The sequence below is a fragment of the Salvelinus namaycush genome, chromosome 5 (genome assembly GCF_016432855.1).
Source record: "Salvelinus namaycush isolate Seneca chromosome 5, SaNama_1.0, whole genome shotgun sequence".
NCBI classification, from domain to species: Eukaryota; Metazoa; Chordata; class Actinopteri; order Salmoniformes; family Salmonidae; genus Salvelinus; species Salvelinus namaycush.
In genome coordinates, this window is record NC_052311.1 from 70733496 (window position 1) to 70805584 (window position 72089).

Consider the following 72089-nt stretch of genomic DNA (forward strand, 5'->3'; position numbering starts at 1 on the left):
AAACCGTTACACCGATACAGACATTCAGGTACAGGAATTGATACAGACATCGCCTTTTTTTCTATAAATTACGGTTTTGTGTAGGATGGTACATTTTTCGTCCAGTTGCAATTGTAAGTAGGCATAATTTAAAAAATCCAAATTCTATTAGGCCAGAATATTTTTCTTGTGAAAGATGCTGTTAAACCTCATAGCACACCTCAGCCAGTTAAATACTTTTTTTTATAGGCCTAGGCTCTGAAGAAATAGACTCAAAATAAGGCCTTTTGTTGTTTGTAAAGTCAAAGATTATTGTTGAAATGATTATTGTTGAAATGAATGACACGACTGGTGTAGGTTTTCCCCGTCTGTTGCTGTGCTCTGCTTGCATAGCACCACACAATGGTCCCATGCCTGCCTTATTAATTGACTGTATCCTGCATTCTCTCTCCTCATAAATTAAGTTCAAATGTAACTTTTGCACTATTTAGGTAGGGTAACTTCCTTCTTGGGACATTGCATTTGGGAGTTTTTGCATCTCGGGTCCGAGATTATTTTTTATTATTATGATTATTTTTAAATGAAAAAATATTCATAAATATTTTGGGTGGATTTGGGGGGCCAAATAATATTATAGTTTGGGAACCCTGCTGTAGATATACACAGAAGCCAAAACAATGTTCTCAGTTTAGGGAAGCATGATGAAGACAACTCATTGTTGTGAATGCTACACTATTTTCGTGAAAATAGATGGCCTATTTAGCCTCGTCTGAAATCATGTATTTTCCTCAATCTGGGTACTCAGAATAGGCTGTAGCTGTACCATACAGTGCATTCGGAAAGTATTCAGACACTTTGACTTTTTCCACATTTTGTTACTTTACAGCCTTATTCCAAAATTGATTTAAAAATAAAATTCCCTTATCTACACACAATACCCCATAATGACAAAGCAAAAACAGGATTTAGAAATGTTTGCAAATGTATTACAAATAAAAACTGAAATATCACATTTACATAAGTATTCAGACCATTTACTCAGTACTTTGTCGAAGCACCTTTGGCAGCGATTACAGCCTCGAGTCTTCTTGGGTATGATGCTACAAGCTTGGCACACCTGTATTTGGGGAGTTTCTCCCATTCTTCTTTGCAGATCTTCTCAAGCTCTATCAGGTTAGATGGGGAGCATCCCTGCACAGCTACTTTCAGGTCTCCAGAGATGTTCGATCGGGTTCAAGTCCGGGCTCTGGCTGGGCCACTCAAGAACATTCAGAGACTTGTCCTGAAGCCACTCCAGCGTTGTCTTGGCTGTGTGCTTAGGGTTGTTGTCCTGTTCGAAGGTGAACCTTCGCCCCAGTCTGAGGTCCTCTGGAGCAGGTTTTCATCAAGGATCACTCTGTACTTTGCTCCGTTAATCTTTCCCTCGATCGTGACTAGTCTCGTAGTCCCTGCCGCTGAAAAACATCCCCACAGGTGACGCTGCCACCACCGTGCTTCACCGTAGGAATGGTGCCAGGTTTCCTCCAGATGTGATGCTTGGTATTCAGGCCAAAAAGTTTAATATTGGTTTCATCAGACCAGAGAATCTTGTTTCTCATGGTCTGAGAGTCTTTAGGTGCCTTTTGGCAAACTCCAAACGAGCTGTCATGTGCCTTTAACTGAGGAGTGGCTTCCGTCTGGCCACTCTACCATAAAGGCCTTATAGGTTGAGTGCTGCAGAGAAGGTTGTCCTTCTGGAAGGTTCTCCCATCCCCACAGAGGAACTCTGGAGCTCTGTCAGAGTGATCATCGGGTTCTTGGTCACCTCCCTAACCAAGGTCCTTCTCGCCCGATTGCTCAGTAATGCTGGGTGGCCAGCTCAAGGAAGAGTCTTGGTGGTTCTAAACTTCTTCCATTTAAGAATGATGGAGTCCACTGTGTTCAATGCTGCAGAAATGTTTTGGTACCCTTCGCCAGATCTGTGCCTCGACACAATCCTGTCTCGGAGCTCTATGGAAAATTCCTTCGACATCATGGCTTGGTTTTTGCTCTGACATGCACTGTCAACTGTGGGACCTTATGTAGACAGGTGTGTGCCTTTCCAAATCAAGTTGTAGAAACAGGATGTACCTAAGCTAAATTTCGAGTCTCATAGCAATGGGTCTGAATACTTATGTAAATAAGGTATTTCTGTTTTTTATTTTTAATAAATTAGCTACACTTTCTAAAAACCTGCTTTTGCTTTGTCATTATGGGGTATTGTGTGTAGAGTGATGAGATTTTTTCTCTATTTAATCCATTTTAGAATAAGTCTGCAACATAACAAAATGTGAAAAAAGTCAAGGGGTCTGAATAATTTCCGAATGCACTATATACCGCCTTCTGCATTTTAAACAGTGGGAGGGCAGGTACCCTGTACACTGGTGTGGTAGCAATTATTTATGTTTTTTTTTCCAACTGGTGTTTACCTGGTATTTAATAGGACATTATGTGGTACCAGTGTGTACTCTCTGGTGCTATATAACTACCTGGTGCCAAATGCTGCTGCATGTTTTCAGTAATCCCAAAGAAACAACTGAGTAATTCATATGTTATTACTGTGTAATTACTTGTAATTACCTCGTTTTGTACCTTAGAATAAAGTGCTAGCCTGGATTTACAAAGACTATATGCCATTAAGCAGACACTTTCATCCAACACTACTTACAATCATGCGTGGACACATTTTACATATGGGTAGTCTTTGGACTCAAACCCACTACCCTAGCATTACAAGCACCATGCTCTACCATCTGAGCTACAGAGGACCACAACCAGTTTGTTCAACTAAGCGAGGCTCATAGAAGACCCATGACGAGCTTTGGCTGAAGTTTGTCCGCTCTCCTTTACTGAGAAGATATCCATATGGTTGGATAAAATACATTCAGATCTGACCGTATGCATTAGGAAGTTACCACCAATGATGTATATAAACAATGATGTTATATAACATCATCATGTATATAACATCATTGGTTACCACTAGTTGAGTTCTGTACTCCAAACCTCCATTATCCTGAACCACTAGAGGGGGCCATACACTAACTTGCTGGCACCAAACCCTCATTGCAGAAAAAGATCAACACAAAGTTATATGGTGAATGTGGGCTTGAAAGTAATTTCCTTAGTGTCTTTAACTCAGATTAATTTGACAAAGCTGTATGAAGAATAGCCTGTGTCTCCTCGCCAGTAGATTTTTGCCTGTAGTAGATCAGTCAAGGAGACCACTGGCCCCAATTCTTATCTTATTCCTCTCAGACTCAGGCAGGGAGTGGTCTGCTATTACACAAAGACACACATCGTATAATAAATACTCTGACCCTACTCACACACTGATAAGCAGCTTGGCCTCAGTAAGGCTGAAGTGCTCCACCATACAGGTGATTATCTTTCCAGTTGTGGGTGTGTACTCAAAGTAGGTATAGATCTGGTAGAGCCAGTCCCCATTTCCTCTGTGGAGGTCACAACTGAGGTCACGTCCTGTCCGTTCTTCAGCCAAGTCACTGATGGGTTTGGGGTTAATTTTTTTTTTTTAAAGATGACTTCAAAGTGTTTGCAGTAGGGATAAACAAGCTCATGATTCGTTGCCAGCACTTGGGGAATGTTAAGCGATCAGCCTTCTTCACCCCCAGATGCCTTGTGTCCACTGGATCTATTTAGCGTGCTCTTGTATTGCAGATACTTTTCTTTGTTGAAGAAATAGCTAAGAGTGTATTCAGCATCATTGAGATCCCTCCAGCTAAAATGACACTGCTCAATCAAATGCAAGAAATAGCCATCTGAAGAGACAGAAATATAAATTAAATCAACAACCTCATTAGCAATAGCAACTAACCTATTTAGGAAATAACCTTATTCTGATATAAACAGATTCTTTCCACAGGAGGTTGGTGGCACCTTAATTGGGGAGTACGGGCTCGTGGTAATGGCTGGAGCAAAATCAGTGGAATGATATCAAATACATTACACACATGGTTTCCATGTGTTTGATGCCATTCCATTTGCTCGGTTCCAGCCATTATTATGAGCCGTCCTCCCCTCAGCAGCCTCCACTGATTTATTTCATCATTGTAATAAAAACACTTCATATCACTGATTGTTTTATTCACCAGTTTCAATGACGACTGAAAAGAAACCAAGATCAAGAGAGGACAAAAACAAAAAAAATATAATAACACTTTCCCCTTCCTACTTCTTCATTGACACACAGTCAGTGACACCAATACATTCCAGAGAGGAACCATGCAGATGTAGGATCATAATTTGAGCCAGTTTGCTACAGAAGGAAAATAATCCAACAACAACAGGAAATCTGAATTATTATGTGTATTATAATTCATGGATATGTTTGTAGGGGTTGATACAATTTTCATTAGGGCAAATCAAGTCTGACATTTCTAAGTGTAACGATCTTCGTTGGGAGAAAGAGGAGGACCAAAGCGCAGCAAACTGAACACTGAAATACAAAACAATAAAGTGAACGAACGAAAACCGAAAACAGTTCCGTGTGGAACACACAGACACGGAAGACAACCACCCACAAAACACAATATAAAACAACCTCCCTAAATATGGTTCCCAATCAGAGACAACGACAAACACCTGCCTCTGATTGAGAACCATATCAGGCCAAACGAAAAAACCCAACATAGAAAAACAAAACATAGATAACCCACCCAACTCACGCCCTGACCATACTAAAACAAAGAAATAACAAAAGAACTAAGGTCAGAACGTGACACTAAGTTGAAATTACAAACATTAATAGTCTTTCTAAAATGGAAATATACTACAAAATTACAATTCTCAGCAAGAAAAGATTAAGATCAAATTAAGATCCTACATCTGTAGTTGAAGTTCAATCGAGTACATGCTTAACTGAATGGACAACAAAAAAGACAATGCAATATGGAATTTTATTTAGATAGATTGGGGTAGGCCTTGTCTCCTCGGGGCCAGATGTGGATGACAGATAACCCAAAATACAATTATTGATGGCCGCGATCTGATGTTCAATAAACTCATCAGATGTGTACGTACCGTCTCAAAAAGAAGGAGAAATTGTTTCTTAAAACCTTCCTAAATAAAATAGAAATCAGAGAAGTTTGCAGTCTATTCAATAAGAGCCAGGTTATAAACAGAATTTGACACTTGACATATTATAAACTGATATTCAACAGCAATGGGCAAAAGTATTGCAGGTCTTTAGAACGGAGGAACATGAGGCATGAGGTTTATTTACTTTGTTAACAAAAACACTAACCCTATGAGACCCAATATTGTAAAAGTAAGCTTCCTAAATTGCATCCGATCCCGTTTCGAAACTAAAAGATTATGTCAAACCCTACCTAATGCATCTACTTAGACCCAGATGTATCTCTTAGTAGTATTTGTTGTGCCACTATGATTATTGTGACATCAGTAGCCTCTGAAACATGAGAAACTGTCCTCTCGTCTGACACCTCACTGGTCCCCTACACAAGTATATGTTGTAGGCTATCCATGCAAGTACATGACTTGAATAATTTTTCCTGTCTTCTCTCAAATGTAGTGAATATGTAGAAAAAAATACATTGAGAAACAAACGTTCTGAGCCAGAGCTAGAGGTAGTTTTGTAAGTTTTGCAAAAACACAACATTGGGCTTACAGTTTTTCTCAGTCGCTTTGGTGCATTTCTTAGATCAAAAGTGCAATTCTTGATACTACTTGTACAAATTCCAAATCATCTAGTCACTTGTGCACATCATTAAAGCAATTTCTTATTCCTTTGAACAAATTGCAATTGATAATGTACAAGTGTCAGCTTTTTTCCACATTATCAATTGCTCATGTCATGTTGATCAAAATATAGTAGATGGTTCTCTGTTGAATAGTCTTACCCCTCAAAACATCTAGGCATTAGTTCCTTGCATAAGCCATTACATGCAAAATTGTTGAACTATTTGTCATAAACTGTCAAGCATAGTTTTACACATTTCTATTAGACCTTTTGTACAAAAACGTGAATTGATGAATCGTGCAGGTGAAATTGACCCTCACTCATGAAGGAATGTGAAGTGTTAGTTCAACCAACAGTCAACCAGTTGTCTAAATTGCTCAAAGGTGCATCTCATGAAGAATCAATTGGCAAGCATATATAGACAGACCACAACACAGAGTTGCAATTTTCCAATAATGGATGGACCAGGAAACGAACAGGGTCAACAGCCAAGAGGAGGAGGAAGAGGAGCAAGGATGCGTGGTGGAAGGCAAAACAGAGGAAGAGGCAGAAGAGGACATAAACGCATATCTGATGACATAAGGGCCACTATTGTAGACCATGTTGTCAATCATGGCCTTACAATGGCTGAGGCGGGTCGAAGGGTGCAGCCGAATATTGGGAGATCAACCGTGTACTCAATAGTTCAAACGTTTCGAAGAGAGAACAGGTATGTCCACCAATGTACAGTGCACTGTTACTGTATATAAGCAGTATACTGTATACTTCCTACAATGCTTCATATTACAGTAGTCCACTTGTATTTCACAGCATACAGAAATATACTCTATACAGATACATACTGCACCTTACATGCACCCACCTGTATGTTTTACAGTAAAATGTGTGTTCGCATAGTTTTTGTCTATGTGAAAGTGTGCGATGCATCATTGCATTTTTCCCCACATAGGACTGCAAGATTACCTCAAACCGGTGGCAGAGGACGCCTTTTCACACCTCAACAGGAGGAGGCTATTTGCACCATGGTCCGAGCAAACAATGCCATGAGACTCAGGGAAATACAAAGGACCATTATAGAACAACCATCGACAGGGTGCTGCATAGAAACCAGATGAGTATGAAACAGCTGTACCGTGTACCATTCCAAAGGAATGAGGACAGAGTTAAGGAGCTACGGTACCAGTATGTACAGGTAAAACATATATCTATGTAACTACTTTACAGCAACATTTTATAGTGATACATACTACAGTAAGCATAAACTGCACACATTTCCATTGCTGTGGAAGGAACATGCAATATATGTACATTTTATGTCACTCTTCCTTACCAAAACAAATTCAACTGTGTGTTCTGGGATATAGCGTATAATGGAGTTGGAATCAAGTGAACCCTCTCACAACTTTGTATACGTGGATGAGGCTGGCTTCAACCTGACCAAATGCAGAAGGCCGGGTCGGAATATCATCGGTCACAGAGCTACTGTGGATTTTGCCAGGCCAACGGGGAGGAAATATCAGCATGTGTGCTGCTATTTCGGAGCATGGTGTCCTAACCCATATCCCCCTTATAGGGCCATACAACACCCAGCATCTACTCAACTTTTTAGAGACTCTCTACAGGGCTCTCATCCCTGATGATGAGAGGGGTCTGTTTAGAGAGGATTTGCCAAAGTATGTGGTCATTTGTGATAATGTGAGTTTCCATCGAACAAACATCATAAGACAATGGTTTGTGACCCACCCGAGGATGCTCATAGAATTCCTCCCACCTTATTCACCATTCCTTAACCCAATTGAGGAGTTCTTTTCAGCATGGAGGTGGAAGGTGTACGATCGTCAGCCACACACACATGACCCTGCTGGCTGCAATGGATGCAGCATGTGAGGACATCACAGTAGACACCTGCAGAGGATGGATAAGGCATTCCAAAAGATTCTTTCCACGTTGCATTGGAAGGGAAAATATCCGGTGTGATGTGGATGAGAATATGTGGGCCGACAGACAGGAACGTCTGGATGTGTAGAGACAGCACAACAGTGCTGCGGGCAAAGTTGTGCCTTAGGGGTGGTTTCCTGTGTTTCTTTCTAATTTAGTTTTTTTTCCTTTGTGCCCCTTGGGTTGTCCAGTCTCTTTCAATCAATAACCCACATACAGTAATATGTAAATAGTACTGTTGAAATTGATATATGCCATAGAAGTGCAGCCTTGTGCATTTTCAATACAGTAACTGTCATCCAAACTGTAGCCTAAGTTTACATCAGGTAATACTGTCAAAGTACACAGTTACATTGACAACATGCCTAAACATTTTGACGACCTTGTTCGTGAACAATGACTCAATGACTTATCATTCTGATGACACTGACATGATCATTGGCATGAATATTTACTTTTGAGAGATGTACTAAGGATTTTTAGTGACTGACTAGCTTTAGAAACATATCTATTGTATATTGCAGTTTGTACAAATTGTTCTGAGAAATGCACTTATTATTTTGCACGTTAGGGATGATGTGAAAAATGCACCAAAGCGACTGAGAAAAACTGTAAAGGGCTGCCAAAATGAGACATAGGGCCACTTTCATATATTGAAAGAAAAGTTAGAAAGATAGTTATTCTTCCAAATTCTGCAAATATGGACAACCACATACTTCAAGAGTAATTTTGAAGTCCCCTCCACACATCAAATGAACAAATATATATTTTTAAAGTGTGGTTGAGGTCAGAATACTACCATTGACGGCCATTCATTTTACGGTAAAGAAGTAAAATAGGTTATCTCTCCAAATGAAGCCAGAAAAGACAACCAAATACTACTAAACTGAGTTAGATGTTCTCCATACATAGAAAATCCACAAAATACTTGATCCTTTCAATATATGTTTTTGATAGCGAAACACTAAAATGTGGATTGGTGGAGTTGATCAATGGGCTATTTCAGACAAAATAGGACTTCATTTCAGATTTATATACTATTAGACAATATTTTCCATCAATGCTTTTTATCAATTTTGATGTGATTTTAATAGAATTTCACAGTTTTTCTACCACACATTCTTTCTGCCGTTTAAGCCCAATGTTACATTTTCGCAACGTTTCCAGAAACATTTTCTACGAACTTGATATTCAAAGGCCTATTATTTCTGAAGGGTAATACAATAAGGCTTATTTGGATCTATGCTTGGGTCTCACATGGTAGAAACAAAGAATTGACACAAAAAACAAACAGTAGTAAAAAATTGCAATAATTGTAAGGGGTGCGTAACTGGTGGCAGGGAAGTCAGACGCAGGAGAGCTGAACTGGGTAATAACCAGAGCAGTTTAATTATCAAAACCAACGGCATCCAGAAATACAAAATATGGGTACAAAACCCGTCGCGCACCAGTCAAAATGTGCCCAAGCACTTACATTTACATTTACATTTAAGTCATTTAGCAGACGCTCTTATCCAGAGCGACTTACAAGTTGGTGCATTCACCTTATGATGTCCAGTGGAACAACCACTTTACAATAGTGCATCTAACTCTAAGGGGGGGGGGGGGGGGGTTAGAAGGATTACTTTATCCTATCCTAGGTATTCCTTAAAGAGGTGGGGTTTCAGGTGTCTCCGGAAGGTGGTGATTGATTCCGCTGACCTGGCGTCGTGGGGGAGTTTGTTCCACCATTGGGGTGCCAGAGCAGTGAACAGTTTTGACTGGGCTGAGCGGGAGCTGTACTTCCTCAGAGGTAGGGAGGCGAGCAGGCCAGAGGTGGATGAACGCAGTGCCCTTGTTTGGGTGTAGGGCCTGATCAGAGCCTGAAGGTACGGAGGTGCCGTTCCCCTCACAGCTCCGTAGGCAAGCACCATGGTCTTGTAGCGGATGCGAGCTTCAACTGGAAGCCAGTGGAGAGAGCGGAGGAGCGGGGTGACGTGAGAGAACTTGGGAAGGTTGAACACCAGACGGGCTGCGGCGTTCTGGATGAGTTGTAGGGGTTTAATCGCACAGGCAGGGAGCCCAGCCAACAGCGAGTTGCAGTAATCCAGACGGGAGATGACAAGTGCCTGGATTAGGACCTGCGCCGCTTCCTGTGTGAGGCAGGGTCGTACTCTGCGAATGTTGTAGAGCATGAACCTACAGGAACGGGTCACCGCCTTGATGTTGGTTGAGAACGACAGGGTGTTGTCCAGGATCACGCCAAGGTTCTTAGCGCTCTGGGAGGAGGACACAATGGAGTTGTCAACCGTGATGGCAAGATCATGGAACGGGCAGTCCTTCCCCGGGAGGAAGAGCAGCTCCGTCTTGCCGAGGTTCAGCTTGAGGTGGTGATCCGTCATCCACACTGATATGTCTGCCAGACATGCAGAGATGCGATTCGCCACCTGGTTATCAGAAGGGGGAAAGGAGAAGATTAATTGTGTGTCGTCTGCATAGCAATGATAGGAGAGACCATGTGAGGATATGACAGAGCCAAGTGACTTGGTGTATAGCGAGAATAGGAGAGGGCCTAGAACAGAGCCCTGGGGGACACCAGTGGTGAGAGCACGTGGTGCGGAGACAGATTCTCGCCACGCCACCTGGTAGGAGCGACCTGTCAGGTAGGACGCAATCCAAGCGTGGGCCGCGCCGGAGATGCCCAACTCGGAGAGGGTGGAGAGGAGGATCTGATGGTTCACAGTATCAAAGGCAGCCGATAGGTCTAGAAGGATGAGAGCAGAGGAGAGAGAGTTAGCTTTAGCAGTGCGGAGCGCCTCCGTGACACAGAGAAGAGCAGTCTCAGTTGAATGACTAGTCTTGAAACCTGACTGATTTGGATCAAGAAGGTCATTCTGAGAGAGATAGCAGGAGAGCTGGCCAAGGACGGCACGTTCAAGAGTTTTGGAGAGAAAAGAAAGAAGGGATACTGGTCTGTAGTTGTTGACATCAGAGGGATCGAGTGTAGGTTTTTTCAGAAGGGGTGCAACTCTCGCTCTCTTGAAGGCGGAAGGGACGTAGCCAGCGGTCAAGGATGAGTTGATGAGCGAGGTGAGGTAAGGGAGAAGGTCTCCGGAAATGGTCTGGAGAAGAGAGGAGGGGATAGGGTCAAGCGGGCAGGTTGTTGGGCGGCCGGCCGTCACAAGACGCGAGATTTCATCTGGAGAGAGAGGGGAGAAAGAGGTCAAAGCACAGGGTAGGGCAGTGTGAGCAGAACCAGCGGTGTCGTTTGACTTAGCAAACGAGGATCGGATGTCGTCGACCTTCTTTTCAAAATGGTTGACGAAGTCATCCGCAGAGAGGGAGGAGGGGGGGGGGAGGGGGAGGAGGATTCAGGAGGGAGGAGAAGGTGGCAAAGAGCTTCCTAGAGTTAGAGGCAGATGCTTGGAATTTAGAGTGGTAGAAAGTGGCTTTAGCAGCAGAGACAGAAGAGGAGAATGTAGAGAGGAGGGAGTGAAAGGATGCCAGGTCCGCAGGGAGGCGAGTTTTCCTCCATTTCCGCTCGGCTGCCCGGAGCCCTGTTCTGTGAGCTCGCAATGAGTCGTCGAGGAGAGAAGAGGGATAGACAGACACATAGTTGACAGGCTACAGAAGAGGCTACGCTAATGCAAAGGAGATTGGAATGACAAGTGGACTACACGTCTCGAATGTTCAGAAAGTTAAACTTACGTTGCAAGAAATCTTATTGACTAAAATGATACAGTGCTGCTGAAGTAGGCTAGCTAGCAGTGGCTGCGTTGTTGACTTAGTTTGAAAGTGTAGCTGGCTAGGTAGCCTCGGTAACTGGCTAGGTAACCTCGACAATTACTCGACAATTACTCAATTACTCTAGTTTTGAGTACTCAATTACTCAAAACTACACAATTATCTTGACAGCAAAGACAACTATGTAGCTAGCTAACACTACACTAACCAAGTCGTTCCGTTGTAATGTAATGTAATAGTCTCTACAGTGCTGCTATTCGGTAGACGGTAGACGTTGGCTAGCTAGCTGGCTAGCTGCTGGCTAGCTAGCAGTGTTTCCTACGTTAAGAGGGACGACAAATAGCTGGCTAGCTAACCTCGGTAAAGGTTAGCCCGGTAAATTACGGTAAATTACGATAATCACTCTAAACTAAACTACACACTCTAAACTACACAATTATCTTGGAAACGAGGACAGCAAAGACAACTATGTAGCTAGCTAACACTACACTAATCAAGTCGTTCCGTTGAATGTAATAGTTTCTACAGTGCCGCTATTCGGTAGACGGTGGACGTTGGCTAGCTGGCTAGCTGCTGGCCAGATAGCAGTGTTGACTACGTTAGGACGACGAATTACGATAATTACGCGAAACTACACAATTATCTTTGATACAAAGACGGCTATGTAGCTAGCTAAAAAGAATTGCTAAGATCAGACAAATCAAACCGTTGTACTATAATGAAATGTAATGAAAAGTAATACTACCAGCGGTGCGAAATGCGAAATGCGACCACTCGCTCCAACCCGGAAGTGATGCCTGTGTCAATTGTTTTTTTTAAACATTTTTGGAGTGTAACGGAATTTTGAGGACAGTTCAGGGCAGTTCCAATATCTATTTTGGATTAACTTTTTGTTTCTTGGACATGAATGAAATCGGCGTGGCTGTCACCAGCCAACAATTTCACACACAGACATGGGGGAAACAGAGGGTTAAATACACAACAAGTAATGAGGGAAATGTAAACCAGGTGTGTGGGAAAACAAGACAAAACAAATGGAAAATGAAAGGTGGATCGGCGATGGCTAGAAGACCGAACGACGCCCGAACAAGGAGAGGAACCGACTTCGGCGGAAGTCGTGACAATAATAAAAGCTGTGTACATACATGTGCCTGACTGTCTGTGGGTGATTGAATGACAAATTAAAGAGGTTTGGAAAAGGAATTCATCCTCTTTAATTGACTTTTAAATGTAGGGGATCATAAAAGAGAGAACAAACACTGAGATAAACTGTACAGAACTGTTACTTAACATAACAGTATATGACTCAGTTGCACTGGTTTCCTTTGACGAGGAGGAATGTTCCGGTGGCCACCCCTAGCAGCCCCAGAGTCAGGCCTACTCCAGAGAATACAGCAGGACCAGCACCGGACCCACTCAGCTCAGGCTCTGGGGCATAGAAGGAGGACACATTTCATCCATGTTGTGTTTCACTCATGCTCAAATACAACTAGACATGTATCATTCATTTATAAAATAAAGGACATCAGATCCTCTAAATATAACATCCAATCTGCCCATGATGAATAAAACCTGCTCCCTTGCATCTCTCACCCCAGAACTCCACAGTGCAGGCATAGACATCCCCCAAGAGCACGAGGGCATGACTGTGATGTACGTCATCTAGCTCGCTCTCCTCTACTCATTGCTCCTACTGTAGGTGTAGTTCCAGTGTTGGCCTGTAGGGTGTGTGAGAGAGAAATGCCCTTGGGCTGGACTGGAATGCTCCTGTTCAGACAAAGTTACTGTATATCTATGGTAAGCATTTGACTAAATCTATCAAATAAAAAACACACCAAGGAGGGATTCAACAAACATTCAAGAAATGTGTTTGTAGTCATCTATGCATCTGAGAGGCTCCTGGGTTTCCTGTCTGAATGGTGGCGTTTTTAGGACTCAGGTGCATGTACATGCTGTCAAGTCTGAACGAGGGTAGGACCCAGTTAACTATGTGAGGTTCACCTAGTTATCAGATAGTTCTTCATGCAAAAGGGATAATTGTATGACTGCTGAAAAGAAAAGAGCTTACATACTCTCACCCATTGACTAGGAGCCAGTAAAAAACAATGGATAAATATAGTTGTATTTTACTGTGTACCTCTTACCTGGAAGAGTGTCTTAGTCTGTGCATGGAGTTGCCTGACACCTGTAAAAGCAATGCCCTCCAGAGTGGGTGATGAGCCTGTCTTGGAAATTCAACACAGGGACACTCGAAGTCAAACTTAAATGAATCATTGTTTATTAACAGTTAACTGGAGAGGTTCCAACCAACTCAATGCACCATGTACACGTCGATCGGGAGCTCCGTTGGGACTGTCCCAGCAGTTGTCTTATATACGGCTATACAAACAAGTTTCCTAAGCATGACTAAGCAGACACAGATACATATTATCTATTCAGGCTGAGTCTCAAGGTGGAGGAGAGAGGTCTGCTTGACCCGCACCCTGTGACCCAACCACAAGCACCTCGCAACTTAATAACAGAAAATAACAATTATCATTGTCAGACAATTAAACAGAACATGTGAACCTTGAGATAGAACACAGATGAGAGCATATAACATTTTCCACCACAAGGCTTTTAGTCTAGCGGACAGACAGGGATCTACTGAATATCAGACCAGATCATTTCCCCCAAGACCCTGAGGTCAGTGAGGTGAGTGGGTCCAGTGCTGGTCCAGATGTATTGTGGGGAGTGGGCCTGACTTTAGGGCTACTGGGGGTGGCTACTGGAACATTCCTCGTCGTCAAAGGAAATCAGAACTTCAAATGAAGTGAGAACCAGAGTTACAGAATGGAGGTGAAAGTGACATTGTAAATGGCTGACATGGGGGTTAATGTGGGTAATGTGGGTAATAGGTAATGTGGGTAATGGGGTTGTGTAGTTCAGGGTCAATGTGTAGTCTAGGGTTGTCAGCACTACAACTAGATCAGAACCCAGCACAACATTTTATTCATCTGAATTGGTCTTTGTGGTTGGTTGTTTGATATTGCAGTGAATTCAGTGGGGTAGCCCAGATTGGAGCTTAAACCCAGATCCAGCGACTGTCAAGCCCAAACTTTATCCTCTTGATGAGGATGCTTGGTGTTCAGGTCAATACAAAATAATACAATTGTATATTGTAAAGTGCATTGAAATCTGAATGCACTTTAAATAAAGTTTGGATAACACTGTAGTGTCATTATTATAACAAGGTATTTACACATGAGTACAATGTAAAAACTATTGTAATATATTGTAATAACTCGTTGTTTCACTGTACTGACATCATCAAATCAAGTTTATTTTATATAGCCCTTATACATCAGCTAATATCTCGAAGTGCTGTACAGAAATCCAGCCTAAAACCCCAAACAGCAACAGCAATTACAGAGTTGTAACAATGAATGCTTGTTACAAATGTGCTAGTTTGCACTAAAATCACTAACTTTGTGTGGCTTTGGTTTTCAGCTGCATCCATTTTTAGCAACAACAAAGAAAGCATCACAAAAGTTGAAAAGTAGTTTTTAATGACCTACTCATTAAAACATACAAAACATATTTTCACCCAATGCTTTTGCTAGCACTTACCCCAAAACAAAGTGTACTGTCTGGGTTAACTAGACACAGAACAGACGCTTCAACCTCACTGACTGATCGACCATTGGGTTTTATCCCAGATAACGACGAAACACGTATGTACAAAGTAGTACAATGTAATTTATAGGTGTTACAAAGAATTTGAATAGTAATAGTAAAGTGTTAGGGGATAAAAATGATACAACATTTATAAAAGATGCCCAACCAGTCTATTAGTCACAAAAGTCAATATGTTGTAGCCACACACTCAAAGTAAACTATTGCAAAATATAAGATACATATGAAAACACATGACGCTGTTCATCACTTGCACAGGAGTGGTTGGAGATTTAAACTTGCTGCCAATGTCTTTGTGCTTTTTTAATTGTTTTTATTTTATTATTTAACCAGGTAGGCCTGTTGAGAACAAGTTCTCATTTACAACTGCGACCTGGCCAAGATAAAGCAAAGCAGTGCGACACAAATAACAACACAGAGCTACACATATATGTGGATATGTGTCTTTTGTTCGAGGCATGGTTCACATCAGGCAATGCTTCTTGTGAATAGCAAACTCAAATTTTGTGAGTGTTTTTTATAGGGCAAGGAAGCTCTAACCAACATCTCCAATCTCGTCTCATTGATTGGACTCCAGGTTAGCTGACTCCTGACTCCAATTAGCTTTTGGAGAAGTCATTAGCCTAGGGGTTCACATACTTTTTCCAACCTACACTGTGAATGTTTAAATTATGTATTCAATATAGACAAGAAAAATACAATAATCTGTATGTTATCAGTTTAAACACACTATGTTTGCTTATTGTTGTGACTTCGATGAAGATCAGATCAAATTTGATGACCAATTTATGCAGAAATCCAGGTAATTCCAAAGTGTTCACATACTTTTTCTTCCCACTGTAGTTTTGCAGATGGTGGAGTATGAATGAGAAAAGAGTTCATGGATTTCAGATAATGTGGTCATTGAATGCATTTTGTGTGAAAGTAATGAAAAATGTTTCACAATTTGGTCTACATACACTTCTGTTTCGTTGACTGTGTGAAGAGTTTTGACAATGTGACTTCAGTTTTGACCAATGAATGTTAGCAATTGAATTTAAAAAAAAAGTATGTTAAATCTATTGCTGTTTGTTTTAAAATGCAGTTTTTTTAATTAAATAGCTGATATTACATGCTGCCATAACTCCTGTCCTGGGGCTCATTGTTATTGTAAAAGTCTTCTCTACCACATGTTCTCGCACACACACACACACACACACACACACACACACACACACACACACACACACACACACACACACACACACACACACACACACACGAACACACACACACACACACACACACACACACACACACACACACACACACACACACACACACACACACACACACACACACACACACACACACACACACACACACACACACACACACACACACACACACACACACACACAGAGGATGGTTGTCATCACACATGTACACTCAAAGCTTTCATTCAGTTCTGAACCCATGCTTTAGCAGAGATGGAATAGGAAGCGAGACATCCCACTCCCCAGTGGTGCATGGAGAAGTGGGAATACTATAATTTTGCCAAAAATGTTTCAAATGGCCCGCCCAGCGAAGGAAAGATGCCCTGTGTGAAAAATTCTAAGGGAAAAAGTGACATTCACTCTGAATGACCTAGAATGATCAATCACATATTCTTTCCCTGTCAGGCCAACCCAAGCTGTACTGTGCAGTAGGCTAATAGTAGTACCTATTATTGAAACAGATCAACTGAATCATAAATTCACAGGTTTCAGATTTTCCCCAATTCTTTCAGGCTTTCGATCTCAAAGTCACCTTTTTTTTTAAACAGAAAAACGTATGTTCTAAGTTCATAACAATGCTTAATAAACCACATCTGGAGACCACTTTTGAGGTCTGGGAAAAATCAAATACATATATATATATTTGAGATATTTGAGTGTAGTTACCCTTTAATTCAACTGTGCAGGCACCTATCAGTGTTGTTTGGTTAGCACATGAGATGGAGTTTGCAAAATAAATGGCCACTGGATTGATGCAAATAATCATGATGTTATTTTGACAGGTAGGCATGCGTTCTCATGTTCTATTGGTTTTCTTTCAACTTACTTTCATTGTCTAGCAGCCAAAGGAATTATCCTAATCATATTAGCAACCCATGACAGTTATTGCATCTTTAAATCCCACCACTTTCTAACAGATAACATCTCTGTCCATGAAACAGCTCACATGTGCGGTGCACATTTTAGAAAGGTGTTTTCCCCAAATTGCATTTTGTAATATTCACACAGTCATGTGTACATTGTTGCGCCTAAAATGTGAAGAAATAATATTTTATCAACATTTTAAGATAAACAGTCCAATCTGTTCCATCAGCCCTATTAATTGATAAGGTGATGGATACCTCCACTACACTGCTTTGATAGGTATCAGTGGGGATTAAGAAGTGAGTATATGCAATGCCCACTGAAAAATAAGTGAGTATACAGCGTATACCTGTGTGTGCCCTTCACTACACCACTGTCACTTGCAAATGTTTTCTGGTTCATATACTGTCAATGAACTATATAATGACATTATTTTCATGAAATAAACACACACATTGATTTGTTAGACAGACATACGGCGATTATTTAAAAATACAATTCAAAATACAGAGAAAAATATATTTAACAAAATAAAGAAAAGACTTGGGGCTTTAAGTAGCTCGTAAACGAGTGGGACATCTTCATTTATCTAATCATCTTTGGCTTTAATTCTGCTGCAGCCACGCCAGCGCACGTGGGGATGAATTTAGCGCGCTTGGTGACATGCCTCGCGCCCGGTGCCAGATCACAGTGAGAGACGCGCTTAAAATCAACTACACACACAGCAGCAAAAAGCGGAGTAAACGTTAAAGTCAGTTGAGATAGACCACCGGTAAGTTGCTAACTAACAGACATGCCATAACTGAGGCGCACATTCTATATGTCTGTAAACGGAAAGGGCTAGGCCTACTACATAAGTGAAATTCAAAGTAGTTTACGTTAGCAAACTAACAGTAGCCACATTATGATATAATGATTGACGTGACAAAGTTCAGGCCAAAGTTGTCTGCGTGTCTTTGTGTAGCCTAGAGAGTATATGGCGGTGCCTGGTGATGTCAGAGGAGGCCTGTCTGGGCTCCCCAATATGAATGGAGAAGAGGAGGAGGAGGAAGAATCACATGAGGTGAGAGCAACAGTGAACACACACACACATGTCATGTGTGCTATACAAACTACAAACAATGGGCCAAGGCAGATTAAGATCATGTGTGTGTGTGTGTCCAGGTGTTGCTGAGTGTGTTTGCCCAGCATGGGCAGTTGGGGTTGTGTTTCTATGACAGCAGAGACTTCACTCTGCACTACATGCCTGACACCTCAGACAACCACGAGCTCCAACTGTTGGCCAGAGGTATATACTAAAGTTAAACACACATACACTTACACACACTAACCAGAGGTAGTCAGTACACACACCTAAACTACTAACTGACCAAACACATTTCTCTGTCCCCCGGTCCCCTCTCCCCTGTCCCCCTCTCCCTCCCCCTGTCCTCTCCCCCCTCCCTCCCCCTGGTCCCCTCCATCCCCCTGGTCCCCCTCTCCCCTGTCTCCTTCTCCTCTCCCCCCTCCCTCCCCCTGGTCCCCTCCCCGGTCCCCTATCCCTTGTCCCCCCCCCTCCCTCTCTCCCCTCCCTCCCCCTGGTCCCCTCCCTCCCCTGGTCCCCTTCTCCCCTGTCTCCTTCTCCTCTCCCTCCCCCTGTCCTCTCCCCCTCTCCCTCCCCCTGTTCTCCTCTTCTTCTCCTCTCCTTCCCCCGGTCCCCTGCCTCTGCCTCTGCCTCTGCCCCCTCCCCCCTCCCTCTCTCAGTGGTCCAGGAGGTGAGCCCTCATGTGATCATTACCAGTGCTAAGCAGGAACGCTGCATGGTCCAGTTCATGCAGGGACTGGGTGAGGAGGAGCACCGCACAGGGAGGACTGGGGAAGGCAAAACTTTAGTCTGGCCGGGGAGGGGTGATGGTTAAGGTGGAGGGTAAAGGTTAATGCTAAAAAATCTTTATACATTTGCACTTTCTCACATTATCTGCTTGCCCTTCTATCGCTCTCTCTCAAGCTCTCTTCTATCTCTCACTCTCTTCTTTTTCTCTCTCTTCTATCCCCCTCTCTCTTTCTGACTCCCTCTCTCCTCCCTGCTTCCAGGAGCCAACCCAGACTACAGGCCTGAAGTGGTGACCTATCCCTATGTGGACTTTGGTAAGAACAGCTGCCTTGCCTATGGTAATACACTAGGTATTGTTCTCAGTGTAACTTTTGAACATCAATAGTCAAGTTTTCAGTTACAGATTCTCTCTCTCTCCCTCTCTTTACAACAGGTCTGGAGGTCAGTAAGCAGAGGCTGTTGTCTGCCCATTTTCCCTTCCTTCCTCCTGCCGTCTCAGAGAGAGAGAGAATCTCCTACCTCTCCTCCTGCATCTCCTTCGACTCCCCCCTCATGGTGAGTTCTCCTCCCCCCTCATGATGAGTTCTCCTCCCCCTCATGGTGAGTTCTCCTCCCCCCTCATGGTGAGTTCTCCTCCCCCCTCATGGTGAGTTCTCCCCCTTGTTCCAGGAAAATAACCTCACACTGACATTTGAGATTAAATTGAAAATGTTGTGTGTGTGTGCGTGTGTGTGTGTGTGTTTATTTGTGTGTGTGTCCTAGCTGCGGTCAGTAGGTGCGTTGCTGAAGTGTCTGGACAGGAGGAGAGTGGGAGTGGAGCTAGAGGACAGCAGTGTGGGAGTCCCCATCTTACAGTTCCACACCTACACACTGTAAGACACACACACAACACAACACACACATACAGAGAGATAGGTCAGTTGTGTATAGGTATTGTGGTTGAATGTTTTTTTCACATCTGAATTTCATTCCTCTTACAGGAAAGACGTAGTGTACGTGGACCAGGATACTTACAGGTCAGTCCCCCTGGAGACAAACACAGACACAAACACACACACACACACACACTTTCTCTGCCATGTTTGTTGTGTGTGTGTGTTCCAGCGTGCTGCAGATCTTCAAGTCGGAGCTGCACCCCTCTGTGTACAAGCTGCAGTCTGGGGAGAAGGAAGGGCTCAGTCTCTATGGTAACACACATTATGGGAAGTTAATGCGCTGATATGATGTCAGTACATTCTCACACTCGCATTATGAGAAGCGGTGATCTCTCAGTCGTGTTTCCTGTAGTGATGATGTCATGGGTGTTGGGTTGGTGTCTCTGTTTCAGGGATACTGAATCACTGCAGGTGCAAGTTTGGCTCCAAACTGCTTCGGTGAGGAAAGCCTGTTCTCATGGTTGAAGTGTCAGAAACCAACCACACACAGGTTATATCTGAGAAACATAATCAATACCTCAGTACCTGTTTGTGGTGCGTAGTCATAATCTATCCCTCCTTGTTCTGATAGATGTTGGTTATTGTGAAATCCTCTCTCTCTCAGCCAGTGGTTTCTGAGGCCGACTCGTGACCTGGCGGTGTTGAACAGGAGACAGGAAGTTGTGAGATTCTTCTCCTGTCCACGCAACTCTGACTCCCTAAACACTTTGCAGTCCTCCCTACGCAACATCAGGAACATCCCGGTAACCATGACCTGTGAACTTTACCCTTCAGCGCCATGCAGGCCTCAGTCTGCAACATCAGTGTTGAGTATGAATTTTCTGTAATAAAGAGTATTATTTCTCCTACTGTAGACTCTCCTGCGTTCGATGTCTCTGTCTCACACCAAAGTCTCTGACTGGCAGGGTCTCTACAAGGTAGGAGTTCTACGGCCATTTATCTATATGAATAGTGTGTCTGAATGTGTATTAGACTATCTACGGTGCAGTGTGAATAGTGTGTGTTTGTGTGTGTGTCTGTGTTGTAGACAGTGTATAGTGCGGTGTGTATCAGGGACACAGTGCGCTCCCTGCCTCAGTCCATCCAACTCTTCCAGGAGATCAGTGAGGGATTCTCAGACGACCTTTACTACATCGCCTCGCTAATCAGCAGAGTGGTGGGACACACAGTACACACGTCAGGTGCAGCTCCCATGTTCTGTATGTCAATGTGTTTCATTCTCATTTTATTCTGTGATTTGTGTCTTGTATAGGTGGACTTTGAGGGCAGTTTAGCAGAAAACCGTTTCACTGTCAAACCCAATGTGGACCCTGCTATAGACGAGAGTGAGTGTTCATAACATTAGGGAATGCTGAAGGTTAGAGTTATGTTAGTTGAAGGTTAGGGTTATGTTAGTTGAAGGTTAGGGTTAGCTGATGGTTAAGGTAAGGTGAAGGTTAGGGTCATCTTACTCACCTCCGTCTGCTCCCTCTGCCAGAGAAGAGGAGGATGATGGGACTGTCTGACTTCCTGACGGACGTGGCTCGCAGAGAGCTGGAGCACCTGGACACCCGCATCCCCTCCTGCTGCGTCATCTACATCCCCCTGGTCTGACATCTACTATTACTGTCTGTCTACATTCCCCTGGTCTGACATCTACTACTATTGTCTGTCTACATCCCCCTGGTCTGACATCTACTATTACTGTCTGTCTACATTCCACTGGTCTGACATCTACTATTACTGTCTGTCTACATTCCCCTAGTCTGACATCTACTACTACTACTGTCTGTCTACATCCCCCTGGTCTGACATCTACTACTACTGTCTGTCGACATCCTCCTGGTCTGAGACATCTACTATTACTATCTGTCTACATCCCCCTGGTCTGAGACATCTACTACTACTGTTTGTCTACATCCCCCTGGTCTGAGACATCTACTACTACTGTCTGTCTACATCCCCCTCGTCTGACATCTACTACTACTGTCTGTCTACATCCCCTGGTCTGACATCTACTACTACTGTCTGTCTACATCCCCCTGGTCTGACATCTATTACTACTGTCTGTCTACATCCTCCTGGTCTGAGACATCTACTACTACTGTCTGTCTACATCCCCCTGGTCTGACATCTACTATTACTGTCTGTCTACATCCCCCTGGTCTGACATCTACTATTACTGTCTGTTTATATTCCACTGGTCTGACATCTACTATTACTGTCTGTCTACATTCCCCTGGTCTGACATCTACTACTACTGTCTGTCTACATCCCCCCTGGTCTGACATCTACTACTACTGTCTGTCTACATCCCCCTGGTCTAAGACATATACTATTACTGTCTGTCTACATCCCCCTCGTCTGAGACATCTACTACTACTGTCTGTCTACATCCCCCTTGTCTGAGACATCTACTATTACTGTCTGTCTACATCCCCCTGGTCTGACATCTACTACTACTGTCTGTCTACATCCCCTGGTCTGACATCTACTACTACTGTCTGTCTACATCCCCCTGGTCTGACATCTACTACTACTGTCTGTCTACATCCCCCTGGTCTAAGACATATACTATTACTGTCTGTCTACATCCCCCTCGTCTGAGACATCTACTACTACTGTCTGTCTACATCCCCCTGGTCTGAGACATCTACTATTACTGTCTGTCTACATCCCCCTGATCTGACATCCATCATGGGGTTACCCATCCCTGGTTTACATGCTAACAAGGATGCTAAACAAATAAATCTAAAGTGTACCTTGCTGACTGTCAGGATCAGTAGGATGCTGATGCTTTCTAGATATCCATAAAATGAGGTGAAATTGTAATCTGTATGTCCTATCCTATCAACATAATTTATTTATCTCTTTCTTTCTCTCTCAGATAGGGTTCCTGCTCTCGGTCCCTCGGTTGCCCAGCATGGTGGAGAAAGAGGACTTTGAGATAGAGAGCCTTGACTTCATGGTGTGTGTATGATACATGTGTATGTTTGCTCCCACTGTGAGTGTGAGTTTATGATGTGTGTATGTTCTCACTGTGTGTGTGTGTTTAGTTTCTGTCTGAGGAGCGTCTGCACTACCGCAGTCAGAGAACCAAGGAGCTAGATGACCTGCTGGGAGACTTACACTGTGACACCAAAGGTCAGGCTGTCAGCCCTCCCCTCTCTTTCTCTCGCTCCTCTTCTCTCGTCTCTCTCTCTATCCTCTCTAAAATGGGGACACACATAATCCAGAAAATAAATATCAGAACGAGCAATGTCAGAGACCGGAATATAAATATATATACCACAGGGTTGGTGGCACCTTAATTGGGGAGAACGGGCTCATGTTAATGAAGTGGAATGGTATCAAATACAACAAACAAATTAAACATGTGCCGAATACAACAGGTGTAGACCTTACCGTGAAATGCTTACTTACAAGCCCTTAACCAACAGTACAGTGAAAGAAATAAGAGTTAAGAAAATATTTACTAAATAAACTAAAGTAAAAAATGTAATAAAAAGTAACACAATAAAATTACATAACAATAACGAGGGTATATATACAGGGGTACCGGTACCAAGTCAATGTGCGTTGGTACCAGTGGCGATTTTAGCATGTAAATCTTGGTGGGGTGAAAAAAACAATTGTGGGATGCATACCAGCAAAGCCACTACACAACACAACACTCAACAATACATTAATTGCACTACAACGGTGACAAATGGTGCCCAATAACTGTTAAGGCCTACATAAAGCTGTCCCAACAGAAGAGTCCCAACAGCAGTCCCAACATCTTTCCACTGCTACACCTGGCTATTAGCGGAGACTTGTCTGTCAGCGAAACAGTTAATTCAGCCTCATTTACTGCCTTTAAAAAAACATAGTTGATATGTAACCTTTATTTAACTAGGCAAGTCAGTTAAGAACAAATTCTTATTTACAATGACGGCCTACCCCTGCCAAACTTGGACGACGCTGAGCCAATTGTGCGCCGCCTTATGGGACTCCCAATCACGGCCGGATGGGATACAGCCTGGAAATGGCTGACTTGTTTAAACAAATGTGGTTTCTACTGACAATTGAGATGTACAAACTATGGCATACGGGGACGACATGCGAATAACAGGCAATCCGTAATTCTGATTAAGACATTCATGAGCAAGCTACGACGGACGTAGTCAATATAACTATTTGTTCAGCACTTTTGAAATGTACACCAACAGAACTCAGAACATGGGCCGTTCTTAGTGTTCTCCCTGTACACCAAGTCAAAACTGTAGGATAAATAAAGGGGGCATATAAGCAGACAATGAAAGGTCTTACAATATTCAATGATTACATTTCTAAAAAAAAAAACAGGTTATAGGCTACATGTGCACTACCAAGTCAGAACAAAATTAAGTGAAAATAGACCAAATTATTTGGGTGAGGCACATGGGCTACTAACAGCTTACTACACAACATACACTTAGTATTACTTTCTTAGCTACAGTATACATATCTCCCTGCCATATTACATAATTTATGCAGCAGCATACAAGACATTTTTGGACTCACCTTGTTGTGCTGTGCTCACTTGAACAGGAAGCGGCGGTCCTTTGTGGGCAAATTTTGTCATCAGTCTGGCATTCTCTGGATTTATGGTGCTTTCAAGACAACTGGGACTATAGGAAAAGGAGGGCCGAACAGGCCCCTATTAATATCGTGGGGCTGAAGTGGAGCGGGTCGAGAGTTTCAAGTTCCTTGGTGTCCACATCACCAACAAACTATCATGGTCCAAACTCACCAAGACAGTTGTGAAGAGGGCACGCCAACACCTTTTCCCCCTCAGGAGAATGAAAACAATTGGCATGGGTCCCCAGATCCTCAAAAAGTTCTACAGCTGCATTCTGACTGGTTGCATCACCACCTGGTATAGCAACTGCTCGGCATCTGACCATAAGGCTCTACAGAGGGTAGGGCTTACGCCGTTGTACATCACTGGGCCAATCTTCCTGACATCTAGGACCTATATACTAGGCGGTGTCAGATGAAGGCCCAAAAAATTGTCAAAGACTCTGGTCCCACCCAAGTCATAGACTGTTCTCTCTGCTACCGCACGGCAAGTGGTACCGGAGCGCCAAGTCTAGGACCAAAAGGCTCCTTAACAGCTTCTACCCCAAGCCATAAGACTGCTATTATTAACAATTAATCAAATGGCCACCTGGACTATTTACAGTGACCCCCCCCCCCCTTTGTTTTACACGGCTGCTACTCGCTGTTTATTATCTATGCATAGTCACTTTACAAATGGCCTCGACTAACCTGTATCCTCGCACGTTGACTCGGTACCGGTACCCCCTGTATATAGCCTCGTTATTGTTATGTAACTTTCTTTTTATCTTTTATATATATTTTTTTAAACTTTAGTTTATTTAGTAAATATTTTCTTAACTGTATTTCTTTAACTGCATTGTTGGTTAAGGGCTTGTTGTTTTCGGTGCATGTGACAAATACAATTTGATTTGATCCAATATGATTACGTTGTACCAGTCTTGGACGGCATCAAACCAGGACGAGAAGCTAGTAACGCTAGCTAGCTATGCTGACTGATGCTGCAGTGCGTGCGCTTTCTCATCCTACAGTTACAAATAACATCAACTCTTTTCAGAATATTAAGTAACAGTCTGCCTTGTAATTCCATCTTCCTTTGATTAGATATCTCCTCACTTTTGCCTCACATGGAGACTATGATTGTAGCCTATTGGCACTTTGATGACTTATGATTGGCCAACAACAAGCTACACGCACCAATCTCCACTCTTCTGAAAAGCAAGACCAGCAGCATAAATTATACCATTTCTGTCTTGTCTCTCTGCTGCAGCAGTCGCGTTCGGATATTTACAGGCCCTTCCGGACAAGTCAGTTAAAATTACACATACCCAAGACCTGTGACAATCATATGAGATCCGACCCAGACCCGTGACGTTATTTACAATTCAGGATCCGGACCTGCTCGGGTCCCGGATCGGGTATTCGGGTACAGGTTGACCCGTGAAGATCTCTAGGGTACAACCGAAGAAACCATTTTGGGAAAAAAAAGTAGACCATACTTTCTACATGTCTGAATCTCTCTCTCTCTCTCTCTCTCAGACATGGAGACAGCGGTTATGACACAGCTGCAGACCACAGTGCTGGGGAGAAGCGCCTGTCTGTACAAGGTGTGCATCTTTATATGGTATCTCTGTGTGCACACTTACCTTTTTGTGGGATTATGCTACGTGTGTGTGTGTGTCTGTAGGTTCTGGATCTGAGTGCTGAGCTGGATTGTCTGATGGCACTGAGCCATGCCTCCCAGGAGTACGGATACACTACCCCCACTCTGGCCAACCACCACAGGATAACACTCAGACAGGCCAGGTATGCACACTCAGACCCCATTCCAGTTGGCTAGATGCCTGTATGAACCCCTAGGGTATCCAGGGAGGAGGTTAGAGAGGCAGATAAGGGTTGTTGTTGCTCAGATCTCTCTTTCTCTCACTCTCTCAGACACCCTCTGTTGGAGTTGTGTTCTCCTATGTTTGTGTCTAACTCCTTCCTGAGTTCTGAGACTCGGGGACGGGTCAAGATCATCACCGGACCCAACTCATCTGGCAAGAGCATCTACCTCAAACAGGCAAGGACACACACACACACTCACTTACTCACACTCACTCACCCACACACACACACACACACACACACACACACACACACACACACACACACACACACACACACACACACACACACACACACACACACACAGAGAGAAAGTGTCAAAGACAGATACAGTTCTTGAGTTGTTTCAGGATAGATTGTTTTCTCTTCCTTCTGATTGGCTGGGTCAGGTGGGTCTGATTGTGTTCATGGCTCTGATTGGTTCTGACGTGCCAGCGAAGGAGGCAGAGATTGGTCTGGTGGACGGAATCTTCACACGCATGCAGAGCAGAGAATCTGTGTCTGTAGGACTCAGCACCTTCATGATAGACCTCAACCAGGTACACACACACTACACACACACATACACTACGCCAATGGTGGAAAAGGTACAAAATTGTCGTAATTGAGTAAAAGTAAAGATACCTTAATAGAAAATTACTCCAGTAAAAGTGAAAGTGAGAGAGAGAATTAGAGGGAGCATACTTAAATTCACACAGGACACCAGATAAGACAGGAGAATTACACCAGATATACACCAGATACCACTGACCCTAGCCCCCCGGCACATAGACTATTGCAGTATAGATACTGGAGGTTGAGACGGGGGGACTCGGGGGACACTGGCCCCGTCCAACGATAGCCCCGGGCAGGGCCAACCAGGCAGGATATAAATAATACTGAGTAAAATTCTAAAAGTATTTGGTTTTAAATGTACTTAAGTATTAAAATGACATGTAATTGCTAAAATATAGTTAAAGATCAAGATGCACTATTCATAAATCGCTCCGCCATTTCCTGGTTGCAAAAATCCAAATAGTTTGCCAAATTTCAGTTTATGTGACAAAACAAGCAGTCATTGTGTAGAGAATCATTGTACCAACTAAACCGCTGTGAAATATATTTTCCGTAACCAAAACTATTGTATATTCAGCTTTTTGAAGCTGGTGTACAAAACCAAAAGTAAAAGACGCAAAAACTTCAGAACGCGAAGCATAGAAATAGCCCACATAGAACAGATCTACTGCTTCTTAGACTTGCTTTCAATGGGAATGAAAGATCTATAACTCACAATTCTATGTGAATTTGGTCAGGTCAACCAAAAAATTACATTATGTATCAAAAGTAAAAGTATAAATAATTTCAAATTCTTTATATTAAGCAAACCAGACGGCACAATTATTATTATTTTATTTTTTTATATTGATAGCCAGAGGCACACTCCAACACTCAGACATCATTTACAAACAAAGCATGTGTGTTTAGTGAGTCAGATCAGATCAGAGGCAGTATGTAGGCAGGGAAGTTCTCTTGATAAGTGCGTGAATTTGACTATTTACCTGTCTTGCTAAGAATTTAAAATGTAACAAGTACTTTTGGGTGTCCGGGAAAATGTATGGGAGTAAAAAGTACATTATTTTCATTAGGAATGTAGTGGAGTAAAAGTAAAAGTTTTCACAAATATAAATAGTTAAGTACAGATACCCCCAAAAAACTACTTAAGTAGTACTTTAAAGTATTTTTACTTAAATACTTTACACCACTGCACTACAGACACACATGCATTTACCTATTCTCAGTGTGTCATACACGTATGTGTGTGTATGTCTGTGCTACAGATGGCTCATGCTCTGAACCACAGCAGCGGTCACTCACTGGTCCTGATTGATGAGTTTGGGAAAGGAACTAACACGGTGAGAGAAAGGGAAAGAGGGATGAAACACGTGAGAGACATGAAAGGAGGGATGGAGGAGAAAGGTCTCCCTTACACTGCCCAATTTTTTGCCTTTCTTTGGGTCTTTCTATGCTTCAGTGTTTCAATGTGGGTCGAAGTAAACTGTTGAACTGTTTCTCACCAGGTGGATGGGCTTTCCCTTCTGGCGGCATCTATCTCTCATTGGCTGAAAAGAGTTCCAGCCGAGGTTCCTCACATTCTATTGGCCACTAACTTCCACAGTCTGCTACAGCTGGGTCTCCTACCTTCCTCAGGCCTGCTGTCACTACTGGTACTGTGTGTGTGTGTGTGTGTGTGTGTGTGTGTGTGTGTGTGTGTGTGTGTGTGTGTGTGTGTGTGTGTGTGTGTGTGTGTGTGTGTGTGTGTTATCTGTCCCTTTCAGTATGTAAGGCTGGGATTTGTTGGGGGAAAACCCTTTAAAAGGTGTATTGTCGGGCCTCCCGGGTGGCGCAGTGGTCTAGGGCACTGCATCGCAGCGCTAGCTGTGCCACCAGAGTCTCTGGGTTCGCGCCCAGGCTCTGTCGCAGCCGGCCGCGACCGGGAGGTCTGTGGGCCGACGCACAATTGGCCTAGCGTCGTCTGGGTTAGGGAGGGTTTGGCTGGTAGGGATATCCTTGTCTCATCGCGCTCCAGCGACTCCTGTGGCGGGCCGTGCGCAGTGCACGCTAACCAAGGGGGCCAGGTGCACGGTGTTTCCTCCGACACATTGGTGCGGCTGGCTTCCGGGTTGGAGGCCCGCTGTGTTAAGAAGCAGTGCGGCTTGGTTGGGTTGTGCTTCGGAGGACGCATGGCTTTCGACCTTCGTCTCTCCCGAGCCCGTATGGGAGTTGTAGCGATGAGACAAGATAGTAATTACTAGCGATTGGATACCACTAAAATTGGGGAGAAAAGGGGGTAAAAAAAAATTTAAAGAAAGAAAAAAAGAGGTGTATTGTCTGCCCTAAGCATGCCTTGGACTGAAGCATGCTTTGGACTGAATCCCAGCCTTGATGTGTGTGTGTGTGTGTGTGTGTGTGTGTGTGTGTGTGTGTGTGTGTGTGTGTGTGTGTGTGTGTGTGTGTGTGTGTGTGTGTGTGTGTGTGTGTGTGTGTGTGTGTGTGTGTAGACTCTGGAGACAGCGGTGGATGGGGATGAATTGGTGTTTCTGTACCAGCTGAAGGATGGGATCTGTCACTCCAGCTACGCAGCCAACATCGCTACACTGGCAGGCCTTCCCCCCAGCCTCGTACAGAGAGGAGTGGAGGTACACTACACCACACACACACTAGCATAGCTGCGAGAAGTAGGGGTGCTGCAGCACTCCCTGAAAAATCTGAAGATTTTCTTTTATATATAGAGAGTGCATTCGGAAAGTATTCAGAACTTGACTTTTTCCACGTTTTGTTACATTACAGCCTTAAATACACACAATACCCCATAATGACAAAGCGAAAACAGCTTTTAAAAAACATTTTTGCACATTTATTACAAATAAAAAAACATACCTTATTTACATAAGTATTCAGACGCTTTTGCTATGAGACTTGAAATTGAGCTCAGGTGCATCCTGTTTCCATTTGTTGAAAAGAAAAATGCTATTGCAACCTCTTTGCAATAAGGAATTGAGACCAAAAGCTCAAGAGAGTTAAGTGTTTAATACCAAGGATACAGTCAGTTGAGTGCATGCATTTAGAAAGTTCACAAAACATCTAATACTCTTCCCTCCTTTTGGTCACCACCCTCTTGTAGGTGTCACCTCCCCAGCTATACATTTTATGACCCCAATGAGTTTCCCTCCTTTCCTCTGTGGAATGTCCATGGTCCTCTCTTTGTTTAGCTAGATGTCAGAATCACACCCCGTCCATCTTCATTGTCCTGGGCCTGACCCTGCTCTGATCATAGGCAATTTCCTCTTATCTGATTAGGTCAACCTTTCTAAATGAGCATCCACACAGTTTCATGTCCTAAACTCCATTAATACTCACAGTAATCATTCACTAAACAGGATCCACACAGTTTCATGTCCTAAACTCCATTAATACTCACAGTAATCATTCACTAAACAGGATCCACACAGTTTCATGTCCTAAACTCCATTAATACTCACAGTAATCATTCACTAAACAGGATCCACACAGTTTCATGTCCTAAACTCCATTAATACTCACAGTAATCATTCACTAAACAGGATCCACACAGTTTCATGTCCTGAACTCCATTAATACTCACAGTAATCATTCACTAAACAGGATCCACACAGTTTCATGTCCTAAACTCCATTAATACTCACAGTAATCATTCACTAAACAGGATCCACACAGTTTCATGTCCTGAACTCCATTAATACTCACAGTAATCATTCACTAAACAGGATCCACACAGTTTCATGTCCTGAACTCCATTAATACTTACAGTAATCATTCACTAAACAGGATACAAACGACAAACTTTTTTTTTCTCCACAAAAGTAGTGCACTCCATCTTTAATAGTGCTGTATTAGCGGACTGATATAGCATCTGTAATGCGGCCCAAAAATATTTTTCCATCACCCACCCTCAAAGTTTAAAAAACAACAATTTTATTTCTACCAAAAATGAATATATAACGCAGCCCCCACACTCCCAAACTACTCCTGTGTCTATGCACACAAGTACAATAAGGCATCAAATTTTTTTCAACAGAAATGCAAACTAAGTTATGTATGTGCGTGTGTGTTTGTGTAGGTATCTGAACTGTACAGAACAGGAAAGACTATTAAACGCATCGACCGACCATCTACAGAGGAGCAGGCAAACAAGTAAGTCACACAATCACAGTGAACACACACACACACAAAGTCAAATCAAATGTTATTGGCCGAATACAACAGGTGGAGACAGTGTAATGCTTACTGACGAGCCCATTCCCAACAGTGCAGAGTTAGAATGAGACAAATATTTCCTCAATAAAAAGGAAATAGTAACACAATAACAACAATAGCGAGGCTAAATACGAGGAGTACCTGTACCGGGTCAATGTGCAGGTTAGACTCAAAAGCTAGATTTGACATTTAAAATAAATTGAGATTAAAGACTGCATGTAAATGTGAACATGAATGAATGCCTCCACTTCAGTTTACTCTAACATTTTTTCTTGCACTGTACCCAATGATTTATGACAACTGACTTATAGGTCGATGTCCTCATTGTGGTTTTAGACACGTTATTAGAATAGTTATGAAATAAATGCACATTGTTATATTTGGTAACACTTGCTTATTTTCCCTCGACTCCAACCCCATTTGATGCATTGAACGGATGTGGGTTGATCAATGTCTACATATGGTTGCTAATTATAAACACTCACATAAGCTCTGAGGAAGGCCTTGAAGTCGATACATAAAGTTATTAAAGAGCAAAAAGTTATTAAAGACCAGTGATACTATCAAGATCAGTGTGCGAGTTTCTTCTTTTTCTCATCTTATTCAGCTGTTACCATTCACCTGCAACAAAGATGGCTCAGATGAACATTTAAATAAGTTATTCTGCCTGCAATACATACGCACAATCACACACAGGTGCTTTCTTTGTGTGTGTGTCCCTGTCAGGTGTGTTTGTGTGGTGAAGAAGTTCCTGTGTGTGAACCTTGAGGACCAGAGTGTGGATCTGCAGCGCTACATGAAGGAGGAGCTGCTTCCCTCTGGAGGAGATCTGCTCTAACAGCAACACTACTGTATACCAGTACTACTGTTGTCTGTCTAACAGCAACACTACTGTATACCAGTACTACTGTTGTCTGTCTAACAGCAACACTACTGTATACCAGTACTACTGTTGTCTGTCTAACATCAACACTACTGTATACCAGTACTACTGTTGTCTGTCTAACAGCAACACTACTGTATACCAGTACTACTGTTGTCTGTCTAACAGCAACACTACTGTATACCAGTACTACTGTTGTCTGTCTAACAGCAACACTACTGTATACCAGTACTACTGTTGTCTGTCTAACATCAACACTACTGTATACCAGTACTACTGTTGTCTGTCTAACATCAACACTACTGTATACCAGTACTACTGTTGTCTATCTAACATCAACACTACTGTATACCAGTACTACTGTTGTCTGTCTAACAGCAACACTACTGTATACCAGTACTACTGTTGTCTGTCTAACAGCAACACTACTGTATACCAGTACTACTGTTGTCTGTCTAACAGCAACACTACTGTATACCAGTACTACTGTTGTCTGTCTAACAGCAACACTACTGTATACCAGTACTACTGTTGTCTGTCTAACAGCAACACTACTGTATACCAGTACTACTGTTGTCTGTCTAACAGCAGCACTACTGTATACCAGTACTACTGTTGTCTGTCTAACATCAACACTACTGTATACCAGTACTACTGTTGTCTGTCTAACATCAACACTACTGTATACCAGTACTACTGTTGTCTGTCTAACAGCAACACTACTGTATACCAGTACTACTGTTGTCTGTCTAACAGCAACACTACTGTATACTAGTACTACTGTTGTCTGTCTAACAGCAACACTACTGTATACCAGTACTACTGTTGTCTGTCTAACATCAACACTACTGTATACCAGTACTACTGTTGTCTGTCTAACAGCAACACTACTGTATACCAGTACTACTGTTGTCTGTCTAACAGCAACACTACTGTATACCAGTACTACTGTTGTCTGTCTAACAGCAACACTACTGTATACCAGTACTACTGTTGTCTGTCTAACAGCAACACTACTGTATACCAGTACTACTGTTGTCTGTCTAACATCAACACTACTGTATACCAGTACTACTGTTGTCTGTCTAACATCAACACTACTGTATACCAGTACTACTGTTGTCTGTCTAACAGCAACACTACTGTATACCAGTACTACTGTTGTCTGTCTAACAGCAACACTACTGTATACTAGTACTACTGTTGTCTGTCTAACAGCAACACTATTGTATACCAGTATGACGTCAGCTTCACTGACTATAGGAGGAAGTTGCCCCAAGATGCTGATGGTTTTAGAGAGGTTAAGATGATCCTAGATCTGTGCCTATGGGTCTGAGAGATTGATGCATACTACTTTAGGGGAGATACTGTAGTATTCTCTATGGAAATATTTCGGTTTGGAGGAGAACATAAAAGTAATTTTGACGTGTTTAAAATATCCCAACCAAGATTGAGGACAATGTAAATTAATATTACGTTATTCAGTTACAATTCAGAATGTTCAATAAATATGATAGAAAATAAAATCCAGTCTCCTTTTCTAGTTTATACCAACAACAGAATGAGAAAATTACATTTATTAAAAATTGAATTCCATAAAACCATCTAACCAATTTTGCCCAAGCCCAGAGACAGCTTCTAAGGGTTGAACATGAGACTTTTGCCTCAATCTGGCACATCCACATATGTTAATTACTGTCCATATTCCTTGACAAATTAACACAGAATATTAACAGAATTAAGAAAATTGAATAAATGTGTGCTGCTGGGGACTTTATGATGCATGGTGGTTATTGTAGTCTGTTGAAGGTGAGGATCATGGTTATTGTAGTCACTGTCAGGGAGAGGAGAGGTGGATGATGGTTATTGTAGTCAGTGACAGGGAGAGGAGTGTGTTGAGGGGTAGTGTGTGTCCGGTGTTGCAGAAGTGTGTGTCGCAGCAGTGCCTGGTCATCATGTAGATGGTTGTGTTGGAGAAGATCTCCACATTGGTCACCAGCTCACACTCCTTCGCCTTGACACAGCCCAGCAACTTAACGTCCAACACATCACCTACAGAAACACACACACAGTTAACACACATAGACACTGTCAACACACTAATATGCTCTGCTTCACATTTCTCTGCCAGAAATCCACAAAACCCAGCACCGTAATGTCCCACACACAGCCCCCACTCACACACAGAAAACACTCACACACAGCACCCGCCGGCCATGTCTATCCATGTGACCCACCTGCCTTCCCTCGGCCAGTGTAGCACTTCTCCCCGGTGTTGCAGTTGGTTTTGGTGGTGTAGCAGGCATCCCAGAAGCCCAGGTCACAGCGGAAACACTGCAGAGGCCCCTCCTCCCGTTGCTCCTCCTGATCATCCTCATCTGGGACCACAGGGTAATATCATATACAGTACACTCTCACACAGGGACATAATCGATACAACTCATGAGTGTTTTATTGATAGAATTGATCATTTAAAGTCGAAGGCTGCTCCTGACAGAGACAACATTACATACATTAAAAAAAGATTGAAGGTTTATTTCTATTGTGATCCTCTTTGGCAAATAATATGAAAGGTGGACAAGATCGCATTGTACACACTACACTCAATGCAGTTTTAAAAACATTAACAATTACAAATATTTACAACATAATCAACAGTACAGAGGTACCCAAGGCTCCCGAGTGGCACAGCGGTCTAAGGCACTGCATCTCAGTGCTCAAGGTGTCACTACAGACCCTGGTTTGATTCTAGGCTGTATCACAACCGGCTGTGATTGGGAGTCCCATAGGGCGGTGCACAATTGGCCCAGCGTTGTCCGGGTTATGGTTTTTGCAGGATAGGCCGTCATTGTAAATAAGAATTTGTTCTTAACTGACTCGCCTAGTTAAATAAAAAATACAAATAAACCCTTACACAAGTCACTTCTTGAAAAGAAAAATACCCCTAATCAATCAACCATTATTTTTATGTGATGCTTTAAAGCTGTTCTGATGACAAAGATTTAATTTACAGTGGTAATTTGTTCCACAGTACTGCAAGACAAGAGTAGAATAGAGGAATACGTTATTCCCGATGAAGCTCTTGAATCTACAGGGAATAAAGTTGGTAGAGCTCCCTCTGGTGGAATACTGCTGGGTGTCACCAATGTGATAAAATAATTACATAGGTATTGTAAATTTGGGAAATAGTTATGTAAAATGTTGTGGGTAACCCCCAACTTGGGTGACTCTGGTTTCACTTGAGCAACTCTTGAGCCATTTCAGTTTATCAAAGAGACAGGGTTGAACATGAGTACCGAATGGGAGCTTGAGAACAATCTTGACTATCTTATTCTCAGTGGTGTAGCATACTTAAGTAGTACTTTCAAGTATTTTTACTTAAGTTATTTTTGGGGGTATCTGTACTTTACTATTTATGACAACTTTTACTTCACTACATTCCTAAAGAAAATTATGTACTTTTTACTCCATACATTTTCCCTGACACCCAAATGTAGGACAGGAAAATGGTCTAATTCACAAACTTATCAAGAGAACATCCCTGGTCATCCCTACTGCCTCTGATCTGGTAGACTCACTAAACACATGTTTAATTTGTAAATGATGTCTGAGTGTTGGAGTGTGCCCCTGGCTCTCTGTACATTTAAAAAATAAGAAAATCGTGCCATCTGGTTTACTTAATATAAGGAATTTGAAATTATTTATACTTTTACTTTTGATACTTAAGTATATTTTAGCAATTACATGTACTTTTGATACTTAAGTATATTGAAAACCAAATACTTTTAGACTTTTAATCAAGTATTTTACTGGGTGACTTTCACTTTTAATTTAGTCATTTTATATTAAGGTATCTTTACTTTTACTCAAGTATGACAATTGGGTACTTTTCCCACCACTGCTTATTCCGAGTTTTCTGAAGCTTATTCTAGAGGCACACATATAATCAATTATCTAATCAAAATGACACTGCACAAGGGGCCCTGCCAGTGTCTGCAGTATTTTCCTATCATGAAAACATTATTTCCTAGACAGAAACTTTACTTTTTGGTTAACCTTGGTGAGAGATTTTAAGGCCATACTCTCACCTGATGGGTCACTATCTTACTCACATCCAAGGTAGCTCACGGCATCTTTGGCGGTAACCACTGTCTCTATAGTAGACTACAGAAGACTGTGTCTATAGTAGACTACAGAAGACTGTGTCTATAGTAGACTACAGAAGACTGTGTCTATAGTAGACTACAGAAGACTGTGTCTATAGTAGACTACAGAAGACTGTGTCTGTAGTAGACTACAGAAGACTGTGTCTATAGTAGACTACAGAAGACTGTGTCTGTAGTAGACTACAGAAGACTGTGTCTGTAGTAGACTACAGAAGACTGTGTCTGTAGTAGACTACAGAAGACTGTGTCTGTAGTAGACTACAGAAGACTGTGTCTGTAGTAGACTACAGAAGACTGTGTCTGTAGTAGACCACAGAAGACTGTGTCTGTAGTAGACCACAGAAGACTGTGTCTGTAGTAGACCACAGAAGACTGTGTCTGTAGTAGACCACAGAAGACTGTGTCTGTAGTAGACCACAGAAGACTGTGTCTGTAGTAGACCACAGAAGACTGTGTCTGTAGTAGACCACAGAAGACTGTGTCTATAGTAGACTACAGAACACTGTGTATAGTGCACCAAGATGTTACAATAAGAGGGGAAACTAAAGTAGTTTAGTCAGGTAATTTTCTTAGGTAGCTGTATCTCTCTCACCAAGGTTAACCAAAAAATACAGTTCATCTGCCAGCAGCATACCACAATGCATCCCTCTACTGAAAAGCATTAATGGTGGATGAGGTAAGTTTGTAAAGCACTTTGAGCACCTACAGTAAGTGGAAATTAGGTTTAGGTGGTAAGTCTAACCCTATGTACAAATTAGGGTTAGACTTACTGCTTATAGCTAGTCCAGCTATACTGTTGCTCCATTACCACCTGTCATGGCCATCCACCTCTGGTGGGAGCAGCACCTAGTGCTAATCCAAACGCTGAGTTTCAGTGATGTTCCTAATCTCTGGTCGTCATGCCAGCTCAGGTGAACACTAATTGGCTAGAGGGTTGGGGTTGCACAAACTCACCAACTAGAACTAGGAAGTATTTCATCCAGTGTTTGCTATATCACTGGGTTGGAACAAAGACCTCCATGCACACACCAGGACTACAGTGGACCTAACGATTACTATATGGATTACAATAGCTACCTAAAACTAATTCCAGTAAATCCCAAACCAGAGGAGGCTAGTGGGAGGAGCTATTGGAGGACAGGCTCATTGTGATGTCTGGAATGGAATCAATGGATTGGTATCAAACATATGAAAACCATGTTTTACTCTGTTCCATTCATTCCATTCTTCCTATAGCTCATCCCACCAGCCTCCTCTGTCCCAGACAGAGTCACCCAACTCAACCTCAACTTAACTCTCTTCCAGTAATTATCTTCTCTTCCAGTAATCATCCCAAACATAGAGTCACCCAACCCAAACTTTTTTCAGGAAAAAAAGCACAACTACCTTCAGGAGAGCAACTGCAGGACTGGTGGAGGTGTTTAAAGACATGAAAGGTCCATCCTCTTCCATCAGAACAATCCCAGTATTTGTATAAAACTGATACTGACATATTTGTATGATATCATAATATAATTATTTTCGTAGTGAATATGTTCATGGAGGCTCTGTGTAGCTACAATGGCATGTTTATGTTCTTATTGACGTGTTATGTATGCTTTATGAACACACATTTAAAAATATATATATCTTAAATGTGCTGTAGCAGTTTGGAGTTTTTTATTTTATGTATTTAACAAGGCAAGTCAGTTAAGAACAAAATCTTATTTACAATGACCCGGGTCTGTAGTTGGTGTTAAAAAACATCAGGAAATATATACAATATAATTCTATGATTATAACATTTCAATTTTATGTCCCCCACATTCTGTGTGAAAAACTTCACATCCCATACCTAAAGTATAGCCTACCTAAATACTATGACCCAGATCAGAGAAAGACCAATTCAGCTCGATTTACCTGCAGAAGCTGTTAACATCGCCAGGGCAAAAACACAGAGCATCAATCCCCTCATTTCAGAAATAAATCCTTCAAACTATCCAGAGAAGGGCCAGTTGAGACCACAAAAAGTCCCTGAGGAAGTCAATGAGCTCCATTGTGACAGTAGGAGCAGGCACCCCTGTAGCTAGAATTGGATTAAGACGCATTATACCTGTCTATTCTCACAGACCAATCACTGTTGTTGTCAGAGGCAGCACTGCGCAGTGGGCCAGCCATCCGGAGCAGAGAGGTAAAGACAGAGGCTCTCTATAAGCTGTCTATATATATATGGCTCTGATCCGGAACATGTTATTGCAGTAGTGGAAAAAGTACCCAATTGTCATACTTGAGTAAAAGTAAAGATACCTTAATACAAAATGACGTGAGTAAAAATCACCCAGTAAAATACTACTTGAGTATCAAAAGTAAATGTATTTGCTCAATTATACTTTAAAAAAAGTATAAATAATTTAATATTCCTTATATTAGGCAAACAAGATGGCATAATTTTCTTGTTTTTTTTAATAGTCAGATCACACTGCTAAATAGTCAAGTAAAGTACAGATACCCCCCAAAGTACTTTACACAACTGTGTTATTGTAAAGCTAAGACATTTAGTTAACCAATCGGCTCAGACAAAGATCTGTCTGTGACTAGTCTGGGCTATATTTTGACTAGTTACTATTCACTAGCTCATGAAAATATCTGCACTTCCCCCCATATTAAACTAACACCTTAGCATCATCAGAGAGAATGTTTTTTGAGAAACAGCTGTTGGATTCTTAGAAATGCTCCTTATGTGGGATCTAAATACTTATTTGATTTAACCTTTATTTTGACAGGGAGTCATGCTGAGACCAAGGTTTATTTTACAGATGAGCCCTGTAATTACAAAAATACACTACGAAAAGCAAAAAATATGGATTTAAAGTTACAAAGGAAAGAAGAGACGGAGAGGATTAGGTTATCTCGCAGGGCCGCTGGAAAAAGCCTGTTACACTTCATTATTTCATGAACATGTTTAAACACCTCAAAGGGAATAATGAGATGTGTGGCGGATGAATCAGAATTAGTTGGGTAACATAGATAAATAAGATGTTTTATTTACATATGCTTATGTGAGATACTTGTCATTAGAATGTATCCTTTTGGACTATAGTGTTGGCAGTTGCACTTTTTTCTAAGCTGGGGCTCAGTCATTTGGGGCCCAGAGAGGGGAGAGGTCAGGCTTGTCTTTTACATGTCTCTAAAATATCAGAAAGGGAAGAGGACAGGATGGAACATTGTCTTCATATGTGAATGTCTCTGTTAAACCATGTGAAGGGATGGCGTGATTATGGGGGAACCAATTACTTGTCTCTACAATGTCTGTGCGCAAGTCACTCCCCTCAGTGAGCTTGTCCAGGAGTGGGGTCAAGAGGGGGTTTACTTGAGATGGGAGTATCTAGACTTGACATTTGATATATGCCATTGGATGAGTTTGTATTTTTGTACTATGAAGTACCAGGAACGAGATTAGAACCTCGTCTTAGAGACCAAACTGAACGATAATTTATAGCGAATGCTATCTGGCTATGGGATACTCCTCTCTCAAGTAAAAGTCTTTCTTTGTGAACTGTTCCTAAGATCTGTGGTTCGTCATGTAAGTTGAGAGGGGTGTATCTTGGCTATAAAAGATCTTTGCATTCTTCTGTAGGGACTCTCAGAATTCATTATAGACACTGAATTGATCTGAGAGTCAAAGGGCTATTGTAAAGCTCATATTATTAAATATGAAGTTTAAGTATAACTCTGACTGTGTGGTTTGTAACTCTCCTCATTTGGTAATACAGGAAATTGCCACGACAGATGTCCTAAATCAACAATGAGGGTTAGATGACTAATGGATATCTGTACTTGACTGAATGGTCTACCACATGAAGGGGGGCGCTATTGAAATCCTACTTTATGTGAAGGTGTTGTTGCTGTGGGTCCCAGGTGTCCCAGGTGTTGTTGCTGTGGGTCCCAGGTGTCCCATGTGTTGTTGCTGTGGATCCCAGGTGTCCCATGTGTTGTTGCTGTGGGTCCCAGGTGTTGTTGCTGTTGGTCCCAGGTGTTGTTGCTGTGAGTCCCAGGTGTCCCATGTGTTGTTGCTGTGGGTCCCAGGTGTTGTTGCTGTGGGTCCCAGGTGTCCCAGGTGTTGTTGCTGTTGGTCCCAGGTGTCCCAGGTGTTGTTGCTGTGAGTCCCAGGTGTCCCATGTGTTGTTGCTGTGGGTCCCAGGTGTCCCATGTGTTGTTGCTGTGGGTCCCAGGTGTCCCAGGTGTTGTTGCTGTGGGTCCCAGGTGTTTTTGCTGTGGGTCCCAGGTGTTGTTGCTGTGGGTCCCAGATGTCCCAGGTGTTGTTGCTGTGGGTCCCAGGTGTTGTTGCTGTGGGTCCCAGGTGTCCCAGGTGTTGTTGCTGTGGGTCCCATGTGTCCCAGGTGTTGTTGCTGTGGGTCACAGATGTCCCAGGTGTTGTTGATGTGGGTCCCAGGTGATGTTGCTGTGGGTCCCAGGTGTTGTTGCTGTGGGTCCCAGGTGTCCCAGGTGTTGTTGCTGTGAGTCCCAGGTGTTGTTGCTGTGGGTCACAGATGTCCCAGGTGTTGTTGCGGTGCCAGGTTGAAACACTAACTTGAGATCCTGACTATCTACAGATCAATGGGATATTTGCACAAAGTTGTGATTTGCATGTTAGGATTGATGTTAGGATTCAGCCCTCTGTCTCTGGTCCTGTAACCCCAGTAGGGTCTCCCTCCTCGGTAAAACACACGTGTCTGACTCAGCGAAGAGTTAAGCAGCTTAGAGACAGTGCTCCCAGTCCCACCAGGGGGGGGCTACAGTACTGATCCTGCATAAACTCTAATAAAATGTATGACTGACATTAGAGGGAGACTAAAACAACTGTCCTGTTTGTGGGATTGCGTAACACAGAGACAGACTGAGACGGTTAAACAAACCTAGGCAACAGCAAGAGCAGAAATACAATGCACAGGTTATCTCCGTGTGGGACAGAGAGGGTGTGTGCGTGTGCGCCCGTTTGTGTGTGTGTGTGTGTGTGTGTGTTATGGGAGGCCATAGGTGGAGCATTGTGAGAGTAAGTGTTAGGGTCAGGCAGGGATTACATGTGAATTTAATCTGATGTTCAGGATTACAGTCCAGCAATCAAACACTGACTGACTACATAATTCAGCTGCTGCATTAAACTCACAAAAACACACAGAAGCGAGAAACCAAGTACTGGTTTATCCCTGGTAGTGTCACTGGTGGTGAACCGGGGTTAATGGGTTCAAAAGCACTACGAGGTGTGTGAGGTTTAGCATGTGTGAAAGCATGCATGCGGTTGTGTGTGTGTGTGTGTGTGTGTTGTGCTTGTGTTGTGTAGATGTGTCTGGCCGTGCAGGGCAAGGCAGTCTTGGCGTTCCTCACTAATCTCAATGGCATTATCCCAGCATGTGTCTGAACAACAGAGGAAATACTCTGCAGTCCTGAAATACCAATAAAAACCCCTTGGTCGGTTCCACAGTGTAATTGGAGGCTGGAGGAGAACACTCAGGACAATTAAAATCCCCCCTTCATCTCTCTCTCTCCTCCCCCCTTTTACTGCATCTGTGGGCTCTATTCAATTAAACCCAGTCTAACATCCTAATGGTTTTGTGTACCTTAAAGACCAAAGGTTTGCTGCATACATGCTGCAAAGATATACTTCATATATGCACTGCAAACAGACTACCCACTGGGCACATTTGGTTGAGTTGTCAGCTAACGTGAAATTAACCAAACAAATTCACAATGACATTGGATTTAGGTTCAAAGTTGGGTGGGAAAAGGACGCAATTGCCTTACGTTGATGACTTTTTGCAAATGTTTTGTTGAAATGAAGTGGAACAACGTGGATTCTACCAGTTATTGGCCAGTGGGTAGTAACATCTAACTCAAGTAAAGAGTAAGCATGTGGACAGCCAACAGCCAACTATGAGAAGGCATTAACTTTCTTTTCATTGCTATGATTTCTGTCCATCTCTTGAGCCAAGTTTGGGTGTGTGTAAACAGAACCCCTATAGGAGAACAGCCATGACAAACAGAGTCACTAATATCAGATCAAACTGAGTTACAGTTAAAACGACATCATGAATCAAAGTTCTCCAAAGCAGCCTGTTCCACAGAGGAATGTCTGGCCGTATTTACTGTGTGTACGTGCATCATTCAGGATGGCACCACAGTCACTGTCTGCAGTGGAATCCTCCCCCAAGCCCAAATACAGTCAAACACCCCTGAGAGAGACTTTACTACACAACAACAAGCTGACGTCACCTAGCCCTGTCTCCCCCTGGCTCTGCCCGTCCTAGAGGGCTAGAGAGAGATGCCCAACACACTCCACTGCATCTACAGCCTATAGAAACCACAGAGAGAGATGGAGAAATATGTGGTGCATTTCTTTAGAAAGCATGTACAGATGTGAGAACAGTAGAATCTCAGAGTTGGTGAATAGAGTGGATAGGGGAGCCTGTCTGAACGTTATAGTTGATCTCACTGGAGTTACAGGAGTCAGAGTACACAGAGGAGGGAGCTGGGGAGGGACAGGAGGAGGGGGGGTCCTGGTGGTGCAGGACTCTGGTCAGCAGGGTTGAGCCCCCTTTACCCCCCACCTCTCTGACTCTCTCTTCACGCCCCTGTCCCTCCCCTGGCAGCAGTGAGCTCAGCGCCCCCACAGAGAGAACGTTCAACTCTGACCCCTCCTGTCTAGGCACTCTGGGAGGCAGGGGGGGCGGGCACTCCTCAGGGAGAGGGGAGTGTCTGTCTGAGGGCTCTCTCTGGTTCCCCTGTTCCACATCCTCATAATCACGGTTCTCCCGGCGCCGTTCCCTTGTTTTCTTCTGTTTGCGTTTCCCCTGCTCCTCAGGGTTCTCAAGGTTCTCACGCTCTCGGTTCTCGCGGTCCCGGTTCTCGTACAGCAGGGTTCCAGCACAGATGAAGATGAACAGGCCGATGCCCATCACGACAGGGCCGAGCAGTTTCATTCGCTCGCTGTGGGAGCTGCCTCGTCCACCCACAGGGTTAGGGGTGGAGCTAGCGTACCCGGCCACGGCCACAAACATTCCCACCATCACCACGACAATGCCCGCTAGTAGCCATGCCCCAGGAGGGGAGCGGAGGCGGAGTCTGACTTCGAGCTCATCCTTCTGTTGCTGTGGGAAGCAGAGTGGGCAGGGCCATGTGGTTTGTGGGCAGGTTGTTTTGGGTGAGTGGGAGGAGTCTTGGGTGCAGACGGCGTTGACCGCTCCACTGGACCCCGCTGCTGTCATCCTCTACCACAGACTGGATAGACAGAGGACAAGTACGGGGGGGAGGGGGGGGGGAGAGAGAGAGAGAGAGAGAGGACGAGGACATGAGAGAGAGGATGAGGACAGGAGAGAAAGCGAGGACAAAGACAGGATAGACAGAGAGAGAAGACGAGGACAGGAGAAAGAGGGAGGATGAGGACAGGAGAAAGAGGGAGGATGAGGACGAGGACAGGAGAGAAGACAGGGACAGGAGAGAGAGGGAGGATGAGGACAGGAGAACAGAAGAGAGGACGAGGACAGGAGAGAGAGAAGACGAGGACAGGAGAGAGAGAGAGGACAGGAGAGAGAGAGGGAGTGAGGACAGGAGAGAGAGGGAGTGAGGACAGGAGAAAGAGGGAGGACGAGGACAGGAGAGAGAGAAAAAGAGGACAGGAGAGAGAGAGAAATAGGACAGAAGAGAGAGAAAGAGGACAGAAGAGAGAGAAAGAGGACAGGAGAGAGAGAGAGGGAGGACAGGAGAAAGAGGGAGGACGAGGACAGGAGAGAGAGAGAGAGAGAGAGAGAGAGAGAGAGAGAGAGAGAGAGAGGACGAGGACAGGAGAGAGCGAGGAAGAGGACAGGAGAGAGGAAGAGGACAGGAGAGAGAGAGAGAGAGAGAGAGAGAGAGAGAGAGAAAGAGGACAGGAGAGAGAGGGGACGAGGACAGGAGAGAGAGAGAGGGGACGAGGACAGGAGAGAGAGGGAGGGCGAAGACAGGAGAGAGAGAAGACGAGGACAGGAGAGAGAGGGAGGGCGAGGCCAGGAGAGAGTACGAGGACAGGAGAGAGTACGAGGACAGGAAAAGAGGGAGGACGAGGACACGGGAGAGGGAGGACGAGGACAGGGGAGAGAGAGGACGAGGACAGGGGAGAGAGGGAGGACGAGGACAGGGGAGAGAGGGAGGACGAGGACAGGGGAGAGAGGGAGGACGAGGACAGGGGAGAGAGGGAGGACGAGGACAGGGGAGAGAGGGAGGACGAGGACAGGGGAGAGAGGGAGGACGATGACAGGAGAGAGAGAGGGAGGACGATGACAGGAGAGAGAGGGAGGACGATGACAGGAGAGAGAGGGAGGACGATGACAGGAGAGAGAGGGAGGACGATGACAGGAGAGAGAGGGAGGACGATGACAGGAGAGAGAGGGAGGACGATGACAGGAGAGAGAGGGAGGACGAGGACAGGAGAGAGAGGACAAGGACAGGAGAGAGAGGTAATGGGGAAGAGAAAGGGGTTAAATCAGAGGAAAATAAAAAAGACAGGGGGAAAAGGGTGGGGTGGAGTGAGAGAGGGATTGTTGAGAGTTGACTTTGTAAACAACAGGAAATGACAGAGGTGATAAGAACCCCGGGAGTTAATGAGATGCAGTATGTGAGTCTCTCGCGCCTTCTTCTAAACTCCACGCTAGATTACCCTATACACAAGCCCTTTCACTGTAGCCGTCACATTTAAACTCGAACTAAATATTCCACAATAGCCTATGTAAATAATAAAATAAAGCACTGTCAAGACAGACATATCAATGGCGTCCAATTCTGAACTAAATTGATAATATATGGTCGCAGTGGTAACTCTCAATTGACCAAGTCCCAGATGTAGCTTCTATTAGATTTCACATAAAGTAATTTCGTCTGATTTGGGGCTTTCCTTGAACATAACATTCAATCATTCCGTCACTTAAACAAGGAACATGAATGCAAAAAACTATACATTTAGTAAAGATTACAAAAAGTTCAGAAATTGTAGGTTTTACATAACATTATATAAATGATGGCAATAACATCAGTCAAAAACGTTAATCGAAGGGTTGAACTTGTGCAACATTGTAGCAGACCCTCGACAACTTTTCTCTAGAGCAGAGTTGTGTTGTCCGATTCCGGATACAATGTAACGGTTATCTTTTAATGTATGGTTATCTGACACTAAAGCCTTTTTGACATTGGGGATGTCTGAATAACGTTTTAAAAAGTAAGTCAACACTATTGACCAAATACAAACTAAAATGAACAAGTAACACTTGCTTTTCATGTGCTGCGCTCTGATTTTTGAGAACGTTCCGATAATGGTTACTTGCCTCGATTTGGCTGTTGCTCTGTTGTGGACATTTCCGCGTCGCTCCTGCTGCTGACATATCTGGAACTATTTTCTCAACATGATGCCCGTTATTTATTTTGTCACTACATTAATATGGTCAACGTTGACTCTTCAGCTCCCTCTTTAAAATGTTTTCCCGGAGTTGCACCCCTCAACCAGGCTGCATATTAACATCTGTCCAGCCTTGGTTTAAAGCGGCGAGTAGGCTACTACGGCGCATGCGAGATCTTGGTCCTCACAAACTCCCGATGAGTAAATATGCCAAAATGTTTCAGTTGCTTTTTGACTTGACTCTATACTATGCGAACACTTTTCTTTTTGGAATAGTTCGATGTTTCAGAAGCAGTAAGCCAGAGCATTACGCTCCGTGTGTGTTTTTTTGGTTTTAATATCCCAACTAGGGTCATTTTGCTGTACCCCACAAGGAAAAATTATACTTTAGGTTTAGGGTTTACAGTTAGAATTAGGTCTAGGCGGGTAAGGTTAGGGAAAATAGATTTTTGAATGGGAATCAATTGTTTGGTCCCCACAAGGATAGTTAAACAAGACTGTGTGTGTCTGTGTGTGTTAGCAAGATAAGCTGTGTCTGGCTGTGAGCAGTCGTGGGAATCGTTGGCTGGTTTGGGCCAGTCCCACAGGGATCCTAGTAGTTATTATTAGTTAGAACAGCAGCATACTGGGGGGGATGAAGGGAGGAGAAGAGGGATTGATAAATAGATTGGTGTGGGCCGGGATGGAGAAAGGCTTATGACATAACTAGGTGTGTCCGTGGACAGGACAGGTATGTGCTTAGGTGTGGTGTCAGTTCCTGTGAATCTGAGACATGATAGACACACCACTGACACAAGGTAATGATGACCACAGATCAGTGTGGTTAACAGATCAGAAGAGTGGATAACCAAGCCCTCAGGCAGTATGCACATTAGAAGAATATACAACCACAAAGACTGCATTTCATTTATTCCATTCCACTCACACACTCCAGCAAACACAAGCCAACATGCACCTTCACAACTCACACCATCTCACAAGTCAACAGCACTTATCAATGCCCCTTAAATTAAAATACAGAAATCCTGGTTTTGAATATAAACTATATTGTTACATGGAGGACATTGACGGAAAAATTTGTTTACAAAATTTCACTAAGGCTTTAAAAGATGAATTCCTCAGTTCAATAAAAAAAAAATACATTTTTAATTTCTTGGAAAAGATTGGTATTGATTTGCATAAGCTTCCAAATAACCACTTCCTATAGGGATGCAGGGTGTGTCACAACCCCAGAGCTATAATACACTATTTACACTGTGTACACAAAGATCAATCAGACCAAATGAAACAGGAAACAATATTCATTCAGAACAAATTGATGAATTTTCTCTTCCTTTCTTTACATTCCAATTTCATTAGTGTTTTACCATTAGCTCTAAAGCAGGTACATAGAAAAACATCTCTCTTCAGTTGAATTAGTCCTGAAGTCCAGCTTTCCTTAAAGTTCCAATGCTATAACATTCACCCTTTTAAATAAACATCTGACTGGCGCACACACACACACACACACACACACACACACACACACACACACACACACACACACACACACACAAATCAATCCTCTCCCTCCACCCAAGCCGTGAGATGTGCCAACCTCTTCCTGCCCTGGACATGTAGAGGAATGTATCCATCTGGCAGAGAGGTAAACTACATGGTGATTTTCTTTCACAACAAAAATAATAAATCAACAAGTATTCAAGTAAAAACATGTATGGACTAATCTGGTTCCATTTGCTCAGGGCTGAGCACCATTTCCTCAACAATTTAAAATAAAAGCAGATTTAAAAAAATTATAATATTAAAGGTTGACGCAGCAATATGACGTAGATGCTGAAAGTAAACAGCATAGTGGATCAATTCCCACAACAACTACGAGCGTTAAAGCGCGAGGCTCAACTTCTCCGCTGTTTTGATTCCCGGTAGCCAGGCCAGGGAACAGTGTGAAGCGAACCCATCCACATCCGAGGGGAGGACGGCTCATAGTAATGTCTGGAATGGAGTGAATGGAACGCTATCAAACACATGGAAACCAATACCATTCCATTGATTCCGTTCCAGCCGTTACTATGAGCTTGTTTCCCCCAATTAAAGAGCCACCAGCCTCCTGTTCGCAGATACTGTGTGTGACTGTGAGCGAAGTCTTGCATCTCACTCATCTCAATATCTGTGGTGCTGCTCGTGGCAACATCATTTCACTGAGTCTACCTTAAAATTGAATTCAATACCAATACTTTAAAGGTGCCCACTGCTCATTTCTTACTCACTCAGAAAAACATTTAAGTTAATGGGGCAATCTGCAGTTGCTACATACATTTTGTTTTATATATACCCATTGATTCTCAAAGAATATCTTATAAATGCCTCATGAGCTTAGTTCAACTGTCGTACCCAATCAGAACCCCAAAACACCAAATATAAGCTTGTTCATCTTCAATGTTGGTAAACAAAGTACATGTAAACCAACACTGTATAGCCTCAAAACATGGTTCAAACTATCATTTTGATGATGGTCAGTCCTTGTATAAATAGTTCTGTCTATGAATTTGAGAGCGGTAACATTTCTCCAGCCCCATCCCTCCCTCAGCTTTTGGCCAAAACAGTGGTGGGGTTACTGCTTTGTTATTGTTTCAACTCCGGATTGCCCCTTTAAATTTTAATTGTTGCTATGTTATAGTATAAAACACTTTCTTGGGTTGTCTGTCTGACAGGTAAGATCTCAATTGCATACTCCTCGCGTCCTCTCTCCTCGTGTCCTCTCATCCAATGGGTTTTGAGGAGACGAGGAGAGGACGCGAGGAGTATGCAATTAAGATCTTCCAACAGACACCACAGGTACATCCTCTCTGTATCCTCTCTACTCCTCTACACTGACACCAGGTACATTCTCTCTGTATCCTCTCTACACTGACACCAGGTACATCCTCTCTGTATCCTCTCTACTCCTCTACACTGATGTGGAAGAACAGGATAGCTGAAAGCAGATTCCTGGTGGCCATCCATTACGTTGCTCTGACCTATCCTGCGGGCTCAGATCAGTGCAGATGAAAACCAAAGAGGATAAGGTGAGGAGGCAAAGAAAGGAGATGAAACTTCTCTAGACTATTAGACTATTCAGATACATTGGTCGGGTGTGGGAGGAAATGAAGCGTGAGGGGGCGTCTCACTCCTCATCAGCGTTCTTCAGCATGAGTATGGCGTTGTATATCTTGAGGGCGGGGCCTAGTTTGATTGACAGGATCTTGACTATGTCTGCTTGGGTGAGAAGCAGGAAGGCCTCTCCATCCATTTGCTGGAGCGATACACAGAGACACAAAATAAGCTTAAACACAGAACGTGTGTGTGAGTGTTTGAATGTCAATGGCAGAATTTAATTTGACTTGGTTGCATTGTCATAGGATACACCAACCAGGAGCAGCAGATGAGGAGTATGTGTGTCTATTGTGATTCACAAAGTTGGGGTTTGAAATGGTAGCTCTTACCTCTGTCCTGAAGGTGGCAGCATGCTCTTTGCAGCCCGGGAGCCCTTTGACAAAACTGGCCACCTGACCCACAGGGAAACAAACATTAAGACACACACACAAACACACATGATTAAAATGCAATAGGATACACAAAGCTATTGTATTGGGTGTATGTGTAATGTATGTGATTTGCACAATATGTGAGTTTGTACAGTATGCGTACAGCGCCTGTACATGTTTGTATTGCTTATGTGTTTATGTGTGCGTGTCTGACCTCGTCGGCGGTCCAGGTTGCAACTCTCTTAGCTGTGAGGCCCAGGACCTCAGGGAGCAGCTGGCAGTGTTTGTCCCAGCACAGAGCCACCCTGTGAGGGGGAGAGGAGGAGCCACCTGGGGAGAACACTGACTCATGGAGCGCCTGCTGGAGAGACAGGGAGTCTGGGGGAGAGGGAGGAGAAATTAGCTGTAAATATCTTCAATAGACATGAACAGACAATATATAATCCACACAGCGTTACACCCATTCTCTATTTCTGAGAGCAGAACCTCTACCTTTCCCATCTCCATTCTCCTGCTTGACGACGTGCAGCTTCAGATACTTTGGGACTGGAGCAGACCTGTTGAAAGACAACATACAGCGCCTTCAGAAAGTATTCACACCCCACAAATCTTTCCACATTTTGTTGTGTTACAGGCTGAATTTAAAATGAATTAATTAGAGCTGTGTTTTGTCACTGGCCGACACACAATACCCCATAATGTCAAAGTGGAATTATGTTTTTTTTATATATTTTTTTATTACTAATTAAAAATGAAAAGCTGAAATGTCTCGAGTCAACACACAATACCCCATAATGTCAAAGTGGAATTATGTTTATTATTTTTTTTATTACTAATTAAAAATGAAAAGCTGAAATGTCTCGAGTCAATAAGTTCAGGAGTAAAAATGTGCTTAACAAGTCACATAATAAGTTGTATAGACTCACTCTGAGTGCAATAATAGTGTTTAACATCTCTGTACCCCACAAATACAATTATCTGTAAGGTCCCTCAGTCGAGCAGTGAATTTCAAACACAGATTCAACCACAAATCCAGGGAGGTTTTCCAATGCCTCACAAAAAAACAAGACATTGAATATCCCTTTGAGCATGGTGAAGTTATCAATTACACTTTGGATGGTGTATCAATACACCCAGTCACTACAAAGATACAGCCGTTCTTCCTAACTCAGTTGCTGGAGAAGAAGGAAACTGCTCAGGGATTTCACCATGAGGCCAATGGTGACTTTAAAACAGTTAAAGTGTTCAATGGCTGTGGTAGAAGGATGGATCAACAAAATTGTAGTTACTCCACAATACTGAGAGTGAAGGAAGGAAGCCTTTACAGAATATAAAATATTCCAAAACATGCATTCTGTTTGCAACAAGGCACTAAAGTAGTACTGCAAAAAATGTGGCAAAGCAATTCATTTTATGTCCTGAATACAACATGTTATGTTTGGGGGCAAATCCAATACAACACATTACGGAGTACCACTCTCCATATTTCAAGCATAGTGGTGGCTGCATCATGTTAAGGGTATGCTTTTTATCATTAAGGACTGGGGAGTTTTTCAGGTTAAAAATTAAACCTAATGGAGATAAGCACAGGCAAAATCCAAGAGGAAAACCTGGTTCAGTCTGCTTTCCACCAGACACTGGGAGATTAATTCACCTTTCAGCAGGACAATAACCTAAAACAACAAAGCCAAATCTACACTGAAGTTGCTTACCAAGAAGACAGTGAATGTTCCTGAGGCCGAGTTACAGATTTTACTTAAATCTACTTGAAAATCTATGGCAAGACCTGAAAATGGTTGTCTAGCAATGATCAACAACCAATTTGACAGAGCTTGAAGAATTTTGCAAAGAATAATGGGCAAATGTGGAACGTGTGGAAAGCTCTTAGAGACTTACCCAGAAAGACTCACAGCTGTAATCGCTGCCAAAGGTGCTTCTACAAAGTATTGACTCGGGTGTGAATACTTATGTAAATGAGGCATTTCTGTATTAATTGCCCCAAAATTTGCTAACATTTCTAAAATCATGTTTTCACTTTGATGTGCAGATGGGTGAGATTTTTTTTAATTTAATCCATTTTGAATTCAGGCTGTAACACAATCAAATGTGGAATAAGTCAAGGGGTGTGAATACTTTGTGAAGGCACTGTACTCTCTTAGTAAACCAACAACAAACACTCTGCTCCATCATGCATTCTAGAGTTTGGTAGGAGAGAGTGGAGTCTGTGTGTTACCTCTTGGCCTTGGCTCCGTCGTTGATGGGCTCAGTGGAGCCCCCTGGTGGCTCACTCTGACTGCTGCACCTGGATCGTTCGCCCTCGTAAACCATCGGCCCCCTAGTTACACTACCATAGAAACAACTGTTACCATGGAAACAACTCCACAACTCCAGACTTTATTTGCAGTCAGATAACAAACAAAGTCATGGAAGCTCTTCCGAACCCCTTCTGTTACATGTTCCACACATACCTGGTCTGAGGGGAGTCGTCTGCAGGCTCGGGCTGCTCCGGTGTGGTGGGGCTGTTTGTCTGGGTGTGTGAAGGAGGGTCTGGGCGTTGCCCATGGTGATGAGGCCCACTCAGGGTCATAGGTCGTTCTCCACTCAGACGGTCTGGTACCTGGCCCTCCCTGTTCAGGTTCATCTCCGAGTACGGACAGCTCACCCCCCTACACACACACACAAGTTCAGAACAGGAACACACATCACCTTGCTCACAGATTACAGCACACAGATCACAATTCGTTGTATGACGTGTTTTGATAACAAAACTTTTTTGACAGTTAGTGTGTGTGTTTGTTACTGACGTGTAGTGGGTTCCGTAGCGGGGTCCTCGGATGTGACCAACCCCATTGCATCCTGGGGTAGGACAGCCCTGCCCTGGGAGGACCAGCATATCAGTGGAGCCTGAAACACACCGCAGAGTTAATACTGCACACAGAGACACACATACACACATAAACAGAGACAAAAACACCAGAGAGTGACCTGACTCCACACACATAAACAAAGCGAAAGAAACACATAGACTTGCAGACACACTTACACCAGAGAGTGACCTGACCACACACACAGACACACCATATAGTGTTTATGTCCCCACAAACCAACAGCTCCAGCAGCTGTGAAGAACCAGCATCATTTGAGCTACATGTCTTTTTCTGCATGCACCTTTTTGCCAATCTTACACTTTGGGACTGATTGGGAAATATTTGTGGGTTTTAGCAAAGTTATAACCATGTCAATTTTTTGGAAGTGTGTGCGTGTGTGTCTCACCATTGGAGGGGTGTTGTAGGGGATGACTAGTCTTCTGACACCAGCCCACAGGGTGGAGGTCTGGGCAGTCAGCATCCACCCAGTAGTCATACTCCTCACTCCAGCCATCAAAATGGATCTGAGAAAGACAGAGAGTTACACACACACACTACTCCACAATAATCATAATCACACAGCGTACCCTCAGTCGGTGGTCCTCCACCTCGGCGATGGTTGCTACGCGGATGAGCATGGGATTCCTCTTATCGACGGCTTCCAGCTTCATTCCAGCGTGGAACCCATGGCACGGACGCTACAGGACACATTCAAGAGTTAACATCAGGTGATACAGATGGATTAATATGCATGTTTTGTAACGGGTGTAGCTGACATAAATAAAGACTGTCAGTGGACCCAGAACAGAGCCCTGAGGAACTCCATGTGAAATTCCCCCAGGCCTCCCAATCAACACCAACAATGTAATTTGTATGTCACATGTTTTGAGTGTCAACTGTATGTGTGTGTGAGAATGTGAGTGTCTTACCAGTTTGAAGGCACGTGCAGGGGCTGCCTGTGTCCCAGTCTCCTCCATGTATTTATCCCAGGAAAAACTCCTCGGGTGCTTATACTCTGAGAGGAGAAAACACAACACACACCCTTATACAATGTTTCATGGTGTATCCAAATAAAGCGTTGAAATATGTTTGTGTGTGTCTCACCAGCAGGGGTGGTGAGGGTCAGCTCAGCTTCCTCACAGTAACCTACAGGGTGGATGTAGGGACTGCTGGCATCACACCAGTAGTCATAGGTGTCGTCCCAGTTGTCAAAGTGTATGAGGAGTCTGTTGTCAACAGCAGCCGCGATGGACGCTACGCAGATCAGATATGGGTTCTTCTTATCCACCGCCTCTAGCTTCATACCCGCACGGAACCCTGACGGAGTCACCGACTACACACACATGCACCCACATAGTTCATATACAAACTTACTTGAATGGACCTAAGGTCACCAACTAATTCACAACACAAACACACTATTAATGGATCCACACAGGCTGTCAGGTAGGCTCACCGTGTTGAGGCTCTTGAAGAGGTGTTTGGGGGCCAGCTGACCTCTGCAGTTCTTCACATACATGTTCCAGTTGAACTCCCCATCCTTACAACCTAGACACAAAAGGTTGAAGGTTATAGTTTTGTCTATCTACACACACACACAACATTGTACAGTCGGTAGAATATGCATGTGTGTCGGGTGTGTGTGTATGTGTGTCTGGTGTGTTTGTATCTGTCTGGGGTGTGTGTCGGGTGTGTGTGTGTGCATGGGTGTCGGGTGTGTGTGCATGTGTGTCGGGTGTGTTTGTATCTGTGTCTGGGGTGTGTGTGTGTGTGTGTAGTGTCTGTATGTGGACCTTTAGGCAGTAGCAGCTTGTGTCCCATCTTCTCACACCAGCCCGCCGGCTTCACATCCCAGGTGTCAGCATTTACCCAGAAGTCATAGCACTCTGGATACCCGTCGAAATGAAGCCTTACCCTATAACCCTGGACCTGAGAGAGAGAGACAGACAGAGAGAGAAAGAGACAGAGAGAAAGGAACGCAAAGAAATGAGGGAAAGCAAAGGGTTAGTTGTTAGAAAACAGACGTTCCTCCTATATCTTATTGGTCTGACCTGTTAGACACGTACCTCAGCAACACTGAGCACACAGAACAGAGAGGGGTGACAGGGGTCCAGTCCTTCTAACTTCATTCCCACTTTGAAGGCATTCCTGCTCTGAGGGAACGACTGGTGCTGCGAGGCACACACACATAACACTCTTTCACATGTCTGTACAGCTGTGTGTGTGTGTGTCAGAGAGAGAGTATGATAAAGTGTGCGTGCCTCACCTCCTTGAACAGTTTAAGGGGGGCAGCTATAGCCTTCTCCTCCTCCATGTAGGAGGGCCAGCTCCAGGGTCGCTTCTTATTGGGTGGGGCTGTCACTGGGGGTGGGACAACAAAACAGTCACATCAGCCAATCAGTGACAAGAAAACCAGCAGGATTGCAGCACTCATGACCTCTAGTCTACCTGATTGGACAAACTTTCCAGCCCTTGTCATTCCCAACAAATCCATCCCTCCATCTATCCATCCTCTCCCTCCCCTCAGTGTAATAATAGGACATACCTAGCTTGGCCAGCTTAGCAGCTCTCCTCCCTTTGACAGCCTTGGCCTTGTCCTGTAGAGAGAGACAGTCACTCATCGGCAGATGAGCTGCCACACACACAACATTACAATGCTTTTCAGGACCAGCATTGGCCACATCTTCTATCATCACCTCTTCCTCCTCCTGGTTGTCTTCCTCTTCATCACCAGAGTCCATGTAGATCTTCCTCTTCTTCCTCACTCGTTTCCCCAGTCCCCCCTCCCCCCCATCTCTCTCCCGCCGCTCTCCGGGTGATGACCTAAACACACACGGAACAGAGGTCATTCTAGGAACTATGCTCATGTGATGACTGTTTTGGGTCTTAACTGTTAATACTATCAATATGCTTTCTAAAATACAGTACAGTAAGAACAGCTAACATCTTTACCTGCCACTGGAGGGCTGGACACAAATGGAGCTGCAGTATTTGCCCTGGAGGAAACTCTCCAGTGGACCGGAGCCCCCACACGACCTACAGCTAGCCATCGCAGCCCTGTGGCCCGCCTCCGCACTGGGGCCCGCCTCCGCACTGGGGCCCGCCTCCGCACTGGGGCCCGCCTCCGCACTGGGCTCCTCCACAGTGGGACCCTCCTCTAGAGACAGAAGCACAGGGCCTTGAGCTGGGGGAAAGAGCAGAGTAATATTGAAGCTTTGTAATTCTATGCCCCCATCTGCAGAGCACCCAGTATGTAGTATGCTAATATACACAGTGCTGACATATATCAGAGCTATGAGTCTAAATTCTACACACCTGTATTATAAACAGTCAAAACTATGTTATAACTCCTTCATAACCATATGTTTACTTTACCCTTAGCTGCAAGTGGCTGGACTTCCTTGGCTGCAGAAGAGGCTGCGCTGCTCTCTGATTGGGCCTCTGGTGGAGGGGTGGGGCTTTTCAACTGGGCGGGGTTCTGGGGGGTTGGTCCTGCCTCTTTGACCTCTGGCTCTGTCACGATCTCCAAAGTTCCAAACTCTGTCATACGGAACTGGGAGATACCAGTCAGTCACACACCTGCCTGTAGTATCCACACACACACACACACACACACACAAACACACCGTACCTTGATGTCGCTGCCGGGCAGTGTGGCGATGCCATCCTGCCAGTCCAGAGCGCCCATCATGTCAAACTCTGCCCCCTGGGAGGGGCCATCGCTGGGCGGGGTGTCAGTCATCTCTCCCTGCTCTCCTCCTCCTGCACTGACATCAATTAATCATCAGTCAAAATCAAATCAAATCAAAATAAAATGGTATTCGTCACATGCTTCCTGCCATCTAGAATACAACAGGTGTAGTAGACCTTACAGTGAAATGCTTACTTACAAGCCCTTAACAACAATGCAGTTTAAAAAACAAATAATATACCTAAAAAAAATAAGAATAAGAAATAAAAGTAACAAATAATTAAAGAGCAGCAGTAAAATAACAACAGCGAGGCTATATACAGGGGTTAGTCGAGGTAATTGAGGTAATATGTACATGTAGGTAGAGTTATTAAAGTGACTATGCATAGATAATAACAGAGAGTAGCAGCAGCGTAAAAGAGGGATGCAATGCAAATAGTCTGGGTAGCCATTTGATTAGATGTTGAGGAGTCTTAAGGCTTGGGGGTAGAAGCTGTTGAGAAGCCTCTTGGACCTAGACTTGGCGCTCAGGTACCGCTTGCCATGCAGTAGCAGAGAGAACAGTCTATGACTAGGGTGGCTGGAGTCTTTGACAATTTTTAGGGCCTTCATCTGACACCGCCTGGTATAGAGGTTCTAGATGGCAGGAAGCTTGGCCCCAGTGACGTACTGGGCTGTACGCACTACCCTCTGTAGCGCCTTGCGGTCGGAGGCCGAGCAGTTGCCATACCAGACAGTGATGCAACCAGTCAGGATGCTCTCAATGGTGCTGCTGTAGAACCTTTTGAGGATCTGAGGACCCATGCCAAATCTTTTCAGTCTCCTGAGGGGGAATAGGTTTTGTCGTGCCCTCTTCATGACTGTCTTGGTGTGCTTGGACCACGTTTGTTTGTTGGTGATGTGGACACCAAGGAACTTGAAGTTTTTGGATGAAGTCGCTGCTGTTGCTTCTCACCAACTGCACCATGCATTATTTGTCAACCAATCATTAGGATGTTTTGGTGGACCCACGTGAACGTGACCAAAGACGTGACTGAAACAGGAACCAACTTTGCTGCGATTCTAAAGCTATAGGGGATACAAATGAAAGTGATATTTGAGACCTCTCTCTAACCAATTAATTGTACACATGTTATGTCTTCAGTTTGTGAGTGTGTGATATAGAAAAGTATAGAAAAGTTTATTTCGACATCTATAAAGAAAAAAGTTTATATACAATAGCAGGTATGTTGACACTGCCATGTTGATCTGAGCCTTTCTGTTGGAAAACCATTACTTGGGCCGGGAAGATACCAGTATTGCGATTCTCGTTAGGATCATGGCAAGGAAACACATTTCTTTAGGAAAGAAGCCCTATAGGTGGAAATAAACAGTATTATGTTGTCATCCAGAATCACATTGATTTATTTCCAAGCTATAGCTACAATATTTTACATACAGCAGGATTTTAAAGGACCAAAGAGTTTTGTCTGCCTCGGGTTTGAATTTTTGCCGTGTAAAAAATATTGCGATACTGGTATTGCGATACACAGCCTAACCATTACAGTGTCGGACATTTGGTTGTCGCACCTCGCCTGACTTTACTTAACAGAAAGTTTTGTTAGCCTTACTACTTGAACATACCCAATCAATCAATAACCATACAGGTGTCACATCCAAATTACCTCGTACCCCTGCACATGGACTCGGTACTGGTACCCCGTGTATATAGCTAAGTTATCCTTACTCATTGTGGATTTATTTCTTGTGTTCTTATTTTTTCTATAACTTTTCTATTTTTCTCTCTGTATTGTTGGAAAGGGCCCATCAGTAAGCATTTCACTGTTAGTCTACACCTGTTGTTTAGGATGCACGAGACAAATAACATTTGATTTGAATTAAGACAGCACGCCCGTTTCAGCAGTGGATGGGGAAACACTGCCACATGCCTATTGACATCTGTCTGTCTCTCATGTTAAGACAATATGTGTGGGAGTTTGTTCATGCAAGGATATGTGCTAGAATAGGTCTGTCTGTATGTTCTTAAAGTAAAACTGAAATTGTATCCATTTGACAGATCTTTCTCAAATGTCTATCTATGTGTTGTTTTCATTATATATAAGATATCTATGTCTGTATCTTTGTAATATTTTTCCACCATGTACTTTAGGGACCACAATGGGATTAAGTCACTGACTTTATTTAGCAATCCCTGTTAAGTTTTTTATTTTTTAAATTGATAAAAATATATATTTAACCTTTATTTAACCAGGTAGGCAAGTTGAGAACAAGTTCTCATTTACAATTGCGACCTGGCCAAGATAAAGCAAAGCAGTTCGACACATACAACAACACAGAGTTACACATGGAGTAAAACAAACATACAGTCAATAATATTGTAGAAAAATAAGTCTTATATACAATGTGAGCAAATGAGGTGAGATAAGGGAGGTAAAGGCAAAAAAAGGCCATGGTGGCAAAGTAAATACAATATAGCAAGTAAAACACTGGAATGGTAGATTTGCAGTGGAAGAATGTGCAAAGTAGAAATATAAATAATGGGGTGTGTGAATGTAGTGTGTGTGTATGTATTTTTTTTAATGAGCTAATAAAAACAATCAATCAAATGACATTATCCAAAAAGGGGTACTCTAAAAATATCCCTGGCACAAAAAGTACAGGTACCTGCAAGAAGTCAACCAGCGCGTGCAAGTCGGGTACTAAAGAACCGCATCCCATCGCCGCTAGAGGGCGACTGTTGTGGAATACATGCATGCACTTATATGAAGCAAAACAAGTAAATATTTTACGTTTTAAAGCTAAATATCACAAAATAAATGCACAAGCACTCCTGCATGGATTGGCCAAGGACACAAGTATTGACAAACACCGTGAGAGACGTGACAAATACAAGTTAAAAGAACAAGTTCAGCTTTTCCTTGTTTTAACAGTATCTTATTAAATCGGCTGTTTGCATTGACGCGGACAACATAGATGGTAGAATAATCAATGATTTTAAAGAAAACAATGTGTTCTGCATAGAAAGGTCAAATTTACGTGTGTTTTAATCAAACCAAGATCACGATATAACGTTTTCGCCTCGACGTTGCATCAACACTATATTTTGGTCTGAAAGAATATTTGTTTGACTGAAATATACGGATGGGAAGTAAACAATCAAGTGTGCTGTTCAACAGCTGTCAGTTTACGTTCCCAAGTTTAAACCTCGAATTTATTCGACCATAAATAAAGTGTACGTGCGCCCATGATTAGCATTCGTCTTATACAAAATGGCGGAGCAAAGGAAGAGGCCACCAACACGTTAAAACTATGTAAATGACTCAAGTTATTTATTGAAACACATAATGCAGGGCCGTGTCTGTCAAATAAAACCAAATATATACCCTACAATTTCATAGGTTAGTGTTTTCCCTCATCATGGCCATTTTCTTTACTTTCCCCTTGTCTCGGAATGTCAGCCAGCTAGCTGCCAGCTAGCTTGCTAACTGCTTCTGGCTAGCAAAGCGTTACTACGGTTCAATTCAAATTGGTAGCTAGACGGCTAGGAACTGGGACTAGCATTTTGGCTTGGTGTAGCGAAGTAAGTACAACCAGTAATAAATAAGTTTCCAGGTTTTGAACGTTAGAAAATGCTTAGGAACGGACTTCCACATTAGTTGGTATAAATAAGTAAATAACTGCCCCTACACTGCCTTATTTGTTCAAGGCTAAAATATAGAATTGCTTGCTTTTAATTTCTTCAATAGAAACTTGACTCTCCGATTTATCTTTACGGTTTTAAATCACAGTACAAATAATAAGAAACGGCGCAAATTATAAAACGAACGATGCTTTATCGATTACTGTTGTTATTTGGAACATTTAATATATAACGGCGGTTATATTGTTTGAAAATTATGGAACTCACCTCGTTTCAGTTTTAACTCTTATTTTGAGCTGGATAGTGGATGCAATGCGCATGCGTTCAATGAACGCTGCCTGACAACTTTGGATCTCGGTAAACTTGAGCACACAACTATCGATGGTCAATAGGTACAGCAAGACGGACGCTTAGAGTGGACATCTAGTTTATTAAATATTGTATTCATGTCTTGGGACTAGTCTTTCTCCCTCGTGTATTTTCAGAATCTCAGAGAGCATCAAATCGGAGCGCAAGGGCGTGCAGAGTCTGTTTGGCGTGGCGCGCGATTGCCATTGTGGTCATGTCGCTGTATGCCGTCAATAACTGTTTACGTCACCACCAGTCAATATTGTCCCCATATGTTAAAAGAAAGATGACAGTAGACTAATCATAAACCCAGCTTCTAGCTGTTTTATGAACTTGGCCACACTTCCAACCAGTAATTCAGCAAAAAAAGTAAGAACAGTCAAGTCCAGACGCCAAATAGGTCTACAGTAGTTAGACCGTAATATTGATTACAACAAGGCCTATAGGCTATCAGCTCTTAATGTTTTTTTATTGTAAAACGTGATGCCTTTTCATGTTTGTTATCTATGCCCAATCAGACCAGGCGTCCGAAATAGAAGCTCTCTGACTTTGCTATTTTAAGGGTGAATTAATAAGACATCCCTACTGTTCTTATTACAAGTGAAACGTTGGACTGGAAGAGGCTACTGTAGTCTATTTGGCATGAGATGCAGTCTTCAATGGCAGTGTCGCCTATAAATAAGCCTGCTTTTTTCAGTCGCTACCGCTAGATGGCAGTATAATGCTGTTTTCTGACGGATTACACTGTAACATCTCAGTTGCCCAGTCACATACATTATTCTCAACATCAGAAGAACGATAGATGCAAACCATGAGATGGCCTTCAGGGGTAAAGTGGCCGACACGAGGGTAAGAGGACTGTTTACTCGGATTTTCACTCAGAAAAAATCGGATTATGTGCCATCCGGGCAGCCGTGGGTCAGATATGGACGCTGTTATAAAAAAATACGAAATCATCAGGTGTCGTTGTTAGCGACTATGAAACATAAGCTATCAGACTATCATTTCTATTCAGCGACTGATATTTCATTTATCGTGAATGGCAAATGCAACAGATAATGATCACTCAGTCTGTGCAAATTAAGGTATTCTGTCCTCTGCTGCTCCCCCGCAGTGCGCATCCCCTGCAGAGTCTGTTGGAGTTTTGCCATGGGAGCTTTTACACCTGCTGAATGATCCACGGTTCAGTTGACAGTGCTGCCACGGCTTTGCTACAGTGTCTTGGCGGCTGATTTGAGTATAGCCTAGGTCTATGATGTGTGATATATTATTATTGGGATGAATGACTCTGACTCTGACTCTCTCTCTCTTTCACTCTCTTTCTCTCGATATCTCTCCCCCAGACAGTGCTTGTACACCTGCTGCTGTGCCTCGTCATATTCTACTCTCTCTACTACATGATTGGGAGTGTGTGTTTCGGCGCGTTCAGGTGCGACACTTTTCTTTTCCTCTCTCTGCGTGCACGTGTGGTTATTGGGTAAGTGACCTTGCTGGAACGGTGAGCCGTCCTCAGGCGGCTTCTATAAACCTGGTGCCAGGTGACAGAAGAGAAGGGGAGGGATTTGTGGAATCCACAGCAACTATTGGTCTGTTTTCATTGATTGGAATGACAGTCAGTTTCAACCGCCCTGGTTCCCTCCTAGCTCCTTCTTTTGAATATCCTGTTTGTTTGTTTTATCTGCTGTTCTTCTGTTTGCATTCAGGTTGGATCACTTTGATGGACTTATTCCCTTTGACTTTAAGACTGAACCAACCAATTTGGAGTCCAACTCCAAATACCTGGGTGAGCGAAGATGTGTATGGTAATGTGTGTGTGTGTGCTCACGCATGTCCTCTACAGATGGTTAAGGTCTAATATTGTTGTTCCAGTGAACCTGCTGTCCATGGAGTTGACCTATTTCTGCAGTGGTCTGCTGTTTGCAGCCGTTGTGAGGAGATGGGTCTGGGACTACGCTCTCACAGTCACACTACTGCACGTACTGCTCACCAGCCTGGGTGAGACACACACACATACACACAGAAATGCATACACATGCCTGAACTCACTCTCTCACACACACACACTGGCTTAACTCAGAATAATCCATTGCTGGCCGAGCAGAGTGCTCAGTGCCAGCTTTGATGACATCAGGACGGGAAGTGGGGTTAGAGTTGAGAAGCAGCTGGACCCAAAACAAGGCACATATATTGACCCTATCTCATGGTCTTCTTTAATTCCCCTTCCTCATGTGTAAGGATTGGATGGGTCTAGCTCTAAAGCAATACGATGTACACTCCCCATCCTTGGTTCTGTGTGGTATATTACCTGTTTTTAATGTGTGTTTGTAATGTGTGTTTGTAATATATGTGTGTAATGTGTGTGTTTCAGTGATGTTGGAGTTTCCCTTGGTATGGCAGTGGTGGCTGGCCCTTGGTAAGACCTGTACCTCACCCACACATGTTCTGTTTTATTGTGTGAAACCTTCTGAGGAGTTATAGATGAGTAATTGGTTATGTCTCTTCCTTATTAATGGTTTTGTGTGTGTGTGTGGTTGTATGTTTTGTTTGAAGGCAGCGGGTTGTTTCTGATGATCTGTAACGGTCAGCTGATAGCTTACTTCACCTGCCAGAGTGACCAGAGTTACCCCACCTTCAACAGCTACTGAGTACACACACACTGACTAGAGTTCTTTGCAGTGAGTCCGGTGGAAATGGAGGGAAACCAAATGTTCCTGTTGACTTGGTTACCTGTTTGATTGTTGCACTTTGTTTCTGTTGGACCGGCTTCCCAGACACCAATTGAGCCAAGTGATTCTCCACTGAGCAATCTTTTGAGTCCAGGAAACAGCTCTTATATGTAATATCTGTAGTATGTAATATCTGTAGTATGTAATATCTGTGGTATGTAATATCTGTAGTATGTAATATATGTGTTCTCTACGAATGTTAATCTTATGTCAGACAATGTTAATCATGTAATTTATCATCTTAGACCTATTAAACCAGCTGTAACCTCGCACACCTGGGCTGACTCTATACACACACACACACACACACACACACACACAGACACACACACACACACACACACACACACACACACACACACACACACACACACACACACACACACACACACACACACACACACACTTGATCTTATCACATCCTGGTTTAAGCCTAACCCTAACCACAACCCTTACCCTAACCACAACCCTTACCCTAACCCCCTAACCACAACCCTTACCCTAACCCCCTAACCTTAAACACAACCCTAACCTTAACCACAACCCTAACCTTAACCTCAACCCTTACCTTAACCATAACCCTTACCCTAACCTCAACCCTTACCTTAACCATAACCCTTACCCTAACCTCAACCCTTACCCTAACCTCAACCCTTACCCTAACCCTAACCACAACCCTTACCCTAACCCCCTAACCACAACCCTAACCCTAACCTTAACCTTACCCTAACCCTAACCACAACCCTTACCCTAACCCCCTAACCACAACCCTTACCCTAACCTTAACCACAACCCTTACCCTAACCCCCTAACCACAACCCTTACCCTAACCCTAACCACAACCCTTACCCTAACCCCCTAACACTAACCACAACCCTTACCCTAACCCCCTAACACTAACCACAACCCTTACCCTAACCCCCTAACACTAACCACAACCCTTACCCTAACCCCCTAACACTAACCACAACCCTTACCCTAACCCCCTAACACTAACCACAACCCTTACCCTAACCCCCTAACCACAACCCTCACCCTAACCCCCTAACCACAACCCTTACCCTAACCCCCTAACCACAACCCTTGACCTAACCCCCTAACCACAACCCTTACCATAACCCCTTAACCACAACCCTTACCCTAACCCCCTAACCACAACCTTACCCTAACCACAACCCTTACCCTAACCCCCTAACCTTAACCACAACCCTAACCTTAACCTCAACCCTTACCTTAACCATAACCCTTACCCTAACCTCAACCCTTACCCTAACCTTAACCACAACCCTTACCCTAACCACAACCCTTACCCTAACCTCAACCCTTACCCTAACCTTAACCACAACCCTTACCCTAACCTCAACCCTAACCTTAACCACAACCCTTACCCTAACCACAACCCTTACCCTAATCTTATGTTGTTTTTTAAATATATGTTTATTGTATTCTATTGTTTTATGGACAGTGATAGTACCACTGATAGTTGGAGTGTAGAGGGGAGACAGATACAGAGGGAGACAGAGAGGAAGGGCTGAGACGGGATTGGTGCTCACGTCACCAGGGATGTATGTGTTCCATAGTCTGAGGGGCTACCACTAGGCCAGACCGACACCTTATAGTCAACCCTGACCCTAACGTTGGTTTATCCTACTTTTTATCCTACTTTTCTCTTTGACCCGTAATGTGATGAAGCTAGGCTCCACCTGGTTCTCCCTTTGACCCAAGGTGCAGGAGGCCGACTCCAGGTAGCTCCGGTTCAGTTTAACCACTGGTTCTAACCCGGCCTGAGCCTCCGTTCTCTGTGAGATATAAACAATCTGATACATGATAGGAAAATGCATTTTAATTTATTCAAAACACAAATAATATCAGAATGATATCAGGGCTCCGTAACTCCAACCTCAGCCGGAGGCATATAGGAGAACCCTGGGAAGGCTCCATTGGCCACGTCTCCCAACATGTCACTCAAACCGAGGGAGGTGGGGACTGGAAGAAGTGTGAACTCCGGGTCAAAATACCGCACATCACACGGACCAGACTGAAAAAGAGAGGGAGGGAACGAGTGATCAGACACACATTCAGGTAGTCACAGATCCAAACTGACCCATAGCCCCACAAAACACACACACACACACACACACACACACACACACACACACACACACACACACACACACACACACACACACACACACACACACACACTCACCAGGTTGGGAATGAATGGGGGAGGGACTTTCCTGGCTAGCTGGTCATCCCAGTTGATGGACAGGAAGAAGGTGTGGCCCTGCAGCTCAGCCTACAAACAAAGTGAGACAGCACGTCAATGTGTGTATGGGTGCGTGTGTGTATGTGGTCTTGCATGTATGTGCCAGGTGGGGTAATGGGGGGTGCTTACAAGGTCCTGTTCCCCCCTAAGGCGTTTGGTACAGTCTCTCTCCAGCAGGCCCTGCAGCAGAGACCGGGCAGACTGGGACACACTTCTATGGAGCTGCAGGGGGGCGTGAAGGATGTTCTCAAACATCTCGGCCTTACTGCGACTGTAGAATGGGGGCTGAGGAAGAGAGAGAGAGAGAAAAGAAGAGGAGAGAGGGAGCCAGATAAGTGTGCAGTGGATGGAATATGCTCGTTGAAAAGTAGCTGAAAGAGAAGAGAAAGAGAAACACACTCACCAGTCCATGAAGTATCTCATAAAGTACACTCCCCAGCCCCCACCAGTCCACAGCTCCACTGTAGGCGTGACCTAACAGCACCTCTGGCGCCAGATACTCAGGGGTTCCACAGTACGTTTGCATAGTCCCACCCACAGACACGCCCTCTTTACACAGCCCGAAGTCCGTCAGAACCACATGACCTCCACTGTCCAATAGGATGTTCTCTGGCTTCAGGTCTCTAAGGGGGGTACCGAGGTTTAAATCACTGTGAGGAAAATGCGCTCTCTCTCGTGTGTGTGTGTGTGTGTGTGTGTGTGTGTGTGTGTGTGTGTGTGTGTGTGTGTGTGTGTGTGTGTGTGTGTGTGTGTGTGTGTGTGTGTGTGTGTGTGTGTGTGTGTGTGTGTGTGCACCTGTAGGCTATGTTGAGGGAGTGGAGGTAGCCCAGGGCTGAGGCCATCTCTGCAGAGTAGAATGTTGCTCTGGGCTCTGGGAAGGCTCCCTCCCTCTGGAGATGGTAGAACAACTCTCCTCCATTGATGTAGTCCAGTACGAAGAAGAGAGTGTGAGAGGTCTGGAAGGAGAAGTGGAGCCCCACCAGGAATGGATGCTGCAGTCCCTTCAGCAACACACTCCTCTCTACCATCACATGTCTCTGCTGGAAGGAGAGAGAGAGAGCGAGAGAGAGAGGGATAGATAATGAATATAATTGAATGGAATGGAACGGAAATAGAATGGGATGAAAATAGAATGGAACGGAAATAGAATAGAATGGAAATAGAATAGAACGGAAATAGAATAGAATGGAAATAGAATAGAATGGAAATAGAATGGAACGGAAATAGAATAGAATGGAAATAGAATAGAATGGAAATAGAATAGAACGGAAATAGAATAGAATGGAAATAGAATAGAATGGAAATAGAATGGAATGGAAATAGAATGGAATGGAAATAGAACGGAAATAGAATGGAATGGAAATAGAATGGAATGGAAATAGAATAGAATGGAAATAGAATGGAATGGAAATAGAATAGAATGGAAATAGAATGGAACGGAAATAGAATGGAATGGAAATAGAACGGAAATAGAATGGAATGGAAATAGAATGGAATGGAAATAGAATAGAATGGAAATAGAATGGAATGGAAATAGAACGGAAATAGAATGGAATGGAAATAGAATGGAATGGAAATAGAATAGAATGGAAATAGAATGGAATGGAAATAGAACGGAAATAGAATGGAATGGAAATAGAACGGAAATAGAATGGAATGGAAATAGAACGGAAATAGAATGGAATGGAAATAGAATGGAAATAGAATAGAATGGAAATAGAATGGAATGGAAATAGAACGGAAATAGAATGGAACGGAAATAGAATGGAATGGAAATAGAATGGAATGGAAATAGAATAGAATGGAAATAGAATGGAATGGAAATAGAACGGAAATAGAATGGAATGGAAATAGAACGGAAATAGAATGGAATGGAAATAGAACGGAAATAGAATGGAATGGAAATAGAATGGAAATAGAATAGAATGGAAATAGAATGGAATGGAAATAGAATGGAATGGAAATAGAATAGAATGGAAATAGAATGGAATGGAAATAGAACGGAAATAGAATGGAATGGAAATAGAACGGAAATAGAATGGAATGGAAATAGAATGGAAATAGAATGGAATGGAAATAGAATGGAAATAGAATGGAATGGAAATAGAATAGAACGGAAATAGAATGGAATGGAAATAGAATGAAATGGAAATAGAATAGAATAGAATGGAAATAGAATGGAATGGAAATAGAACGGAAATAGAATGGAATGGAAATAGAATGGAATGGAAATAGAATAGAATGGAAATAGAATGGAATGGAAATAGAATAGAATGGAAATAGAATGGAATGGAAATAGAATAGAACGGAAATAGAATGTAATGGAAATAGAATAGAATGGAAATAGAATGGAATGGAAATAGAATAGAATGGAATGGAAATAGAATGGAATGGAAATAGAACGGAAATAGAATGGAATGGAAATAGAATAGAACGGAAATAGAATGGAATGGAAATAGAATGGAATGGAAATAGAATAGAATGGAAATAGAATGGAATGGAAATAGAACGGAAATAGAATGGAATGGAAATAGAATGGAACGGAAATAGAATGGAACGGAAATAGAATGGAACAGAAATAGAATGGAATAATAGATACCTCTTTCTTCCTCAGTATGACCTGTTTCTGTAGAACCTTGACAGCATACATACTTCCACTCTGTCTGTGTCTCGCTAACACCACCTACAACAAGATAAAGACATCACCAACACAACAAACACACACCGGCCTACTCATAAACACACACACACGTAAAGGGACACACACACTTGCTCCCACCTTCCCAAAGCTTCCTTTGCCGATGACCTTCAGGTATTGGAAATCAGAAGGCTTCACCCTGGTAAACATGACAACAGAGCAGCATGAGTGTGAGGTCTGATGATTTCCATTGGCTATGGGCAACTCAAGGAAAAACACCTGGCCATAACTTTGGGTACTCACCGAGTCTCCTCCTCCAGCAAACTTGGCAGACGCTGATAGAGAGAAAAAGGATGGGAGGGGGTTAGATTTGGGTCAGACAGAGATTATATAAATGGGTCATAGGTGTCCTGGCTGTATGTCTATAATACTCATCGATGTTCCCCCTCTCTCTCCTCTCTTTCCCTCTCCTCCCTCTCTTCTCTCTCCTCTCTCTCCCTCTCCTCTCTCAGGCTCTCCTGCAGCAGGATGGTCTGGGCGTCCAGGCTTCACAGAGACAACATGGACAGTGTTAGGCCTGTGTGTGTCTCTGTGTTAATTATAACATAATACGTTATTTTAGATCATCAATATGGAGTACAATCATTAACACAATATGAAGTAAGTTGCGACTTACTGCTGAAAGATTTGGTGGTCGGACACCAGTTTGTGCAGGAAGTTGCTGAAGCCCCCTTTCTTCCCTTCAAGCAGAGCTGAAACACAGGAAAGGGTTCTTACATAAGACTATGTCAGTATCAATATCAGTAGGCTCTCAAAGTGTCGATATAACTAAACTCACTATAAAGGAGCTGAAAATCTAATGAAAAACATTGAACGGAAATGAAGGTAAAAAAATCTCTAATAACATGATGTAAGACATCAAGGGCATCATACCTGCTATTCAATGACATTAACGATGTGTTATACACTATATATACAAAAGTGTGTGGACACCCCTTCAAATTAGTGGATTTGGCTATTTAAGCCACACCCGTAACTGACAGGTATATAAAATCGAGCACACAGCCATGCAATCGCCATAGACAAACATTGGCAGTAGAATGGCCTTACTGAAGAGCTCAGTGACTTTCAACGTGGCACCGTCATAGGATGCCACCTTTCCAACAAGTCAGTTCGTCAAATTTCTGCCCTGGTCAACTGTAAGGGCTGTTATGGTGAAGTGGAAACGTCTAGGAGCAACAACGGCTCAGCCGCGAAGTGGTAGGCCACACAAGCTCACAGAACGGGACCACCGAGTGCTGAAGCGCGTAACACGTAAAAATCTGTCACGCCCTGACGAGTTGTGCTAGCTCTGCGCTCGAGACCGCCAGTGCGCCTCCACGGTCCAGTGCATCCGGTGCCTCGGCCAAGGACAAGGCCTCCTGCATGTCTCCCCAGCCTGGTGAGTTCTGTGCCTGTGCTAAGCTCTAACCCTCCTGCATGTCTCCCCAGCCTGGTGAGTCCTGTGCCTTCTCCCAGAGCCAGGCCTCCTGTGTGTATCTCCATTCCAGTGGTGATCCATGGCACGAAGCCTCCAGTGATGATCCATGGCACGAAGCCTCCAGTGATGATCCATGGCACGAAGCCTCCAGTGATGATCCATGGCACGAAGCCTCCAGCGACGCCCTCTAGTCCGGAGCAGCCAGAGTCTCCCTCCTGTCCGGAGCAGCCAGAGTCTCCCTCCTGTCCGGAGCAGCCAGAGTCTCCCTCCTGTCCGGGGCCCGCTGCGAGGGTCCCCGGTCCGGGGTCGGCGGTAAGGGTCCCCACTCCAGAGGCGCCACCTAAGTGGGCCAAGACTAAGGTGGAGCGGGGTCCACGTCCCGCACCAGAGCCGCCACCGCGGTGAAATGCCCACCCAGACCCTCCCCTATAGGTTCAGGTTTTGCGGCCGGAGTCCGCACCTTTGGGGGGGGTACTGTCATGCCCTGACCGTAGAGATCATTTTTATGTCTCTATTTTGGTTGGTCAGGGCGTGAGTTTGGGTGGGCATTCTATGTCTGGTGTTCTATGTTGTCTATTTCTTTGTGTTGGCCGTGTGTGGTTCTCAATCAGAGGCAGCTGTCTATCGTTGTCTCTGATTGAGAACCATATTTAGGTAGCCTGTTTTCCCACTTTGAGTTGTGGGTGATTATTTTCTGTTTAGTGTTTGTCGTCACCTTACAGAACTGTTCGTTTGTCGTGTTGTTGTTTTGGTTAGAGTGTTCATATTTATTAAAATAACGTATTATGAATACTTACCACGCTGCACCTTGGTCCTCTTCTCCTTCTCCCGACGACGTGCGTTACAAAATCATCTGTCCTCGGTTGCAACACTCACTACTGATTTCCAAACTGCCTCTGGAAGCAATGTCAGAACAAGAACTGTTCGTCGGGAGCTTCATGAAATGGGTTTCCAAGGCCGAGCAGCCGCACACAAGCATAAGATCACCATGCACAATGCCAAGCATCGGCTGGAGTGGTGTAAAGCTCGCCGCCATTGGACTCTGGAGCCGTGGAAACGCATTCTCTGGAGTGATCATGCTTCACCATCTGGCAGTGCAATGAATGAATCTGGGTTTGGCGGATGCCAGGAGAACGCTCGCTGCTCCAATGCATAGTGCCAACTGTAAAGTTTGGTGGAGGAGGAATAATGGTCTGGGGCTGTTTTTCATGGTTCGGGCTAGGCCCCTTAGTTCTACTGAAGGGAAATCTTAACACTACAGCATAAATGACATTCTAGATGATTCTGTGCTTCCAACTTTGTGGCAACAGTTTGAGGAAAGCCCTATTCCTGTTTCAGCATGACAATGCCTCCGTGCACAAAGCGAGGTCCATACAGAAATGGTTTGTCGAGATCGGTGTGGAAGAACTTGACTGGCCTGCACAGAGCCCTGACCTCAACCCCATCAAACACCTTTGGGATGAATTAGAACGCTGACTGCGAGCCATGCCTAATTGCCCAACATCAGCGCCCGACCTCACTAATGCTCTTGTGGCTGAATGGAAGCAAGTCCCAGCAGAAATGTTCCAACATCTAGTAGAAAGCCTTCCCAGAAGACTGGAGGCTATTATAGCAGCAAAGGCAGGACCAACTCCATATTAATGTCCATGATTTTGGAATGAGATCTTCGAGGAGCAGGTGTCCACATACTTTTGGTCATGTAGTGTACCTGTTATTGACAATGCTTTATGACCCCATAATAATGCATTATAGCAGTTGTCGAGAAAAGGTGTTAGGCCACCGAATTCCATTAATAGAATTCCATAGAATGTCAAACTTACCAGTAAAAAATGACACAAGCCCTTTCATTTTGGCATAGAACATACTGCGCCTTGGCTGCATAACGCCCATCTGGATGAAATAATAAAGTCCAGTGAAAGGAGCGAACAAACTGAGATGTTCTTTAACTCTGGTGGCTGTGGTCTGAAGAGTTCAGCACCACTGACAGCGCGCGCTCGGCAGGCAGGCTATTTACAACAATCCCACACGCTCTCCCATCAAAAGACCTCTCTGACTCTCTGACGTAGGCCTAATTGAGTCCAAGGCACCCCTGTAGGCTACATTATTGTGTGGGCATTGGGCTCAAGTCACTCATCCACTAAATCCTGACAGGGGCTCCCGCGCGCCCCGGGTGTACTGTCGAATCAACGTCCTATCAATGGAAAACCTTCTAAAACTTTGTAGGAGCTCTGCATGGACAGACACTGTGCTACTGCTTTGGGGAATGTGTGTGTGTGTGTGTGTGTATATGTGTGTGTGTGTGTGTGTGTGTGTGTGTGTGTGTGTGTGTGTGTGTGTGTGTGTGTGTGTGTGTGTGTGTGTGTGTGTGTGTGTGTGTGTGTGTGTGTGACAGGTCTGTATTCTGTGTGTGCCAAAGAGTGTATCAATATTACATAATATAATAAAACAAATCATGTAATTCATTACATAATATGAGTTTTTTCCCAAAAGGCTGTATATCAATTTTCATAAATGTTGGCAAATTAACTTTTATTGTTTAAAGAACTTATGAAAGATATTGGTGTTTTTTCACTATAGATGGCATAGATGGCATCATGAGAAAGGAAAATTATGTGGATTTATTGAAGCAGCATCTCAAGACATCAGTCAGGAAGTTCTGACTGATGATCTGATCTGATCCGGAATTTTCCAAGCTGTTTAAAGGCACAGTCAACTTAGTGTATGTAAACTTCTGACCCACTGGAATTGTGATACAGTTAATGATAAGTGAAATAATCTGTCTGTAAACAATTGTTGGAAAAATGACTTGTGTCATGCACAAATTAGATGTCCTAACCGACCTAACCGACCTAACAAACTATAGTTTGTTAACAAGAAATTTGTGGAGTGGTTGAAAAACAAGTTTTAATGACTCCAACCTAAGTGTATGTAAACTTCCGACTTCAACTGTTTATATATATATATATATATATATATATATATATATATGCTTTGAATCAATACAATAATTTGATATCTGTATGTAAAGCACATACATTTGACATTTTAGTAATTTAGCATAAGCTCTTGTCCAGAGCGACTACAGGTAGTTTATTCATCTTCAGATAACTAGGTGAGACAACCACATATCACAGTCTACAGGATACAAACATTCCATTCCAGCTAAACAATGGATATACTGTACAGCGTTTTGCAAAAAAAATACACATTTTAATACACACCTACAATCTATGAATAAAAAAAACTGAGAAAAGTAATATTTTACACACACATGAAAAACGTGAAAAATGTATGGAGATAGAATTTTGGAAATAAAC

At 43.5% G+C, this 72089-nt stretch overlaps 4 protein-coding genes across 5 annotated transcripts; 2 read left to right on the forward strand and 2 right to left on the reverse strand.

The window, feature by feature from the left end:
- The first annotated feature begins 18148 nt into the window (after nucleotides 1-18148).
- msh5 (mutS homolog 5) lies at nucleotides 18149-31978 on the forward strand. Its single transcript, XM_038992852.1, has 25 exons — nucleotides 18149-18235; nucleotides 18337-18460; nucleotides 18916-19011; nucleotides 19246-19299; nucleotides 19419-19540; nucleotides 19748-19857; nucleotides 19966-20001; nucleotides 20090-20172; nucleotides 20313-20358; nucleotides 20525-20663; nucleotides 20775-20837; nucleotides 20948-21076; nucleotides 21173-21245; nucleotides 21398-21507; nucleotides 22787-22867; nucleotides 22956-23043; nucleotides 26020-26087; nucleotides 26168-26286; nucleotides 26416-26542; nucleotides 26757-26906; nucleotides 28185-28259; nucleotides 28425-28571; nucleotides 29406-29543; nucleotides 31004-31077; nucleotides 31867-31978. Exons 1-25 carry the CDS (start codon nucleotides 18149-18151, stop codon nucleotides 31976-31978), a joined length of 2451 nt encoding a protein of 816 aa, XP_038848780.1.
- A 14503-nt stretch (nucleotides 31979-46481) lies between these two features.
- LOC120048853 (lethal(3)malignant brain tumor-like protein 4) lies at nucleotides 46482-59656 on the reverse strand. 2 transcript variants are annotated; one of them, XM_038995141.1, is made up of 21 exons: nucleotides 59579-59656; nucleotides 55612-55742; nucleotides 55356-55533; nucleotides 54933-55164; nucleotides 54677-54803; nucleotides 54526-54577; nucleotides 54247-54341; nucleotides 54047-54151; nucleotides 53774-53909; nucleotides 53437-53528; nucleotides 53085-53313; nucleotides 52910-52995; nucleotides 52568-52678; nucleotides 52387-52504; nucleotides 51918-52017; nucleotides 51582-51779; nucleotides 51347-51457; nucleotides 49606-49670; nucleotides 49328-49491; nucleotides 49072-49134; nucleotides 46482-48881 (listed from the first exon to the last, which is right to left on the reverse strand). In XM_038995141.1, the coding sequence occupies exons 2-21, from the start codon at nucleotides 55720-55722 to the stop codon at nucleotides 48753-48755; spliced, it is 2502 nt and encodes an 833-aa protein (XP_038851069.1). In that variant the 5' UTR covers nucleotides 55723-55742; nucleotides 59579-59656; the 3' UTR covers nucleotides 46482-48752. The 2 variants fall into 2 exon arrangements, with proteins under 2 accessions (XP_038851069.1, XP_038851068.1); XM_038995140.1 differs by having other exon boundaries at nucleotides 55612-55747; nucleotides 59579-59636.
- Nucleotides 59657-61190: 1534 nt separating this feature from the next.
- LOC120048854 (transmembrane protein 244-like) lies at nucleotides 61191-62657 on the forward strand. The gene is made up of 4 exons (XM_038995142.1): nucleotides 61191-61442; nucleotides 61529-61654; nucleotides 62028-62072; nucleotides 62210-62657. The coding sequence occupies exons 2-4, from the start codon at nucleotides 61543-61545 to the stop codon at nucleotides 62302-62304; spliced, it is 252 nt and encodes an 83-aa protein (XP_038851070.1). The 5' UTR covers nucleotides 61191-61442; nucleotides 61529-61542; the 3' UTR covers nucleotides 62305-62657.
- Nucleotides 62658-64213: 1556 nt separating this feature from the next.
- Nucleotides 64214-68034, reverse strand: LOC120048857 (serine/threonine-protein kinase Sgk1-like; the record flags this gene model as incomplete). The annotated part of the gene is made up of 9 exons (XM_038995152.1): nucleotides 64214-64423; nucleotides 64595-64684; nucleotides 64784-64939; nucleotides 65058-65277; nucleotides 65450-65694; nucleotides 67254-67337; nucleotides 67434-67491; nucleotides 67596-67627; nucleotides 67969-68034. Coding segments are annotated over 9 exons (1110 nt in total), but the record flags the coding sequence as incomplete, so codon positions are not given.
- Between the last annotated feature and the right edge of the window lie 4055 nt (nucleotides 68035-72089).

Coding starts and splice junctions, on each gene's coding strand:
- LOC120048854 (XM_038995142.1), top strand. CDS start 61,543: ATGGAGTTGACCTATTTCTGCAGTGGTCTGCTGTTTGCAGCCGTTGTG. Junction 61,655..62,027: donor CGTACTGCTCACCAGCCTGG/GTGAGACACACA, acceptor TGTGTGTTTCAG/TGATGTTGGAGTTTCCCTTG. Junction 62,073..62,209: donor GCAGTGGTGGCTGGCCCTTG/GTAAGACCTGTA, acceptor TTTTGTTTGAAG/GCAGCGGGTTGTTTCTGATG.
- LOC120048853 (XM_038995140.1), bottom strand. CDS start 59,631: ATGCGCATTGCATCCACTATCCAGCTCAAAATAAGAGTTAAAACTGAA. Junction 52,505..52,567: donor TGGAGGACCACCGACTGAGG/GTACGCTGTGTG, acceptor TGTCTTTCTCAG/ATCCATTTTGATGGCTGGAG. Junction 48,882..49,071: donor CTGCCACCTTCAGGACAGAG/GTAAGAGCTACC, acceptor GTATCGCTCCAG/CAAATGGATGGAGAGGCCTT.
- msh5 (XM_038992852.1), top strand. CDS start 18,149: ATGGCGGTGCCTGGTGATGTCAGAGGAGGCCTGTCTGGGCTCCCCAAT. Junction 20,359..20,524: donor TTTGGCTCCAAACTGCTTCG/GTGAGGAAAGCC, acceptor TCTCTCTCTCAG/CCAGTGGTTTCTGAGGCCGA. Junction 21,508..22,786: donor GCGTCATCTACATCCCCCTG/GTCTGACATCTA, acceptor TTTCTCTCTCAG/ATAGGGTTCCTGCTCTCGGT.